Here is a 64,356-nt window from a genome sequence, read left to right as displayed (position 1 = left end):
GACACACATAACAAAAACAACCTAAATAACCCAGGATGACATTTTCAGAGTGAATGTAAATCTGTTGTTATATTTTAGTTTGCTGCGATTATAGCTCAGTTTTAGAAATTGAAATGTGTCAGTGAAACATGAATAAATCCTTCTGGAAAAACTTATACCGCGGGTAAGTATGGATAATACTGGGTGCTTGCAAAAAACAAGCTATTTCCGCTTAAAGCAATATTGATCTGGGCCTGTCTTGATCAATTACTGTTGAAATTGGAGCGAGACGCCTAAAGTTTGGCTCAGTTAACTCTGATGCTCTACTGATTCTGCACATGCAGGGTTTTACTTTTTGACAGACTTTATTCTCATAATATTACGACTTAATTCTCATAATATTACGACTTTATTCTCATAATATTACGACTTTATTCTTGGAAGATTACGACTTTATTCTCATAATATTACGACTTTATTCTGGAAAGATTACGACTTTATTCTCATAATATTACGACTTTATTCTGGAAAGATTACGACTTTATTCTCATAATATTACGACTTTATTCTGGAAAGATTACGACTTTATTCTGGCAAGATTACGACCTTATTCTCATAATATTACGACTTAATTCTCGAAAGATTACGACTTAATTCTCGAAAGATTGCGACTTTATTCTCGAAAGATTGCGACTTTATTCTCATAATATTATGACTTTATCTCGAAAGATTGCGACTTTATTCTTGAAAGATTATAATTTTATTCTCATAATATTATGACTTTATCTCGAAAGATTGCGACTTTATTCTTGAAAGATTAAACAAATACATTCGTAAATTGGGCCCTAACACTCCACCGTACTTTTTAAATCAGCACAAAAGAGCAGTTGTGCTTTTTCCGTTAGTCCTCAGAGTTTCTTTTTTGAAGAGAAGCTAACGTGTTATCCGTCACTCAGAGTGAGGTCACGCAGGGAATGATGAGATTTGTGTCCAGACTGAGCTCGGAACACTGCCACGGGTACGAATGAGTCCACAGCACTGACGTTCTGCAGTGCAGCTTCTAATCTGAACCTTGCCGACGCACAAACACAAACCAGGAGCGTCGTGTGAATGAGCTAAAAATAAAAACTGCATTTGAGCGTCTTGGCACACTGTGTTTACGACCCAGGAGTAAATGAGGCCAGATAGACAGAAGTGACATCTCTGTTGCCTCAGCAGATTACCTTCAACTTCAGCCCCGCAGGCTAAGCCACGCTTCAAAATGAGAGTCTGAAAAGTGACAAATCAGGCCAAGTCCCTGCACCACTGTGCCACAGATACTGTGGAACACGCTGCTGCTGCTGCTGCTGCTGTTGCTGCTGCTGCTGTTAGTGCAGGTAATTACCACCTCGTTCATGTGCTGTTACAATTACAACACTTCACTTGTAACATTGTCTTTATGTTGTAATATGTGTAACTTCCTCCTCGGAGTAGCCAGTGGTTGATTCTTATTGATACAAATGCAACACTATAAACTGTATTAATTGTAGTTGTGTTGTTTGCACCAAACTAGTGTCACTCTTGTTTTAGTAAATGATCTTATCTAGATTTCTTTAATATGTCAAAAATGTTGTTTATTTTCTTCACTCACTAGTGGGGGCCCCTGAAGCAGCTGCTTATAGTTGGCTTATGCCTTGGGCCGGCTCTGGGAGAGGGAGAAGTGGTAGGTAAGTGTTTTGGTAATTATTCAGGAGTCCACAGGGGGCGATAGAGGTTCTCACTTTTTGTTTACCCTCACAGGCATGTGAAACTCTGCTTTGAGTTGTCATTTTATTTTTACATTTTTACACTTTCTTGTCCCATGTCAATTCATTTTCATGATTTCATTCCTACAGGGGTTCCATCTGTGCCTGACTGTAAGTTTCATCTTTGGTTTATTGACAGTCTGTCAGATATTAAACGGAGACTGCCTCATATGTGGTCATATGTGGTCCCGTCCTCGTTTCCTCTACCCAGAGCATGTGAGACGAGCGGTTACATATATAAGCATAAAAATAATATATAAAATAATAAGCCCATTGAACACAGCGCGATATCTCCACACAGAACGTGCTCTGTGACCTGAAATCGCCCTTTGGCTCTTGCCGACAGTGAACAAACGTCTTACGGTAAATCGGCAGCATATTGGAAGTCAGAGGACTTGGCCACACTGTGGTCAACACGGCTGATGACGTCCGTGTGGATGATGATGATGATGATAGGCCGTCTCCCGAGTCTGTGGCAATAACACCAAGTTAATCCCGCTCTCAAATGAACACATTTCAAGTCCTTTGCTGCAGTGGTTGCCTCTGGAAGTGTCATTTATTTTGGACGTTAGGGACAGTGGTTAGGTCAGGGCAGGTCATGTTTCATTTACTCTCATCTCCACTGGAAGGACCTTTATTGAGAATGTGAACTTATTGTGTGTGTGTGTGTGTGTGTGTGTGTGTGTGTGTGTGTGTGTGTGTCTCATACATGTGTCTATCTTGTGTCTGTCCGTCCATCTTCTACTGCTTTATCCTCCACATGAGTGTCGCGGGAGGTGCTGTGTCCATCTCAGCTGACATAGGGCGATAGGCGGACCTTTGTTCCAACCGGGTCTCGAACCTTGAGTCTTCTTGCTGCAAAGACACAACCACTGTAATGCTTTATATAATTAAAGTTTAATTATAGGAACTATTTCATGCTTAATAGTTGTTTTATATATCGTAGTTATTCAGCTATAAAACCATTATGGTCAGTATTCTATCAAACACTGTGTCAGGATCTTGTGGAATCAAACATGAGTTTCATAGATTTGTTGGTGTCATTAAAAATCAAACTAAGCAGTGCTGTTGTGTCTAAAATGTCTTATTCCATACAATATTGATCCCTTCCTCAGAAAACAGGCATATATTTTAGTCACGGCTCACAATCCTGTTTTTTTGTTGTTGTTGTTTACCTCCCTAATTATTCTATTTTTCTTTAACTGCTGGAAATCACACCACACATAAGGTATAATTAATCTGTTACCTCCCTGTTGTTGCCAGATTTTCATTTTTATTGATTCTCAGCAACATTTCGCATTTTAATCGCTCATTTCGCTGAAGTGTTCTCGTCGTCACCTCGTTGTGTGTCTCAGGACGTGTGAATCGAGACTAATCCTCACGTCTGTGCGGGAGGACACCTCTCCCCTTTTTGTATTTGCTCATTTTTAACAACACAAACAATCCTTAATTAGCAACTACACACACACACACACACACACACACACACATACAAAACACACTTAAACAGTCCAGTCAGTTGCCCCCACCCACACACACACACAGTGAGTCCTCCCCATCTCTGACTGCATATAAAGGGAGCGAGCGTGATTACTGAGCAGCATCAGCTGCGTCCATGAGCCACCTTCACACCTGCTCCCTCTTACAGCTGATTGCCAACCACGCCCACCTCCACCTTAACATTTTCCCCCACGGGTTTCTACTGCACCCTCACTACTATGCATTTGTTTTAATTCAATTCACTTTTCACCTGTAAGAGTGCTGCATGTACGTATGTCTTCATCTTCAGCCAACTTTAAGTTGAATGACTCACTTTAATTCTTATAATTAGACCTGGTTGGTTCATATTAACAGCCGTAACGTACGATAAGACACAAACTCTTTCATCGTTCCCTCACTATACTGTATATTAAGGCGCCAGGCGTCTGGACCGGATACACTATCTCATACTAACTACACTGTATGTATCAGACCTGGCACGCTGCTCACTGACTGTTCAGATGTCAGGCATGGTCACAGTTCTGAATTGTCTCCTAGGATCTGAGCCGTCTACTATAAAATTCACTCATTCATTCATTGTAGCGCTGCAAATTCATTCTTTCAACCTAACTCATCACTGACTCGAGAGGTTCCATCATTGTTTTTTTATGGAGGGCCCACGTCACAGTATACCGAGTTTCCAACTATAGTATCTGATCATAATTACGATAGGTCATGAGTCAATTCAAGCAAATTAGTAGTAATTCCTTTAGAACTCCTTATAAAAAAATGTTCAGACCTATTTATCTTTATTGTTTTATGGAATATTGATTATTTGATTTGCGCTAACATGCTTTGATGTGATATTGTCCCTTTGCGTTTATCTAATTTGATATTTGGTGTTCAAATGTGTGTTATTTTGCCATCTTTTCTGCCCTCCAGTGTCATTATTACTATTGTCAGTATTAACATAAAAGATAACAACTGGGAAGACAAAACTGCTGTGAGCCATGCAGTGGTCGTTGAGTTAAACTGTTAATGTTAGGGGTAAATAATATAAAAAAACAACAAAGCTGATATTGTGTACATAACACACAAATCTGACAAAATAAGAAATGGGAAAAGATCAAGTGCATATATAGACCAACAAGAATATTGTAAGGAAAGTACATTAGTCTTTTTTTGAAAGTATGCGGGGGAAAAAAAGTATAAAACATCCATGAAAATTCTAAAATGTCTTGAAAGAGACCGTCTTTTTCCGACATTGACATTTACCACCATGTTGGTCTAACAATGTGGCCACTGTTCTAATTATATATACAACACATACACGTTTAGTTTGCTTTAATTTACTGAATTTGCACGTTTTCCTCAGCATAATAATAAATGATTTATTAACATTTCCCCCTGTTGCTGTGTATGTATGAGTATTTGTGTGTTGCTTTGTGTGACGTCCACTGTAGGCTTTTAAATCTATGAAATCTGCAATATAAAGATTATATTATGGGAGGATTATATGTCCCGTGGACACATATTTTAATATACATTCAAACATTGGTTTAAGGCCCGGTAATCCATAATGACCGAGATGAACAGATATTATCATACATGTCGTCCGAGTACAGCACTGCGAGAGTCGTATGTAACGCTGCTGCGACATATTCTATATAGAAATGTTACGTAAGTTTATCCGGGACAGAGGCCAGAATAGATCTCACTGGCTGCCGGACGAGAACTGATCCGATAGGATTTGATAGGAGACAATAAGACGACACGTTTCCTTACAGCTTTGCCTAAGCCTGGGAATCACATGGGCATCATGAACGGTCACCGACCAAGGAAAACAAGTGTAGTCATTTAGCAATGTTCTTTTGTCTCCCTGAACACCGACGAACATGCGTGAAGACGCGGCTAAGCATGTAGGCCCCACAGATTAAAAATGACAAGACAGGATTATTTCCCGCCCTTTTATGAGATCATTTCATATTCATATAGACGCACGAGATGACGCATCACTCAAAAGTCCAGGATCAGAGAGGAGCTTCTGGTGTTTTCGGCATGTCACGAGAGATTAAACGACTTTTTTTTTTTTTTACGTAGCCTTGAATACCTTTGGAGCATATGTACCTTCGCAGGGAAACATGGCGAGGCCTCTAAGCTCTTGATAGACACACACACACACACACACACTTCATTTGTATTTCTAAAGGCAACTTCCGCTCAAAAGCTGCCAAGAGTAGAATTTGCCTCTAAACGCGCGCGTGGATTAGTCGTCATAATCTGTCATTCACTGATCCTCGAAATCATACTGTCTGGGTGCTGTGGAATCAGCTTACAGTGACCGTAGATGGAGTGTGAGTGGTTTTCTGATTGGGTTTGTGTGCTGTGCTGTGCTGTGCTGGCCTTAGGAAAAGCAGCGACGAATGAGGAAAAAGACAATTGTTATGGAGGGAAGAGCACGGACGATGTGTCACTTAGTGTTGTTGGGACACGGCGCGTGCCAGACTCCCGCACACACGCACACACACACACACACACACAGACACAAAAATCATGCCGTATTAAGACAGTGAGACTGAGGCTCATCCTTCTGCCGCACAAACATTAACATAAAATATTATGATTGTGTGTATGTAAATTATTCCCACTAAAATATGCAGTAGCCTGCAAAATGGTGGTGGTGAACAGTGTGAGGTCAGACAACACAACGACAGAAGCGCTATCAGGTTTTCTTTTTTTATATATATATATATATAGATAGCATTAAGAACTCAGACATGATTTCAATCAGACAACGCTCTCTCCTCGATACAGTGTATTAAAGTTTGATTACAAAGACACTTGGGCGTGAAATACCAGATGGTGAACGACAACAGCACGGGATGAGTGGACTAAACCGCTGAGTTAAAAAACAAATGCCAGTGTTCGTCACTGAAAGCAGTCAGTTCAGTCTGTGTGATTGACTTTGGGTTTCTCAGAACATTAATACTCATCATGCTGCGGGAATTTTCTTAGAAAATATTCAAATTTATAAGCCACGTAGGATTTCCGGGACATGCCGTCGGCGAAGAGCAATAAACTGTGTGTGTGTGTGTGAGAACACTCCTCACCCAGCATTAGAAGTACCATTATAATTTATTCATGAGAAAAATTCTAGTCATGTTATCTTTAGCTATAGACAAAGCAAACACGTATAAGCGTCTTATTAAACAGCACCTTGAACCGAGTCTGATGCAGTAGATACACAGATAAACAAAAACACATGGAAAAACAGGTCATTATTAGTCTCATAATTATCAGAGGCGATGTCAAATAAAAAATAAAAGACTTTGATATTGCTCTCATGGGGACAGTTAGTCGCAGGGGTGTGTCTCGGAGCCGTTTCTTATAAATAAAACAAGTTAAACAAAGTGGTCTCGTCGGGAATGTGCTATCGTCTCCCTTCTTCTGTTCCTTCAACGTCATGCAAATGTCACATGACTCAAGAAAAAAAAAAAGTCAAGCAAGCACATACAGTAGACTCTTCATGGTTTGACTCCGTTACAAACACAGGTGGGGAGGAAATGTTACGGATCCCGATACATCACGTCAGGAACGTTCTTGCTCATTCCTTTGTGTGTGTGTGTGTGTGTGTGTGGGTGTGTGTTGGGGGGGGGGGGAACAGACGCATGTCTATGCAGAGCTGGAAACTGCCAGCTTCTTCAGGTGGTCCATGAAGACCTGCAGGCTGACGTCGTCGGTGAGGATGGGGGCTCCCGTCTCCTGCAGATACAGAGGAATGGACGTGAATTAGCACTGAATCAAAAACAGTTCTTGCTCTCTTAAAGATCTCATTGTCGAGTAGGGTGTGGTTACTTCCTTCACTCAGGAAACTCTGATTAATCTCACTGTCTTGTTTTTTTTATCCTATCCACTTAGAATCAAGAGGTTAGCTGAATCCAAAACCTGCCAAAAGTTTCTCTGCTGCAAGTAAAAAACAGTTCCTTTCATCGTCCAGTTCTCTTTGGTGAACAATCAGACTCAGAAACCAAGTCAATGTGCATCACTAGCGCAGGGTGATTACAGCCAATCTGTGTCGAGACTCTACAGAAGTCATAACACTGTCTCAGAAATGGGGGATAAAAGTATAGCTGGGCTTTGTGCTCGGACACTTCTACTACTACTGCCTACGATCCTAATAACTTACACCCTGATTGATGGTGAAAAGAAAGAGCTTTTTCCTCTCTGGCAAACATGTGTGAGCTTCCAGAAACACTGAAAGAGTCTAATGTAGCTACATGAAAAACAGGAGTAAAGTTGTGGCAGCACCGTACCTGTCCCCAGGCGTAGAGGTTGTTGTGGGTCTGTGATGGGTTGACCTTGGAGAGCAGGAAGCGAGCCTGTGAGCCTCCGTGCTCCGTGTCGATGTAGCGCGGCATGGGGAAGCGCGTCTGCAGGATCTCCTGGGCGTCGTCCAGAGGAGCCTGCAGCAGCTGTTTGAAGTTCTCATACTCGGCCATGTCCTGGTAGCCTGCTTTTCGCCACTGGGCTATGGTCTGGAAATAAGGATGAGGGGGGAAAATGAGGTGATTATTGGAATCTAAATGGATAGAAGCGGCTCTGGTGGGAGGGTCTGCCGTCTCACCTCTCCATGGTAGATAACCAGCTGGAAGAAAGTGTCCATGAGCAGGATGCGGTCTGGCAGGATACTGCTGCTGTCCAAGAGCACGGGCTGTGAAGAACAAATACATCCATGAGTAAATTCAAGCACCAAAAACATTCAAATGGAACATTATAAGAATGCTTCCAGGGAAAAGGACAGCTGGACTAATCCAACATTGATGTTCATGGTGTGCAGAGTGTGAGGCTGACCTCTGGTGGTCCATGGAAGGAGTACGAGTAGAGGATGGGCTGGACCATGATAAGGGACTGTGTGAGGTCCTGCCTGACAAAGTGGTGTCTGTAGTATGACGACTCATCGGGGCTGTTGTTGAACACTTGCAGGAAGGGCGACCTCCGCAGGTGGAACATGAACTAGAAAATAAGTCATTAAAATGAAAATTCACTCATCAATGACCTGTTATTTAAAAAAATGTCTTCACTTTTAGGGTTATAAAGACTTATTGATGTGTGGTTTACCTGTGGGTAGAGAGACAGAGACTCTGACAGTTTGAAGGATGAAGGATCTTCTTTATTGAACTGGCCAAATTTCTGACACTGAGGTGAAGAGAGACAAAACATTGTTTAAACAGTGAAAAGAACATAGAGTCCTTCTTATGTAACCTGGCACGTCATTCGCAGCAATAACACAACACGTACACAATCACAGAACTATTCACGCCACACAATTCTAACAATGCAAACTATTTCTTGTTCCACTACCCAGAAAGGAAGGCGGAGTCTGTGTGTGGGAATGTTACTCACCAGGCGGATGAGCTGCCTGTCGAGCCAGCGCAGGACATCGGGTCCTTCCTCTGACTCGGCTCTGAAGACGCCCAGACGAGCCATGAGGACGGCGGCGGCTTCTTGGTCAAACGATGACTCGATGTGCTGAATCTGGGACTGTGCATCTGCCCAGCTTGGGTAGGGACAGAGGGAGGGAGAGAGAGAGCGGGGAGGGAATGTGGAGAGGCACAGCAGGTGAGCGTGGGTGTGTTGTGGAATGACGCATATGCAAAAGGTGTTGTCCTGAAGTGAAAAGGAATGTAAACTTGATTTTGTATTGAAGCTAATATTGATTCTGTCATGTTCGTGCCCAAAACCTTTCCTCAAACACTAAGTTGCACCCGCAAGGCTCATGAAGCAACAATATGTTAATAGAATAATGTAATAACAACAATCCGTCTCTTACTTCCGGGCAATGGTAGTGACACGTATCCTCCGCTGTGCGTTGGAGTGCTGGTACTGGGTTACAAACTGGATCGCTCCACGGCCGCCCTGGGGTATTGGTGCATTGTGCTACACAAACACAAACAGACGCAACGTGAGATGACAGTTGACAATCATTCCTCGTTTGCATGAGCTGAACAAATAGCCTTCTTCTTCTTCTTAAAGGCAGAAACCACACAAAAAGCCACTGTTGGAGCGCTTTACTAAACAAAGCCTCTATTCACTTCCTTGGTGTGATTAGCATCAACTTTCATTAATATTCTGTATTCCCCTGTCCACTCAAAAAGGTTCAAGTCAGTGTCCTTTACCTGATTCACTACTTCAAAAAAGAGGCCCAGAGTGGTTGAGGGGCTGAGACCGCACACTTTCCACTGGCTCGTGCCACCAATGCCCATCTCCTACACAAACCAGAGAGAGTACTGTGATGAGTGGTGGTTAGGAACAGCGATCAGATTACACAGCAATAAGAGTAAAGAATCAAAATAAGTCAGGTTCTCCTCGGGACTCACATTCTCTGAAACACAGGGGCCTTTTGAGTTGAGTGAAACGCACGGTCCAATGGTTCCACAAACCTTCAGCTCCCTTGATGTCTACAAAAAACAAGAAAACCACATGAATATGCATTCTACAGAAGCTTAACTTTTATTATTATTATTATTATTATAATGAGTTACTGCTTCTTTACCTTGACCTCCATGACACCTCCAAAAGCCATGCGAAAGTCTCCATTATAGTCTTTACTAAAGACTCTCTGGAAGGTTTGCTTGAACAAGGAAGTATTGAAGGAGTCTCCCATTACAATGTGGCCCCTGATTAAAAAAGAAAAATCACAGCAGATGAATAAAATGTTTAATTATTCTTTTAAATACTTCCACACCCTCAAACAATTACGTCATAAAGGTTAACGCACCCAGTGAGATTAGATAAGCACTTCATCTCCAGCAGTCCTGTCTGGTCCAGGGCACAGGCGTAGATGTCAATACAGTGGCCGTTCACTGCTGTACGGTTAGCCATGGCTTCATAATACTGTAAAATAAAACACAAAGCCTTAGTATGGAGGGCGAGACACTGATTAAAAGTAAAACGATTCAGCGATTTCATCAGGATTTTTTTTTTAACAAAGATTTTACTCATCGTTCACCTTGGTGGCTTTCTTTAGGTGGCGAGCGTTGTCTTTCTGGATGTCGTGCCAGGAGCGGATGGGGGTTTTCAGCTCATCTCCCACCACCATACCAGGACCCTGGGTGGGGGGTCCTCCGATGAACAGCATCACACGAGCCCCCGTGTTGGGGTATGTACCCTGTGAGCGAGCAGATGGAGGAATTTTGATTTCATTCACTTTTTTCTAGGAGACAACACTGGTGCAACAGGTTTTGCCAACTACAATATAGAGAGTCCACTTTATAGTTATATAACATCCCTTGATGCACATCCTTTACTGCTCATAAACTTGAGTAAGAATCTTTCCTCTAAGTGTTGTCCTATATCGTTTTCACTGAATCTCTGTTTTTAGACCGACGACTGAAGGCACCTGGTAGCTGAACCTGTATGAAAACAGCTTCAGTTGGCCATAATGAAACACAAATGTGTTGAATAGTTCCCAAATAAATCACTGATTATAGTAAAATCTATTGTTATATTCGGTCTATGACCAAGCAAAGCTGAAATCCAGCTAAACCAAATGTAGTGTCGAGTATGGATCAAGTTTCAGCAAAAGGGTTAACCTGAACAGCCAACACACACAACAAAGTCCATAGTCTAATTCCCTGGGATACTCCAACACACAATGACACTTTGGAAAGAGGTCACAGAGTCACATACATATGACGGCAAGTTCTGCGTAAATGCAGAATCACTTATAAAAGGACAGAGCCGACTAATTCACAGAAAACTATGCGACACATAAGCCAGTTGATAGTGAGCTCCATCTGCTATTTGCCGCTCTGCTTAAAAAAAGAGAACCCTATCATCAAGCCAAATGCCTTTTGACGAATCAGTGAGTCTCGGGCCAAATGTGTTCTAATCAGGCCTCATCCTGTCTGCTGAAGGAAAGTACAGAGAGGGAATGATCTGTTCAGTTATATAACTTCACAGATTAGCATTTGGAGCGGAGGGGATAACGATGGAGGAGGGAAAAGACAGACAGCAAACAACAGATCCAGTTTTTGCCTGACAAAGAGGATGTGCCGGTCCTACAACAAATAACTGACAGGCAGAGCGTGTGTGTGTATGTGTGTGGAAAAATGCATGTGACAAACAAGCAAAGTCCAACATGTGCATAGTCCAGCATTATCCGTGGCTACTTAATGTACAACAGTATTAGTGGGAGTAATGTACCTCGAGCAGACCGACAGCAACAGACAATGCAACACCAGTGGAGCGGAGTGGACGTTTGCCCTGGGGGACAGGCCAGGGATCTCGCTGAAGCTCGCCAAGCAAGTCCGTCAGATTCATATCGACTCTGTGCACAGGCTGAAGGAACCTGGAAACAAGAGGACATAAACGCACATTAGACAGGAAAAACAACTACAGTTTATTGACAAATTAGAAGTTTAATTGCTGTTGTGTACCTGCAGGTGGCTGTAGCATCCTGAGGGGCCGCTGGGCGACCTTGTTGTCCAGGTGCTGCTGGCTTTGTTAATCCTAGCATCTCCTGAAAGAGTTAAAAAATGACTTCACATCACCCATTTGTTTTTTTAAGTTTTACTCTTCAAGTGTTACTTTTTCAAATTCCCTAAACTCACAAAAATCTCTTCCCCAACCCACCTGGATCTGTTTTGAGGAAAGGTCCTTGGTGCCCCTGAACACGTAGCTCTTGGCGATCCCCTCACAGCTGAGCTCATGGACCTGGACCATGCGTCCGAATGTGATTAGACCCACCAGCGCGTTGGGTGGCAGCAGGCTGAGGGACATCTGCAGGGACTCCTTGAGGGCCTGAAGGTCCTCTTCTTCCAAACATGTGTCCACCACATACAGGAAGATAAGAGGGGTTGGGGGTCCACGCTGTAAAGAAGTAAGATGCAAAGGTTATGCAATAAAGAAATCAAGAGTCTCACTTCCACACACTTTGTCATATTTAGTGAGGAGATAATAATAAAACAATTTGTGTTATTTATGATGTAATACTCATTTGCCTCTACAGTAGTCTGGGCCAATTAAGATTCTACATGGTCTGTATTTACCTGCACAATGTACTCAATGGTAGAAAACTGTGGCATGAGTTCCGCTGGCTGGTTCACATCAGATATGCCTGCGTAAGAGGGAGGGAACTGCAAAGACGTAGAGGAAACAATATTAACCAACCCTTATAAAGGAATGTAGCTGGACCACATTATATGATTCAAGCTTGTCATAATGTCTGGTAATAATTGATATTACGTAAAAGCATAAGGACTTAATTAATGCTGAGCCCGTCAGTACTTACTGGGTTCCTCTGAAAGCAGAAATTGCACGCCCATATTTTTGCTCTGAAGTCAACTTGACTGTAAAAGAGAGAGGGACATTAAATGGGTTTGTATCAGCTGCACAAATGGTTAACAACCAAAAAAAATTAAAGAATCTAACGTGACTTCAAAAAAGTTTCTTTTCAAGCACTGAATGGCAGAAAAAAAACTACTTTCAATTGCAACAGTTATTATTATTATTATTATAATCCAGTAATTTTTGGTCAGAAAATTTAAAAAAATGTTACTTGGTTTTTCCCAAACCTCAAAATGATGATATTCTCAAATGTTTTGTCCACAAACCAAAATTATTCTATTATAATGATTTCTTTGTTACATGGAGTAAAGAAACCAGAAAACATGCTAATACTTCAACTGCTTAATTGATTATTAAAATAGTTGACAATTCATTGAGTGATCGCATAAATGTTACAGCCCTATTGAACATTCAATTCAATTCTTTCAAATGTTTTGTACGACTCACCATAGTGGGTTAAGCACTGCCTTGCAGTTGGCCCGGCTGCACAGAACAGGTTCGTATTGAACTGGAGGCAGGTCTGGCCTCTCCTTGAGTGGTGTGAAGAGACAGGAGACGGGGACCACCAGCCTGGTGGCTTCTAGGCGGCTGGACGGCCAGAGGTTCCAGCTGAATCTCACCCCATCCCTGTCTTCATTCTGTTGGATGAACTCCTGGTAGGTCGCCATCACAGCACTTCAATAGAAAACACAAAAAAAAGAGTCCAATTTCACCACAGGTGAGGTTGTCCTTCAGAAATAAATAAATGTAGCACCTGTGACACTCGTGGTTAACAATATCTTTCTGACACTGGCTGCAGAGAACACTTACTCTTATACAGGTACTACCTCCTCCCCTGTACTAAAAATAAGACACAGATGTTCGAAAGCATGACGTACAAAAGTGTCCTCTTGAAACCTGACTAGCCTGTTTTGACAAGCAAATACAAAGGAGCGGAATCCCAGTTGCATTTATAGCCTTAGACTTGGTCAACCTGTGTAAAATATCTATGACGCCTTCAGCAAATATAACGCACATGAAGGAATTTGTTGTAGCAACGACACACACTCCCTTTCTCACCATTACTGTACATCAGATGAATATGGAGAGATGAATAAAAGCCGTGCGTCAGATGTCCGATAATACACTTTAAAGCTAATATCTGCCAATACCAATATTGTGCTGATTATACTTTGCATCCCTGATCTGTACATATTAAGCTAAAAAACATGAGTTGTGAATCTTGTGTTTTTGCAGTTGGTGGTTGCAAATACACACTGTATGCATTTCAAATGATGACAAAACCAAAATGAACAAAAACTACTTTAAACTGCGATAGGTGAGACAATTGCACAACATGTACAACTTCAGTTTTCTTGATCCATTAAACCACCCGTTGTTTCTTCAAAGAACAGATTGTTCTGTCTATATCAATAAGCAAGTACAGATATTGTGAGGAATACTACACAATCTCCCAGAGCCTGAGGTGGAGTTCTGTGCGATAAGCAGCCCGCAGTCTAAAGATACTACATTTTACAATACAATAAAAAAAGGACAATAACTTTTCAATGGAAGCCAATATGATATGATTGTTGTAAAATGACACAGAAAAAATGGAAAAATAAGACAAGAGCAGGTACATTTTAGTTACTGTAACTGTACTTTTACTTGGGTGAAAACAGCATTCAGTAAGAACTGACAGGAATAGAGAGTACTTATGCATTTAATCAACAAGTGTGAGTGATTACCCCGCTGTGTTTCAACAATGATACCACTTCTCACTGTATGATTTCATCTCACTTTCACATTAACAACCTGAATCAAAAATAAAGCAATTGTTTGCTGTCCTGTGTCCTGTGTTTACTTATGTAATACGACCTTTGCCTAGCCTTATCAAGCGACAGGGGTATGGGAGTTTCGTTACTGTGGGTATTTAGTGTGAGAAACCCCTCTTTCATCACCGTGATCAACCAACTATGGTAAAACATTTACGTGTGAGACAAACAAAGTTGAAGAGACAGTAGTACAAGCCACGTATGATGGTGCAGTCAGTGGTTAGTGTTGGTGTCTGTCCAGATCAGCACGTCTACTACGAATCCATTCAAACGCTTCATACACGTATTAGTGGTGTGTGTGTGTGTGTGTGTGTGCTCTCGTGTGTAATTATTAACGTGACTATAATTATATTATATATTATGTTAGCCGTCGTTGCCAGCTTCACTTTCTACGCTGCTCTGTCACTCAAACATCTTGGAAGCAAAAGCGCTACGTAGTACAGCTGCTGGTGGGTGAGCTAGCTAACGCAATGTAGCATTAGCCTACTTCCTGTGGCTTCGTAGATGTTAGCATAAAAACCAGCGACTAATCTCGAGCGAACGTGGAGTCAATTGCTTACCTTTAGTGTCAGGTTCGCTTGGTGTCTGAAAAAGAACGACGAGATACTCTCTAATCAAGACCAATTAGAGCATTTGGAGGTGAAACCCCGACGGATGTTCAGAGGAAGAGAAGGACGAGGGTGAGGGGGACTCCACTCCCTATCAACCGGCTTCTGCACTTTACTACACTGACGTGTTACTCCAAGTTCACTCGACTCCTATTGGCTCCTCTTTTCGAGCGTGCACTCTGCGCAAGCGCACATGAAGAGGGGGGTTATGGGAAATGATGTTATGTAAGAAAAAGAAGCGAAAGGAAGAAAGCCAACGCTGGACACACTTGCTTTGATGCTTTCAGTGATGGCACCACTGCAAAGACATCAAAGACACATTACAGGACCAATTCTGAGATTAAAGTCAACATTCTGACTATGATTTTGAGATTTTATTTTTTCATCAAAAACATTTCAAAGTGCCTAAATTAAATAAATAAAAACACCATTAAATAATTACTTAAATGTGTCATTAATTAATTAAAATTGGAATTGAATACATGTTTTATTAAATGTGTCATTAATTCAGTAAAATACAAATTCACTTTATATAAATATATATAATTATTTCACTCTACTAGTTTGACAGATAAAATAAATTCATGATGCACTGCAGCACAGGACCATGAAATAATTAATTAAATATTGAAGAAATTATATATGTTTTTTACATAAAATGTATTGGTATTTTAATTAATTAATGACACATTTTAGTAGTTATTTAATGGTGTATTAATTTATTTAATGTTTGGTACTTTCAGTCCTAGGGCCACACGGTGGTGTAGTGGTTAGCACTCTCGCCTTGCAGCGAGAAGACCCGGGTTCGAGCCCCGGTTGGAACAAGGGCCTTTCTGCATGGAGTTTGCATGTTCTCCCCGTGTGTGCGTGGGTTCTCTCCGGGTTCTCCGGCTTCCTCCCACAGTCCAAAAACATGCAATGTGAGGATTAGGTAAATTGGGCACTCTAAATCGACCATAGGAGTGAGTGTGAGAGTGAATGGTTGTTTGTCTGTCTCTGTATGTGGCCCTGCGATGGACTGGCGAACTGTCCAGGGTGTACCCCGCCTATCGCCCGATGTAGCTGAGATTGGCACAGCACCCCCCGCGACCCTCTGGTTGAGGATAAAAGCGGTAGATGATGACTGACTTTCAGTCCTCCACAGGTAGTTCCCATCTAAAAAGTTTGGGAAACACTGCTGTATGGTTTTGACACATTATCAGACATTCTCTGATCACATGGCTGTTGGCAGCAGACAGAGGAAACAACTTTAGATTTTAGCCACTTAACAAAAACTTGCTCCAAATAAAACATATGTCTACTACCTAGCTAACAATTTTTGGTTCCCAGAACGTTACATTTTTGTTGTGGGAATATTCTCCGAAGGTTCCCCACTAGGTTATCCTGTTGAGATGGAAAGTTTTCCTAACGTTCCCCTAACATTAGTTTTTGGTTGCATCTTTGGTTCCTAGAACGTTCCCAGAAAGTTACCCTGTCACAACCTTCATACAACCTTTAGACAACATTCTTTAAAGGTTCCCGGAATTTTGTCATAACCACAACAAAAAATATTCTAAAGATATAGTATATTTTTGCCACTTTTATAGCCATTAGACAGCCTTTTCCACTTTTAAACATACTGATGGAGGTCAGTAAAACTGCAGTTTCTATATGAACTTCGGTGAGAGGAGTGAGCAGAAATAGTATGACTGTAATATTATCACCATATTACCATTACTATTGCCATTGTTAGTAACACCAAACTGGAAATCGCTTTAGAAATTAGACAGTATTACTATAATATTACTTCCATATTACAATCTTATGTTATCAGTCTCTTCCCGGGCTGCTGGGCCGTGGCTCATTTAATATCATTTCAATATATTAAATAGTAATGCTACAATTTGACTTAATTCCTCCAGTATAGGAAGACGGCTCCAGTATCCAGTATGTATATCTGACCTCAGTTTCTGTCTTGTTTATTCACCGGCTTTTTAAATCTGTAGAGTTGTGTTGTAGAATCAGGGGCAGGATTTCCTGACAGCGTGGAGAAGCCAAAGCAACATTTGCATTTTTTATAGTTTTAGTGTGAATATCTATATATACTGTACATTTTTTGGTAATGCATGTTTATTATTTATTATCTTTATCTTTACTGTCTTTGCTGCTGTAACATTGCAAATGTTCCCACTGCGGGACAAATAAAGGTCTATCTTATTTTATCTTATCTTATCTTAAAAAAGGGTTTGGCCAGACAGACTCGACACTTGTTGAGTCACATGACACATGAGTGGGTGTTAAGAATAACTTTGAACACCAGGCGACGCTGTAACCAAGATGTAGTTTTTGGTGTAGTGCAACTCCCCTGTGGGAGAGAGCAAGCGAGAGAGAGAGAGAAAGAGAGAGAGGAAGGGAGGAGGAGGACCGGAGTGTGGCAGAGGGGGGTTCCTCCCTTCCTACTCTCTCTCTCTCCCCCTCAGTGCACAGAACAGGAGGCAGGTGTGTGTGTGTGTGTGTGTGTGTGTATGCGTGTGTGTGTGTGTCCACGGAGCTTTCCACACTTTGGTTGCGTCTGCGGCTGGTTTTGGATGCCCAAACCGAGGAGGAGGAGGAGGCGACCACTCGCACTGCAAGTCTGCTGCATAGACTCCATCTCTGCTGCGAGGATGTTGCAGTGAAAGGCAGCAGAGCATCCTCCCCTCTGCTGCTGCTGCTGCTGCTGCCTCAGTCGGCATCGTCAGCTGTTGCTCTACAGGAGAAAGAGTGGAAGTCTCAGGAAGGAGAGGACAGCCGGGAGGGCAAAAACAGGCCAAAACTATGCGACTGGTTTCCAAACGGTGACCGCGTTTCAGTCTAAAAAGTCGAACGGGGAGCGAATGCGAGCAGAAGTCGCCAGCGAGCGTCTGAGTATTTTCTGCCCTTTGTCGGTGCTGGAGGAGCTGAGCCAATGGAGAAGGCGACTCCGCCGCCCCAGCTCCAGCTGTCGATAGCGAAGACGGAAAGTCCGGCGGAGGACATCTCCGCTCTCAGCGACGAGGAGCTGCTCAAGTGGTCCAAGGATGACCTGGTGCGGCGCCTGAGAAGGTCCGAGGCCGACAAGATGAGTGTGATTCTGGACCACGGGAATCTCATCCGGGAGGTCAATCGCAGCCTCCAGCTGCACTTGAACGAGATCAGGGGGCTGAAGGTGAGGGGGGTGGGGGCGCGCACTGGTGAAAGGATGAGATCATAGATGTGGAGCACACCTGAGCGCGCGCATAGCTGGAGGGATGTTCAACCACACAGTGCAAACATGTAGTGATGTCATTGAAGTGAAGTTCATTTTTTTTTTTGCCATTGTGCTGATCTGACTGTAGAGTCTGTGTTCACTTTATTAGGCACACATGTTCTAATGCTTTTTAACGCCAATATTTACTCAGCAAATCACATGGCAACATCCCAGTTTAGCAAAGGCATGTATATATGGTGAGGACGACCTGCTGAAGTTCAAACCAAGCTTCAGAACATGGGGGGAATGTGATTTAAGTGACTTTGAAGGTAGCGCTTGTTTGTGAAACTGTTGATTTACTGGGATTTTCATAGACACTTTTAGATGGTCAAAGAAAAGAGTAAATATCCAGTGACTGACAGATCTCTGAGTGAAAATGCATGGTTGATGCCACAGGTCAGACTGGCACAAAATGATAGAAACTCCACAAAAACAAATAACCACTTGTTACAGCCAAGGTATGCAGAAGACTTTCTGAATGTACACCAAACCTTGAAGCAGATGTTGCTACAGTGGCAGAAACTTAATACCTTCACCTAAGTTTGAGTTACAGCTTTTCCTGCCCTTTATCTTTCACTGGCAATGTAAGAAATGAAGTTAGGAGTTACCAAAAAGGAATGACAAAATGTCGACCATCTCTGAAAATGAGCAGATGTCAAGCAAATGTTCAGCAGACCAGTGAGGTAGACATTCAAATACAGAAAAGGCAGGCATCTCCTTCTGTAAAGCTTCAGCTCTGTTCTTATGCCAGCAGATCTGGCGTCCAGACCTACACCTCACGTTCCTAAAAATACTCCGCACATAAATCTACAACATGCATGCACAGGGTGATCTGCATTCAGACCAACGTGGCATTTGCGCTCAAAGTAAACGCAGGAACCTTTTCTGCACCACTAATAAGCGAAAATATGGCACCCTGTGCTCACAATGTTTACAGTTCAAACTCAGACATATAAAGCTGGAGGTAGCTCAGATGAAGCACATGGGGATCATTTGCCTTTGTGGGAGACCTCGTCACCTCTCCACCCATTAAAGCTGCCTAATTACACAGAAGGGCCTGGGGGTAAAAGAGGGGGAGACAGAGACAGAGGAGAGTTAAGCCAGTGCAGAATGACAGAGGAGGAAAGGTGGAGCTAAAGAAGGTGTTTAAGTAAACGCTGCTTGGTTCATTTTGTTGAAGGCGTAAGATTTTATCATGTCTGTGTGTGGTCCCTCCATTTCGTACAGGGCATTCAAATCCACATCATGTAGTACGCTGTGAATGGTACACAGCAGAGTGGGTCAATGCTTTTATGGGATTAGGATTTCATTTCATTATTATTGCATACCGTGTTTGACTGATACTGAAAAGAGCAGTGTGCTGGTTTGAAAACAGACAGAGGTTGCAGTGATTTAAGAAATCCATTTTGTTTTGCTCCAAAGGAAAACACATTTGTTTCTCCTGTGCTGATTAGTCTGAATGTATAATGCTGGCTGGCTTATAGACTGAATGCCCAGTTTAACTCATCACTCTTTTCCTCTCCCTTTTGCTGTCACTCCCTCTCAGGACATTAACCAGAAGCTGCAGGAGGACAACCGTGAGCTGCGGGACCTGTGTTGCTTCCTGGACGATGACCGTCAGAAAGGAAAGCGAGTGTCCAGGGAGTGGCAGCGCCTGGGACGGTACAGTGCCAGCATCATGCGCAAAGAGGTCACTCTCTATCTTCAGAAACTTAAGGAGCTGGAGGTCCGACAGGAGGAGGTCATCCGTGAGAACCTGGAGCTGAAGGAGCTCTGTCTGCTACTGGATGAGGAGAAGGGAGTGGTAGATGGAGGAACTGGTGGTGGAGGAAGTGGAAGTAGAGGAGGTGTAGGGATGGGAGGATGTCGCAGCTCCATAGACAGCCAGAATAGTTTGCTGCTGGTGCCTGGGCAGGGTCTCCTGATGAGAGACGTGGGGGATGGCAGCAGCACCTCCAGTGCAGGGAGCGCTGACAGCTCTGATCACCCTCATCATAAGCAGTCTCACCTGGCTGCAGGAGTGGGTGGAGTCGGCAGTGCTGGGGAAAAAGGGAGTCCTGAGCTTGTGCATAAACCCAGGTGTAGCAGCATCAGTGCAATAGGAGGAAGTGACAAGGAGATGTCCAGTCCTGACCAGCCAGCGGGGCGCCACCGGAGTACAAGCCTGGAGTACCCATACACCCTGCCTCAGCTTAGCCGACCCCGCTGCGGTTCCATATCTGTGCCTGACCACAGTCGATCCATACGAGGCCTAAGCCCCGAAAAATATGGGAGGAACTTGGGCCAACGCAGTCCGGAGCAGCACCCCAAGCACCACAGCTCTGATCTCCTACTGGGCCAGAGGCAGCACTACCTGGGGGGGAGCGGGGAGCTCTTTCAGAGGCACCACAGGAGCAGCATTAGCGGCACAGGTTGTGGGAGCCCCGAGCACCGACAGGCACATTTAGGGAGCAGTGAGCATCATGAAAAGGGCTGCTTGGTCCAGCGGGGCAGCCCCGAAACTCATAGGCACCAGTACAGTATGAGCCCAGACCACGGGAAGTTTGCTAGCCCTGTGAGAGATGGGCAGAGGAGGCCAGCTGGAGACGAGCTGTCGCCACATCATAGGGGCATCTACAACGGCATGAACGGTAGGTGTGTTTCCATCTTTTTTGCTATCATTACCCGTGTCCAAAAAGACCTCATTACTGATATTATTTTACTTTCTCGAGTCACTTCAATTCAAAAATGTTGTGCAGCATCTGCTACACATGGGCAGAAGCCACACAGGCACTAAGAGTTCACACAAAAGCCCCTCAAGGTTTTCTAGCTATAAAAGAAGATACAGCAGGGAAGAGGCATTGTTTCTCTGTAAAAACAAAATTCACATTTTTTAATTGAGAAAAAAAAGCTACTCCTCCTTTTTCTGACTGCTGCAAAATTCACAGCATTATTGATTTTGTTGGCGTCTCAAAAGGGATTGTGGGTTGGCTCACTGGATGAGAGAGAGAGAGAGGGAAAAAATGGGGGTTCAGAAACGTTTGTTTTGTGTTCAAATGTTCAGTATCTAAGCGATTCAGTTTAAAAGATCCAGATTCCAGCACACACATGCAGTTGACAATGATTTACCCCAATCTTTGCTGCAGCCCCACCCGTCTCAGTGAGATCAGTGGGAATTAAGGTCGTCAGAGAAATGGAGGAATATCAAAGTACCAACTTGGCCTCTGTTTAAATATCCCACAGTGGCCGATAATGATTTCTGGGAGTGGAAAGTGCTGAGTGGCACAGAGCTGGCTGAAGCTAAAGGACAAATTCCTCAAGGTGAAATATCAGCCTGACTTTGCAATATGAGGCTGAAATTACAAGAACAACAGAAACAATCTACACAGAGCAGAGTAAACCCAACACCTACAGGAAGGATTTCACTGACCGGGCCTCTCATGATGGTATGTCAGAGTAGATATCGGAGAACTGGTGCGATACTAAATAAATCATCAGTCAGGATTATTTGAATGTTTCACAAAACTGACTTTTACAGCACATACAACAATAGTGATTGTTGGCACTGTCTGAGCTAACATCATTATACCAATGTTTCAGTATATGTCGATATAATGTTAATGCTCTGTGCAAACCACTTTGAGACCCAACACATAATTGCGATCAAATGTTTCAAAGTGTCCGTAACCACAGTTCAACCTTCACTGCTTCACCATTAATTACCTGACATTTTATCACAATAATTCTAGACTTTTTTTTTTTAATCTTGATAATGTTTTTGAGCCTATTGCCCAGAGATAGTTTTATTAATCTTGGAGATTATCCATCCATCCATCCATTTTCTACCGCTTTATCCTCCACATGAGGGTCAGTTGACAAAGGGCGGGGTACACCGGCAGATCGCCAATTTACCTAATTCCTATATTACATTTTTTTGGACCGTGGGAGGAACCCGGAGAACCTGGAGAAAACCCACGGGGAGAACATGCAAACCCTGCAAAAAGGCCCTTGGTCTGATGGTCTTCTTGCTGCAAAAGTATCTTGGAGATTATCCATCCATCCATTTCTACTGCTTTATCCTTCAAAGGAGGGTCGCAGGGGGCGCTGTGCTTATCCGAGCTGACATAGCGGGATATCCACGCGATGTGATGTCATCAGGGTTATCTCTGTTTGAGTTTTGGGGAAAAAATAAACATTTTAAACTCTTATCAAGCAGGGAGGCTATAGTGAAAAGACAACGCTAAGTTGCATCGTGATTAATGTGGTGTTTTGAGATCGGACACGTGTTGGAGGCTTCAAGTCAGTGTTTCTGCAACTTAACAAAAAAAAAAAGATGTTGATGGAACACATGCCTCGCTGTTGCCATTTTGCACTGGATGATGATGAAGACGCACCGCTCTGTTACGCATCATCCGTCTTATTTTCTATTTTAGCTTCCTGTGTATAGAGATGTCGACGTTGATGTAACCTGAAACCAATATGATGTCTGCAAAAGGCCATGGCACATTAATGCCTCACAAATCCTTGATTGGAAAATGTTGTGAGTGCTCCGGGCACTCGCCCCCCCCCCCCCCCCCCCCCCCCACTGAGCCTGGTGCTTTGCCAACTGTGGCATAACCATTGTGAGCTAAGCCTAAAGTGAAACGCTCGCACCAAGTAGCCTTTAACAATAAACACTTCATTAAATGACTCTGTGTGTGTGTGTGTGTGTGTGTGTCGTGCAGGTATATCACGGCTTATTGTGTGTCAGAATGGCTGTTAATCACGAACGTGAACACGTCCCCACAGGGCCACCATGACTCCACTGACCTGACAAGGACCCTAACTTAAAGTGTCATAACACGATATTTACAGTTGGTTCAAGTCATGCAATCAACGCTTGGCCAGAAGTCAGAGACTACACTTTTGCAGTCTACGTAATGAATCGACTTTGGCGGAATTTGAGACAGAAATACAGCGAGTACCATCTGCTGCGGGTGCATTAAAGCATCACTTTCAAATGATGAAGAAAATAATAGAGGAGAGATTATTAAAAATGTTGTATGAGAAGTAAAGAGAACAGTTATGTGGTCATGTTTGCACGTGTCCTATCCTCACTGCCATGTCCTTTTTTTTTGGATGAAGAGGGAATTTAATTCCTGTGATGATGTAGTACAGTCCACTGGCTTGGATTATCCTCTAAGCCCTTTGCAAAATATAATTTTTTATGTACTTTGTGTGTGTGTGCGTGCTGTACTTTGGTAGGTATATTGAAGTGTCCCATCCAGGGACACTTTAGAAGTGTAAGGTTATTATTCAGACAAATGAACGTTTGTGTCACTGACGCTCGGGCCATTTAAGTCTGTGCCAAAATCCAAAATGAAAGCAAACCAGCGTTCTGACATTTCACCTTTCGCAGCCTTTTTATACATAATCACACATTCTGTCATATTTGCAGCCAGGAGTGAGAAAGATACCAAAAAAAAGGGTTCTCTTAACAATGTGTGGTATAAGAGCGTCGGGAGAATACTAAATTAGAAAATAGAGTGACTGCGTGGAGTTTTTCAGGTTTCATAATAACAATAAATGTTGTCCTGCCCATATAAAATAATAGGCCCGTAAAACCTGGTCATATTGGACTGTGTAAACAATATCACCTGCTGCTCAGGGATGATCCACATCAGAGATCTCAGCCGTGTCTGCGGTATAGATTCTCCTTTGGGGACAGCCATGGACACTGTTGTGTCCTGACCCAGGCTGGAGGGAGGAGATTTTTCTCTAAGCCTAAAGGAGCTCTGCGCTGCAGAGGGTCCTTTTCAATATAATAATAATAATAATAAAGAAGACGGCAGTTAATCGTGTTTTCTGCTTTAGCAATCACAAGTTCTGCTTATTAGCGTAAGCTGCTCAGATGATTTCTAAGTAAGTACTTACAGTGTGTGTGTGTGTGTGTGTGAGAACCGCTGCCCTTGTGGTGAATGACACTCACACGATCAGTTTACACTCTAAAATTGTCACTTAGTGTTCACACAGTGCATTGTGTATGTCACATATAGAAGAGGAATTCTCCCTTTTTCTCTTCTTACTTTAACATCTTTTCACTTAGCCAGTTTTTTTGCTAAAAAATGAAATCCATGTAACGAGGTCTTAAGCCGAGTTCAGACTTAAAGCTCCCATGTGTAACGTCTGTTGCCAAAACACGACTTGCATCCATTTGTGCCAGTAAACCCTCCTAAATGTTACATTTGGACCTTTAACCCTTAGTGCTTACGTGGCATGGATCTGTGCCACAGGTGCACCCTGTCGTATTATGCCGCAGGAATAATACACAGCTCCCTGTATGGACATCCTGGGGGGGGTGTGTTTATAGGTCACACCTTCAGGCTTTACAAAATGTTATCTTTTTGTCTTCTTATGTAATGTTAAGTCAAAATTATGATACATTTTATACGTGGGAGTAGTGATAATTGTGCCAAGCTAACTTTGAAATGTGACATATTTCCAAATTCAATCAGATTTTTAAAAATGTGAGTACTTTTTGCTCAGCTGTGTTTATATAGTTGGTGAAAATGGAAACAAAAATCACGTCATCAGATTGCCTATAGGTTGTGCTGAAAAAAAAGATATAAGACACTCTATATTGCACTTTTATTATAGCCTCTGTATATGTTTTAATATAGTAATGGAAAAAAAGCAGCGTAAATGCTCTGTGTTGTAAGGGTTGAAAAGCAAAATGAAGCCATTTTTGGAAAAGGGATTTAACAAAAACCCCAGTAACTCATCACTTTTTTAACAATTACTTAGCTGTGATCGGACGATCACTCTTCAAATGTTCATATTATAGAAACATACAGGAAAATGAAAATTAAAGCTCTAGGACAATTTTGTTCAAATGCCATTGGTGCGAATTCGTCAAAATGGGCGCTCAACCAAAGATGGCGATCTTCCTGTAGGACGTACGGCACAGTCGTCATTGACTTTTTGGACCGCCCTGACACGATTAACAACACGTGTACCAACTTTAGTTTATGTACATGAAAGAATTTAAAAAACAAAATCACCTGATAAAAGCGTTTTTTCCGTTTTTTTGTAAGCCCCTCCCACTTCCAATTTTCCACGCATTTTCACCAGGATTTATGCAGGGATACAGGAAAGGTGTCAAAAACGCGATAATATCTACTTGAGTTTCATCTTGTGCTCGGACCCTAATGATGTTTAGTGAACTTCTGCATTCATGTCTTGTTTTGACTCGATGTGACACAACGCCGGCAGCGTGCTTCCACAGTTCCTCTCCCGTCCTGAACACCCCAGGTCCGGTTGAATTAGCAAAGATCATCACGCTGTCTCATTGATTCCGTGAATCTGTATAATTGTAGCATCAGTTCAGACGGCCCAGCTCCTCCGGCTGTTGTCTCAAAGAGCTGTCGCTTGTCAGTGCAACAGGAAATCATCACTGAAGCTTTGGCCACAGATAAAGTTCTCCCGCTTGCACTAGGAAGCCCATCACCACCATCTCTCTCTCTCTCTCTCTCTCTCTGTCCCCCGCTCTCTTTTCTCTCCTTCCACCCTAATCAGCTGCCAGTGTAAACAACCAGCTGCCTGACAGAGAGAAAACTCTGATTACAAAACCCTCTTCCTGGAGAATGCTGGAGGATGTGCCGCTCGCCAGGCTGAGCTGAAGGTTGAGGAAGTGTTTGAGTGGATTACTAGCTATTTTCCCCATCCACCTTCTTTTTTTCCCCTCGCTTCCCCTCCGTAACACATCTTCTCCTCATCCGCTGACGCCACTCCATCCTCTCCCTCGCCCGTCTGCCAAGGTGCTGGATGGAAAGCAACTCCCTCGGCAAATGATGAGTCTCACGCTCCCGAGCGGCATCGCGAAACTCGCTTATTTGACACAGCTGCGCGGCATGAAAGGATTTGAGGGAGAAATAGGCCGCTGTAACACAAATGCATTTGTGTTATTGCCAGACAGCCTCGTCGCTGGTGCCAATCTCGGGCTACATCCACACTAGGGCCTCAGAACGAAGACGCTGCATTTAAGTGTGGACGGGCAGAAACTCAGACTTCACACTTTTGTCTAATAAGAACATTGTTGTTTCTTGTCAGTAATATTTTCTGCCACTGCAGAGGAGATCATGTGCTTCCCGTGTACACTGGCGCGTGCATGTCCAGTGTATCTGAAAATGGACTGTTTTTATGTGAAGAAGCCTTTTGTCAAATGAAACTGTAGTCATGTTGACTTTACCGCTCATCACATCTTGAACCCGAGGCATGTTGTTGTTGTTGTGTACATGTTCAAGCACATGATCCAGAGTTCCGGTCCCGAATGCCCTTGGGTTTCATCGTCTGAGGCTGTGAAGGGATGCGACTAGGTTAAAAAAAAAGTGCAGCTACAGCAGAGTTGGATGTTTTCATCGCAGCTCCACAAGGGAGAAATGTTATGTTTAAATGCTTTCATGGCATTTGAATTTGTAATCACACTTGAGATCAATTATCCCAAACAACCTTGCACATAGGCCGTCAGAGCAGCCATTAACCAAGCAGTGCATGATTAGGTTTTTGTTTATCAGGCCCTGGTGTATATCATTGTCATTTTTAATCCAGTCGCTGTCAGTTTCATGCTCCTCCGCGATGCAGCCATTTATTCCCTCTTTGTTGTGCACTGCTTATACAAAGCAGGATTTATTTTTGCTCCTATTATAGTCATTCCAGCAATACGATAAGAGTAATGATGGAAATGTGTCTGACATATAGAAAATAAAATATTCTTGATGACCTCATTTTTAAATTAGGGTAGGCAAAGGAAATTATTGTTGTTGCTCATAGCAGAGAAGAACATTTACAATTTTAATAACAAGCTTGTATCCAGATGTTCCTATATCAAAACGTGTCTCTGCAAAAAATAATTTACCTGTTGGAGGATTCTCTCCCCCACCAGTAGCTGTGTGCTTTATGAAGGCGGCTGCTTGGCGTGCACTGTTTGTCACTCCAGCTCAAACCCCCGGAGGGATGTGACAAATGTTCCACAGTAGCCCCACTCATCCAGTAGACATGCAAACCCAGTGGAATGGAGAACAATCTTTGTCCTCTTACGCCATGCCAGTGGGGAATGGCCCGCTGAGCTGAGAGGAAATTAGCTTTGCTAGGCCAAGTAATTAACTGGAAGTTCAGAGGCTGCCACGTATGGGGTCAGGACTGGGCCTCGGGGAAACCCACGTCAGTCCCAAACTCAGCAGCAGTAACCACCCTTTTGCTGCGTAACATTACTTCAGTCATAGTTGCATGACTTTCGCGAGTGATTTAAATACACACTCCAGCTGAGCAGAGTACTGTCAGGAAGGATGTGTATTGTAAAAGAAAACCAAACAGCGCTTTTCCATTATACAGTTCTAGAACTACTCGCCTTGGTTCAAGTCTTCCCGTTTTTTTGCTTTTCCATTGGTCATAGTACCTGTTACTGCTAGGTTCCAAGCGAGCAGAGCCGATACTAAAATGTGACGTCAACAGACTGCCGGCCACTGATTGGTCAGAGAGTGTTGTCACTGGAAGAGTCGTGAGCACGACGTCCGCCACAAGAATCAAACCGAACAATGCCGAGCTGTAGATCAGCTAATAAGACTCAAAAATCCTGAAACATGCGTTCATCTCCAACAATTAGCAAGGACATCTCTCTCAAATCTCCATATTTAACAGAAGAGTCTGGTGTATTTAGTGATCGTGAGCCGAACCACAACCCGTTCAGCTGTATTTCAGTTCAGCGAGTCTGTGCTCCGGTCATGCAGGAAGTACTGAACCATTCGGTGAACAAATCTATTTAATGAAGTGATTCTAATGATTCAGAACACTGAAAACAACTGCTTTACAAGTCACTAGTTTGTGTGTTTGTGTCGCGTATAAAACAACGCCACAGCAGCACTATAGATGGAAAACAAAGTGCCTCGTACCAAACCGAGTAGAGTAGCATGGGTTCAGAAAAATATAAATAAAATAAAGAAATATTTAACAGCATTTTCTACCTTGTAAATAAAGCAGCTTATTGTACAAACGTTTCAATTGAGCTAATTTACAGTGTTTAAAGCAAATGCACAAGTAAAGCTGTGACTAATATTTACTCCTTTCTCAAGTTCAACAGGCAGATGAGGACATTTGAGAGTGGGACTCAGGCATAAAATGCATTTAATACGTATGCATTCAGCTTTTAAGAGGCAGAACATTAGCATTTCTTAGTAATTTCCCTCTCATGCTGGGCTAACATTTTCTGTGGTGCACTTGTAATGCTGGTCAAGCAGCAGCGTTGCGATGCTTTGCTGCTGCTGCTGCTGCTGCTTCTGCTGCTGCTGCCATCACTGTGATGGTTTTTTTACGGCCCCACCATCTGTTAAGAGAGCGGATAGAAAGTGCGATAACGTATTGAGAAAACAACATGTCAAAAGTGCTGCAGCTGACATCGCCGTTATCGCTCCCCTCTTACAACACCCAGGATGTAGTTATCCATTTCCTGGAGCGTACATTTATCTCCCGCCCGTATTGCTGCATTATGTGCATTTGATGTAATGTCTTGTCTGACGAGGATGACAGCAGGGCATGTGTGCAGCTCTCATTACTACGAATGAACGGGCTTATCTTACCACTGTGAAATGATTGGCACCGCTCATATATTCATATCAAGTTCAATTTTCCAGATTTCTTCTGGTCTTTGAGATATTGAAATCCATTTCAGTTCACTGCCACAGACTTGACTTGGCTGATCGTGATTTCACACTTACTGTTACAGCAAAAGATGTCATTACCTCTCTCCTTTGGCTCCGTTATCCCCGTGGCTGCAGGTTAAACATGTGATTAATATCTCATTCCCACCGGTGGAAAGAAACACTTTTGACCAGTGGGAATGTGTTTAATTGTCATTCACTCAAACGTCTGCACTGCAGTGTATGCAGGTTTTTATTGGATTCAGCTCCTGTCGGCGTTAATAAGAACTCAAAAACCCAGGTGAACGCGGCAATTAGCTCAATCTTTTATTTCATCACATGGATCCGTTTGAATGATCTATTTCAGGGACGGAATTAAAAGCTACAAAATAGTAACCACTGTAATATTGTCACTGAGCTCCACGCTCACAATTCATACGGGTGAAAGAAGCACCCTACTGAGTTCACCTGGGTTTAAAAAGAGGAATCCCAGGTAAACCTGCTAATAGTGCTTTTCAAAGAATTCAAAACACGTGATCAGGTTTTTCAGCTTCATAAATGTGAATATGTTCTGGTTTCTTTGCTCCAAATAACAAAGGAATCATTGAAACTGAATATTTTTTCGATCATTTCCAGATTTGAGAAACACCGATCAACATTTTTGAACATTTTACCAAACGATTACTCAATTAATCGGGACAATTATCGACAGATGAATCAATTGTGGAAATAATGGCGCTTTTCCACTATACAGTTCCAGCACGGCTCGACTCTACACAGCTTGGTATGGGTTTCCATTCCATTGTGGGCGGAGTCATCATCGCAGGGCTGCATGACATTGTTTTACACGCAACACACACCTAGTGTAGTGAATCATTAGAATCAGTTAATTAAAAAGATTTGTTCATGGAATCATTCAGTATATGACATGTACATGACCACAGAACTGAAATATGGTGGAAGGGGTCACGAGATGAACCCACGTTTTCAGGATTTTTAAGTCTTTTTAATTGATCTACAGTGCGGCATTGTTTGGTTTGATTCTTGCGTCGCACTCAAATGACTCCTCCAGAATCCAGTGCCGACACTCAGTCAGTGGCAGACAGTATTATCTCTGCTCGCTTGGAACCTCGGGAAAGAGCGGGTACTATCGCTAATGGAAAAGCAAACAAAAACGTGCCGTGTCGTGGAAAAGCGCCATAACCGTTAGTTGCAGCCCAACCTGCTCATTTTAGTGTGAAAGAGTTTTTAACTTGATGGCCAAACTTTCTGTGCTGCTGTTCTATTATTTACGCATGGTGGTTCAGGAGGTGCGGGGGGGGCTTTTAATCTCGTGTAACAGAGTGCTGTGAATCTTTTTTTTTTCACTCTTTAAATGTGAGAGGAGTTGTGTGAGACGTGTCGAGGATTTAAACCGGAGAGAAATGCAAATTCTTGTCACCCCTGATGTAAACCCATTGGCGTAATGTCAACTCATCCTTTAGGCGTTCTGTGATGGAACATTACCGTAAAATGTTTTTTTCATTGCATCGCATTGCAGCAAACTGCCACTATTGGTTTTTTGTTGTTACATTGCAACACCTGATGTAATACACTGCATTACACGTCGGCCCCCTTTAAGATGACTTTTAAGATGATTAGTTGTTTTCATTAAGGAGGGTGGAGACAAGGCCGTGTGATAAAGCAGAAACATGTTTGAAGGGCTTGTGGGACGCCGGGAAGACAGAAGACATAAAACGCAGAGCTATTGTGCTAAACGAGGCAGCAAAGAACTCTGGGATGCCTTAGAGTCGAACATCATTCACAGCTGGTGAAATTACCAATACTGCATCTCATCCCCACCCATCTGAGCCCCACACACACACACACGCACACAAACCGCAGTCCTGTTATATTATTCATCAGTGCTGAGTAGTGATGGGGCAGTGACATGTTAAAATAGGACAACAGCAGTTTATCTGGCAAATGTCTGCTTAAATATTTCATCCACCTTTGAGAATCATAGCGGCAAAGCACGACTGTCAGTTCCAGACCCTTGTAGATGCTGCGGGGACTTGAACGCGAGAGGACCGAGGCAACAAAAGAGGAGTTAAGGGCTGAAGCTGTGACAGCTCTCGCTTCTGTAAGTCTCTGTGACAGTGTGGGGATTGGTTTTTTCTTCTCTTTTGAAGCCTTTTGTTTGAACATGACTGATGGAAAGATTGATCTCCCACTCGTCCATCTCGCTAAATGAGCATAATGTACGTTTATGACAAAATATAGACATTCTTGGTGATAGTATAGTGTCATACCTGCAAGTTTGACATGATGGCATGCATGATTGTGTGCTGCGTTTTGATGTAGATGTGTCCCTTAGATAGGAAAGGGAAAATAACTGCATATACTCACTCACACACACACACACAACTCCAGTAGCCCCGATCAGCCTACAGGGCACCAATTATCCAGCTCTTCACCAGTGAGTTTCATTCCCTAGTCCGTCCACAGTCTCCAGTGAGTCTCCAGCCTCACAGTGAGCCACACTCCAGATACCAGGGACTCAATGAAATCCTTTTCACCTGCTTCATCACTCTTTTTTTTTTTTTTTTTTTGCTGTCAGGAAACAGATCACATTATTTCCAACAGCAAGATGGAGTTTTCTCTTGTTTTTTTTTATGTTCTCTTTGTCTAATCTGATAACAAATAGGAGTTGAAATAGGGGAAAATGTCATCAAGCAAAACTAGGTAGCATTTCCAAGAATACAACTCATTTATCAGCCCAAGATACAAAAAAACACCCTAATCTGTTACAGTATGAAAAGCAAATATTCCTTCCAAAAGCAATTTATTATAGGCAGGCACAGGACGGTAAGAGATTCTGAAGCAAAAACATCACAATATTGTGAATTCCAGGTTTGGCAAACACCAATGAACATTTTCTGACATTTGAAGAACCAAATAAGTTCTTGATTAATCAAGAATATAATTCAATTACTGAAAATGTTTTCAATGCAATTCTTTTTTTTGACGAGTCGATAACTCATTGGCCGATGCCTATAAAGCACATTTCAGGGGAAGACACCAAATGGACATAGTAAAGTGATAAGTTGAAGTATTATATATGATTATTATACATTTGAGCAAAAGATACGTATTCACACTCACTTTTAGTGGGTTAGGTTGGTACCGTCGTGTGCATTAGCCATAGGTTTAGCCAGTAAGCTAGCAAAAGATTTTTCATTTTTACATTTTTACATACTGTTGGTGTACGACAGTCAACAAACAAGATGTCGTCAGCTGATGTGTGAGATCAACATCCTTTTATGTTACAAATAAGGCCTGTAGAAAACGACTAAAACATGATTTTGAAGTAAAAGGTCAAGTGTGTAAAATTTAGGAGGCTAATGCTTCCTAGTATTTGAGTATCGGTGTATAATCGCTTGAAAAAAAAGTTTCACAAACTATATAATAGATGATTATTTGAAATATTTGTATCTATGGGAACCTCATTATATGACAGACTATGTGTGTGAAGTTCCCCGATGCACTTCGGACACAGAGGGCAGCGTGAGAGTCCTCTGTTTGTTACAATCTGGAGTCTCATTCACTAATTCTCACACACCGCTTGTGTCTCCATAGCAATGACTGACAGCTAACGTGCATTCATGACTGGCAACCAGCGTGTTGCTACACTACAACAGAACAGGAACAACCAAAGACCCGTCGTGCTTCATGGACTTGGCGTCACAAGTCTGGGCCTTCGTGTGAGTCACTGTTACCCATAGCACTAACAGTGACTTGACTACAGAAATATCCTGCATATTGTTTCCTCTCAGTGTGTGTGTGTGTGTGTGTGTTTCCTGGCCCACGAGAAGTCCATATTACGCACTCTGATTTCCCCCTTATGTTCCAGAGTTGCTCACAACAGCACTGACGACGAGCCAGGCATCCTTACCGACGGACTGACTGACCGACTGTTTGTCTCCCTCTTATTGTCTGACTGACTGCCCGACGGAAGGTCACTGATCTACCGTGCATCTCCCCAGGCTTTCCTTCACAGTCAGCCTGAATTATTTATGCGGCAGATTTTTAGGAGAACTGAGGGAATGGCCATGTGAAATTACCTTGCATTGATCCTGTAAGTTGAGAGAATGGAGGTGTGTATCTTTGTGTGTGTGCGCGTGGCCTGACAGATCAGAGAGCACTGAGAAACGAGCGACCAAAGCCGCACATTCACGTGTTTTCTGTCTTGATTTAGACATCAATAACACCCTGATTGCAGGTTTTAACAAATTACCAGGGCCATTGTCCACAGTTGTTTTTTGTTTCCCGAGCTGCTTTATTGTTACGGTTTGATTTGCAGCCTCCTTGAATCCTTCTGCACGGGGTCTGATTTTGTTAACAGCACCCTTTAACAACCAAAAGTGAAGGATACAATGATGATTTTTATGGGGTTAATAATTGGTGTCTGCCTGCAGAGGGCAAAAGGTTCATTATTTGTACCAGTGATTTATCCAGCGAGGGAGCAGCTTCTCCCAAACCAATCTCACAGATCTCTTTGTGAGGAAATTTAGAGCCTTTCACCCGAGCTCTGATGTACAGAGGTGGACTTTAAGGGAGCTTAGATCCCACATTATTCTGGCGTAATCACATTATCTATATACTCCTGCCCTGACCCACAGTGAAACCCATCCACTCTACACATCTCTCACATCCGGTTAAAATCCAATTTTGCATTTAACGCCCTGTTCATAACTAAATCAACAAACTGCATCCAAGTGAGCCGGATGATTTCTCACACACGGAGGTTAGGGTTCAAAAGAAGAGCGACTTTCACTTGCCGTCGTTGAAATTCACTTTTCCTTTGCCGGATTTCAGCATGTGGCCGAGAGACTGCTTCATCATGAGACAGCAGATTGTAATCTTGTGACCTGTGAGTGTGTGACTGCCAACCTTGAGACAGCAAATCCATTTAGGCAGTAAACTGTTCTTGTGCTTGTGCAGTTGAGGTTTGATATAAAGGCCGGGAACTAAGTGAGCATGACACGTTGAACAAGAAACCGCATTGTTCCCACCAGCTGTCACATGAACAGTTTCATGCTGTGTGTGTGTGTGTGTGTGTGTATTTTCTCACTGTGCACTCCTGGCTGTCCTCATGTTATACTCTCTGTAAGTACAGAAAAGTCTCAGTTGAGCGTGGGGTCAGATCCACACCAATGACAATCCAGTGAGACAGATATTGTAACCATGCTAGAAACTCACCCCAGAGAAGCTCAGGAGCAGAGGGACGCCACCCTTCATACAAGGAGGGCGACGACAAGGTCCTTTCAGCATGTGTTTATTCTGGAAAATCACCTGGAACACATCTGCTACTGATCACTTTGTGTGGAGGACACTTGATGTCATATTCACTCAGCACCGTTATAAGCAACGTTAATGTGTTTCAGGAGTCTGGCGTCAGTCCAAGCCGTCATTCACAAAATGCTGAGATGTCACTGATGGACCTCAGCATGTTTATTTTCATCCGTCACAGCATCATTAGACACGGCCCTGTTTTTCACATAAAGAGCAGGAGGTCAAGATTCTGTGTCGTCACAGTTACACAGAGGGCACTGACACACACTGGACCAGGGTAACATGAGGGACCTGACCATATTAAATGAAGGCATTAGTAGGCTATTGTTATTTGGTAGCTTTTCTAGCTTTAGGGCCAATGGCAACAGTGAATAAGAGTGTAAAACAGTTTCATGGGAAAAGAGGGATAAGTCCATTCAGCAAATCTTAATTAATCGTCAACTATTTTGATAATCGATTAATCCCTTCGAAGCTTTTTTCATGATTAGAACGAGATTTCCGATTGTTTAAGCTTCTTAAATGTGAGTATTTTCTTCATTTCTTTGCTCTGGATAACAAATAAATCACTAAAAGTTAATCATTTCCAGGTTTGACAAACACAGATCACCATTTTTTAAGGTTTTCTGACATTTTAAGGACCAAATGATTAAACGACGAGACAGTAATCGACTATGAAAATAATCGTTAGTTGCAGCTCTACTGTCAACTAATTGTTCTTTAAAAATGTAAACTCATCAAATTCCCCAGTATAACGTTCATCATCCTTATGTCCGTTCATCTACGTACATGTCCGTCCCACGTTACTTTCAAGTCATGAGACCAGCCTGTCACAGGGACAACACACAGAAACTATTTTAAAGCATAAGTAGATGATGTTGTATTTTAAACATGTCATTATGATATTAAAATGACAGGAAAATAACAACCTCTACGTTTATACCAGTCCCCATAAGTCTTCCTTTCATGTGAGAATTCTCTTATTTGCCACAACATTAGTGATAGTACCTGGTACCTGGTACTTTTAGTACCTGCTCTGGTGAGGTTCCGAGCGAGCTGAGCCGATACTAAAACGTGACGTCAACAGACTGCCAGCCACTGATTGATGTCCGGGTTAGGGTTAGCACGAAAGTATTTTAACAATGCAGAACTGTAGATCCAGTTACTCTAGACTAAGACTTAAAAATCCTGAAACATATGTTAATCTCCAGCAAGGACATTTCTAAAATCTCAACACCTAACATCTGATGCGGTTGTGAGCCGCATCAGAACCCATTCTGCTGTATATTAATTCAGTGACTCCGGTCATGCAGGAAGTACTGAACTAATCTTTTTAATTAACTGATTGCAATGACTCAGTACACCGGAAACAACTGCTTTGTCCATCACTAGTTTGTGTCGTGTATAAAACTAGAATGCGGACTCAAACGCACAGCTCGACAACAGTCTCAGTTTGAAGAGAAGAAAACGCCTTTTTACTGGTATTTGAAAAACAGGTTTCCAAAAACACACAAGGCAACAAAAGAGGTCAAAAGGCTAAGGCAACTGATCTTAAATAAAGGGCAAGGACGTTAACTGGTCAGCAAACAACACAAACTGGCAACAGACACAGGAAACATGCAGGCTAAATACACAGGTGGAGGGATAACAATAAACAGGTGAAACACATCAGGGCGGGGCAGGTCATCACAGTGGAGGGAAACTTCACAGGAAGCAGACACTGAAACAAGAGGCAATGGTAATTATTTCAAAATAAAACAGGAAACAGAACTTAAGATTACTCAGGATGTTACAAAAAAACGACTCCGCCCACGCTGAGACCGTACTGTAGTAACGGAAAACGACCCAAAGCGCGTAGAGTCGAGCTGTGTAGGCCCCACCTATGGAAAAATGCTTCCACAATCTCTTTTTTTTAAGACTCTGTAGTGAGATAATAAAAGAGACACAAAGAGATTAATACAAAACCAATTCAAAATCCCACAGAGTGCTGTCTATAGTATATAAAATGGCTCAGTTTATAAGCAGCGGGTATTCGGGACTCTGAGGTTCAATCAATCTTAGCCATTTATTAAAAATGAGGAAATACACCAAGCATGCGAGCGCGTACCTGTGAGTGTTTGAACAACAAAGGTGAAGTGATGAGTAAATCCGTGTAACCTATAGAGACCTTGCAGATCATCTCATTAGCAGTTGCTGTCTGTCATGCGCCCTTGGCCTTGCACGTTGTGGTTGCTGGGCTGAGTTGCTGTGAGTGTGTTAAGCGAGATTTATTGTGTGTTAGTTATGGAGGGTATGTATACAAAGCTGCTGCAGCTGCGTCGGTATGCACCACCAAAAATATTTCCTACCGGGGTGGTACAACGCGAAGAGCAACAGAAGCATTTGTGCTCACTTTTGTTTTTGTTTCCCATACAAAATAATCAGTAGTGTTCTCATCTGCAGGCAACAGACATCTAACAGCACACCCGTTCATTCATTTCTCTGTGAAAGAGACTTTCAAAAGGTTAGGATAAGGAATTGTTTCTCTTTCATCAATCATAAACCGCATTCACAAACTGCAGGGGTGTCACTGTTACCACTCTATGTCTGCATCGATCCATTAGAGCATGTTAAGACAAAGTCCTTCCTCCAAATAAATCAGCTTAATAGCTATCAGCTACGCATCCTGTCTACTTTTAGTGTGTCTGTGTGTTTGCAGGAAGCGGGATGCATGTGATCGTGTACTTACTGCTCTCTAACAGGTCTATAAGCTCTGGACTAACCATGAAATCAATCCCAGCCCAAACATCCTGACCTCCAAATGAAAATGCCCCACAGCTGCTGATCGCTACCACCCTTTCAAGAGTTTTCATATCTCTCAGTGCCGTCTTGCCTCCTCCCCCATTAAAGACAAACAGCGTGAGGAAAGGGGTAGGTGGAGGTGAAGGCGGCCCCCGGAAATGTTTCGCAGAACTCTGCGGTCACAAGAGTGTCATGAATCTTTAATGTGGGATGTTGGTGCGCCAAGGAGAGGAAATGTGCTGAAAATACGATTATGGACTCATGGGGAGGAAACAGTGGAGTGGAGCGAGAGAAGGAGAGGCAGAGAGCGAAGCCAGTGAAAATAATAGAATTGTTTTGAAGGAAGGATAGAGCTTTTTTTGTTACTGTTACAAAAGCCAACACATTATAAGAGAAAACATTTTTATTTAAAAATAGCTTTCAAATAACACCATTGCAAAGAGACCAGAGGTCACGTGATGTTATCTTGAACTGTACTTGAGAGAGCGTGACCGAACATTCAGTGAACAAAGCTGTTCAGTTATGAAACCAAAGACTGTCTTCCCTCTTTGTCTGCTGTCACTGCTTTTCATTTTGTCAAAGATTGTATACACTCAATGAAGTGTACACTATCAGTATGTTTATATGACATTATAAAAAACAGAACTTTGTAAGTAGGGGTGGTAATCACGATACAATACATGATACATGGTCCACGATACCAATACAAGGATTCTGGCATAATCAATATATTGCAAAACAATACATCACGCGATACGTCATGATAACTGAAGAAAACAAAACGTCAGGATTTCTCTATTTATTCACAACAGAGAGAACAAACAGCATACAGTCTATGTATTGAACTCCGCCATTATCCTGCTGTAAATTCCCTGCTCTTCTTTTCCGGTTTTGACCCACCCCTACATGTAAACATGTTAGTCTGCCTGAAATTCTACATTAACTAGTCTAGCACAGCCTTTGAGTTACTACTGCATATAATGCATACGCTCTGTCGGACCAGAGTTAGACTCAAGCCGACTTGGGATGCTCTGTACATACCCCACAGTTCCCACCGTCATTTAACACAGAAGAATTAGACAACTGTGACAAAAACATAGTGGAATTTCAGCTTGTACACTTTTTGGACTGACAAGAAGACTGATTTTATGCTCTGTCAGCTTAATTAATTGGATATTTTTGAAGTAAATGGATGGTAGGAAGACTCTGAACGATGCTTGACATGCTAACAACTAGCCGCATGCTTAACTGGAAACTGCCTGATACTAACAAGCCAAAAGGGGTGAGTTTCTTCCCCCTGGAGCAGAACAGAATCACACACACACACACTCAGTACATTCAATAAATCAATTCTCCATTGTTGCTTGTATACTGGGACAGAGGCAGCGGTGTAATTGGACAGCAAAGTCATGCTAGTAGCTCCAACCGTAGCGCCACTTGAAACACAAACTTTCTATATGATTCTCACTCTGACTGTTTTTATTTGAATCATTGCACACAGTTATTTTTTGACATAAAATGGTAGGAGTTTTACCAATAACATTAATTAGGGTTCCACTGCAGGTTTAAGAGAGCCAGGGCCCTAGGTCACACTGAATACTTGGTTATTTTAAAACTGCATACAAGTTCCATGTATTTTCTGTATTCCAAGAGTTATTGCCCCAGTAATAGCTAGTTAGAAAGAAAGTGTATATTTGTGCTAAGTACGCATTGTAGCTGCTGCAATGGACGACTGATGGATGAATAAACTGTCGTTGATCTGGAAAAACATCATACGTAACATGCACGCATGAGCATCAACTGTCTCGTCAGAATTCTTGCACTAAAGAAAAAGCTATTTCCTTTACTTGAAGTGCCAAACTACTCCCTCATTTACTATTCTGTGTGTGTCACAGTCATTTTCTAAAACAAACCCAATCCACTTTTTACATGCACTATATTTCCGGCTCATAACAACAACTGGTTGCGCTCCATCAACATGTTTTATGTATGAGTCATTTTTCCTGGTTTTGGCAGTCTAAACAGACAGACATCAGCTCTGTCATTATTGATTAATGAGGCGCTCTTCCTCCATCAAAACAACACAATTTAAACTCTTCTAATCGTCCATCTCTCTCTCTCTCTCTCTCTCTCTCTCTCTCTCTCTCTCTCTCTCTCTCTCTCTCTCTCTCTCTCTCTCTCTCCCTCCTCTTGTCTCTTGGTCACAGCTTTGATATCAGCCGGCTGCTGCACAAACAACTGTAGAAATGTCAAGTTATGGGACAGGTAAGAACCCCTCACCTTTTTTGTGTTAATTAGAGCGTTAGAGTGAATAGAAATTGCATGAATCGTGCACTTCCTTGTACTTGAGTCTTTTTTACATTTAATTGTTGGGTTGGAGGTTGCATGTGTGTTACATGTAAAACTATAGTGCACCAATTAAAATCTGTTACATTCAAGCCATTTTCCAAATGTGTTGTGTTCTCATGTCACCTGCGGTCATGATTAACCAAGGCAAGGCAGATACTCTACAGCAGGGGTGTCAAACTCAAATGACCTGGGGGCCAATGAGCATCTAGGCTGGTCAAGAGGGGGCCGGTCTAGAGAAAAAAAGGGGAGAAAATAACAGCTGTTTAAAAAGCAATTTCTTATAAAACCAAAAAATTATAAATTTAAAAACAATATTCCCTCATGATGTCGTAATAAAGAGTAACAAAATCAAGAGAAATATATATATATATACACATATGTATACACGGCTTCTTAAATTTGAATATTTTCTGGTTTCTCTGCTCCACATGACAAAGAAATCATTAAAACTGAAGCATTTTGGTTTGTGGACAAAAACAAGACATTCGAGAACATCATCATTTCCAGGTTTGACAAACACTGGTCGACATTTTTCAACATTTACTGACATTTTATGGACCGACGATTACTCGAGTAATTGAGAAAATAATCGACAGATTAACCAATTACGAAAACACTTGTAATAGGCAAACACTTTAAATAACTTTGTGGGCTATGGGTGCCTAGCTGGCCAAAGTTAATCATCTACTGTGTCTATCTCTTTGACAGGGCCACTAAAAACCAATGTCATGCAAATTTCAAGGAACATTTCAGATATTTCAGGGGCATTTTGCCCTGAGCCATCACTCATTTCTGACCCTGCTGGAACACACTCTTGTAACTTTGACTTTTTTCCCACAATTCACCTTGAAGCTGCTCCGCCTGGTATCTATATTAAATCTGTTTTTAGAAGGATTTTTTTGACATATCAATGAGTGAAACCAAATGAATGGGAAATTTACACCCAGACGCGGAGCCGTTCTAAAAGTGGGTAGTTATGCTTTCCATTGTGACCCTGTGTCATTGTAGGGTCACTCAATGACTTAGCGTGATGCACGAGTCCCCAGATGACTAATGTGCTTGCATGTGCTTGCTCCGGCCCAGGTGTAATCACAGTGGGTTTACATTAGGACTACAGAGTTAGAGGTGACCCTTTCCTGTCCCTGTGCACCATCCTACATCTTCATTCAGGTCCCAGTGGGAGGGCGAGATGGCTGTGTTAATATTTAATGACTGCAAGACAAGACTTTCCCCCCCACTTTAGAGGGTAGTTGTGCCCCCCGGCGACTCCACGAACATGTGCACTACCATGTAGTGTGTAGTGGCACGAGTCGCACACACTGTCGCGAATGCTCTTAAAAGATACGGTGACTTCAGTCTCCCGGCTTTGGCTTCACATTAGTATTTCCACCCATCACTCCTGTGCCTGCAGTGTTTCCGCCCACTCTCACTTACTGTACCTCATACAAAAAAAATATCAGTGACTCAGGTGAGAAGAGGAAGAAAGTGTACTTTATGTCAGGGAATGATTTGTGAGCTCAGAGGAAAGCAACAAGGATGTGCTTGCAGTGCAGACTGAAGTCAGGTCCCATGGCTGCACCTCGGCTCCTCACTGCAAAAACAACAAAAGCCTCGCTTCACTTTAAGCTATTCACGACACGGAAAGCAACACATTGTGCCTCTTACAATCGCAGCTAATGTTGTAAAAATTGGCTTTATTTGTTGTAATAAATCATTTATTATATATAATACTTAATGGGCCGTGGACATCTTGTGCAGCAGCAGATTGTTTAGCGTCCGGATCATTTATGAACAAAGATCTGCATCTGCAGATTTAATGGGTTGTTGTCAGAACTCTCATTGAGATGACCTTCAAGATGAGTTTCTTACCTGGCAACGTGAATAAGCTTTGAATAAGGAGACATGTTTGCCTGATGTGTCACCTAAGAAACGTGGGTGTAAATAATGAATTAATGGCGGGCTGATATCCATTCAAGCGCTTCAAGGAATTAACACTTGAATAGAACAGAGCTGTTATTAGTAACACACGTCTGACACCAAGTCAAATATCTGCTGTCAAAAAAAAGCCCCTGTTTTATTCAGATAAAGTTTGAATATGAAACAGTTGAATAATATTAAAAGTTGACTAATGGATCACCGCGCACTGTGGAATTGGATTCTTTTCACGTTGCAGGCAATTATCCAACAAAAAAAAAAGTGCTTTTTTTCTTAAAGGCCACATTTCATCCTGTTGAAGTGGGATTTTTTTTAATGAATGAGAGCTGTAATTCTGATGTTTTTCTGAAAGAAAACTAAACCAAAGGCTGAGCTCGTAACAAGAAGTTCAGGATAAATTAAACTGTTGAATTTCACACTCCTCGTGTACAGATGCATTTGCCACTGTGCTGGATAGTAAAAAATCTAGTGTATAATTAGTGTTTATAACATAAAGTTAAAGTTGTAAACAGACTAAAGTTGAATAACAACAGTGATAAAATGTGGATAAAGTATGATGTGATTTGTCACTAATCAAATAAAATGTAATTGGATTTGGATGAAACTCTAACACAGTTTGTGACTGATGTGATGGATGATTTCTTGTGTACCTTTTAGGATTACTTATAAGTGATTATCGATCAAGTTTTTCACCAAAACTTCACTTGTGTCACATGATTTATGAAGTCAGTCCGGCATCAACGACGGAACACAAACTGATCACAGTGTTCTAAACCAGGTCTCTTGTTGCTTTCTTCTAGCTTTGATGCCTCTTCTTGACCCCAAATGGGAACGACGGGCTCCTCGCACAGAGGAGAAGTCGCGGAGGTGACGCCCTCCCGCGTCTCTGGCCTTGATCGGCGCGACGAAGGCCCCTGGTCGCCGCCACCCGCGGCCCCACGCGGTCTGTCGCCCATGGCCTCATCCATGTCCACAGCCCCGAAACAGCCTGCCTCCATTTTTTGTTTCGACATATCGAGAGTCTGAGGGGGACGAGATTTCCTTGAGAGGATTCTATTAGCGTCGGGTCGGTACACGTCGTGACGACTGCCACAGCTACATTTTAAAATTAGACTGGATATCTCTCCCTGCCAACTGTGACACGGCTACCTCCTGGAGAGCACCCAGAGTGGAGGAGGGGAGGGGGGGCTGGTGAGTGGAGATGGAAAGGACTGTGCACTATTAGTGCTGCTACCCCCTGTTTACAAATGTAGATCACCGGTGGAGAAGCACATAAATGAAACTTTCTAAATCCTGCTGTTGTCAAGTTAAACTGTTTTGCTATTTCGTCCTCTATCTCCCTTCCATTTCTCCCCCACTGTTCTTCCCATTTTCCCCGTGCTCTCTCTCCCGTCATCCTCGGACATTCATCATCCAAAGTGTATCACTAAGACTGGTGTAACCTAATGTTCTGTACTCTGGTCTCCAGCCAGTCTCATCATACTGTATGATTGCCACCATCTTGTCTCTTGTTCCTTGCAAACACCTTTTTTTCCGCCATGTGAACTTGAACGTTAAAAAAACAAAAACAAAACAAAAAACTAATTTGTCAAAGATGTTCTAGCAAAGAAAATAATCAACTTCCTGTGTCTTAAACCGAGATGATCAACATTACTAGCTGCTGACAGATGTTCTAGTTCTATAAGATGCAATGTTCAGGTGTATTTTTCTTTTTCTTTTTTGTATTATCTTCTTTGCTCCCCTAAAGCGCCTATATTTAAGCTGGGGCGGAGATTATACGTTTCTCCATGTTGTTGTTTTTTTTTACAAGGAATTAAAGTCCAAATAAAAAGTAGATTATTGGATTAGTTTTCTATATATATATCTATATATCTATATATATAATATGATTATTATTTTTGACTTACTGGTATTAGAACTATTATATTAAAATGCATATGATATATATATCAAATAATAAACAGACTTCTTTACGTAAAAGTGCACCTCTTGTTTGTGTTTTATTTCAACATGTTGATTCGATTGGGGGGGGGGGCGTGTCCGCCGACCTCTGACCCTGCAGTGAAAGGTCACATCCGACTAAAAATTAAAGCTAATTTTAAGGTTGGGCGGAAGAAAATCTATAAGAGGTACAAAAAAGGGTCAGAATAGGCAAGTTGTTGCGTAATCAATGGAGCAAAAACACACAGAGCACATGTTAAACGTGACCCCGCTCACATGTTCCCGTCGCTTCCTGTTACATCGGGGACAATAGCAACAGAAGAGAAACAATGTCCAGTTAGATGACTGGAACTTCCTTCCTCTGTCCACATCACCTTCCTCCAACACTGCTGTGCTCTGACTCAATGTATTAGGATTTTAGCCACCGTGCTGTGCTTTGTGGGTGTGCTTGTATTTGTTACCTCTGCAGGACTTCGTTCTGGCTTAAACATTGGGACCAGTTGACTTGGTCGGACCAAAACCTGGTCCGTTTAGGGCTGAGATTTGAATTGAAAGGTTACGGTTAGGGTTCACGCTTGAAAGGAAGTGAATGTAGTGTCCTAAGAAGAATAGCTGAGTGTGTGTGTGTTGTATGTATTGCTTTGTGAGGACCAGAGTGAGGACATTCTGCCTGGTCTTCACAGCTTTAGAGAGGGCTTTTGGGGGGTTAAGACAAGGTTTTGGGTTAGGGTTAGAGTTGGGGTAAGTGTAAGTGTTAGGCATTTCATTGAAACCTCTCCAAAACGGATCCAGTTTTATATTATTAGCTCTATTATTTGCTGAAACAGCTGACGTGCTGTTGAAAACTTCTGAAAACGTTCCTCAATCAACATTACGTAGTGCATTCGTCAGGGACTATATTCAGCGGTGGATTAGTACACATTTGCCGCCGAGTGCGACAGCAGGATGGTTTATGTGGGGCTGAGTCAGACTCCAGCGTGTCATCCATGTATCACTCAGCTTTTTTGTGATGTGATGGAGCTTTTGTGGATCAAAGGAATTAAATATCAGGCTTTAGACAGACAACACTCAGTTGAATGAGTTCATGATTTTGGTGTGTTCACGTTATACAACATTAATGTGACACAGTTGTTGTGGTTACACAGGAAGTTAACCAAAGTCAGTACAAGGTCACAGATGCCCACAGGTTCTTGGGCGTGAGTGTGTGCTGATCTGGTATGATCTGATTGCTCAGAGTGATTATGGTTGACTTATTTGCCTGTGAAAATCATTTTAATGAAGGTCTGTGCTGCCGGTAATGAATTCAGTGACTTGGCACAGAAGTTGTTTTCCCTGTTCTCTGCTGGGGTGGCGTCTTGGGGGATCTACTGTATATTGGCGCGTGGAATTTAGTGATCATCTTATCTGTTCTGCAGCAGTGAAGGGGAGATTATTTTGTATTACTAAAAGATTGTTTAGATGCACAGAAAAATGTGTTCTTTTTTGTTGCAGTAATAATCAGGTCGTGAACTTTCACAAATTGGATGGTTGACCCCAGGTCCTTGTCTTCTTTCCTCTGTCCAGAGGATACAAACATCTTTTCTGCTGCACTTTGCCAGTCATGCTGCTTAGCCACATCCTCACCCGGCGTCACCTTTCCTACCTGTGAGAATCTTCCTCCTCTCTTGTAGCTCCTTCCTCTTCCTGAAACCTGTATCGCCACTGTACCCTTCACCAACATCAACAATGAGGTAAAAAAATAAAGTTACTTCTTGTTGTTTCCCTCCAAAGAACTTCTTCAAGAAGATCCAGATTCAGGCAAAAGACTCAGAGGAAGCTGGTTGGCAAAAGATCTGTTTGAACAAGCGGAACAAAGATACGTGTCGACGGTCCTTCACAACAATAGCATCCGGAGAGTTCTACTCGCAAGAATACCCAAAGATGGAGAGGGTTCCTGTACTGAGGAGATTTGGGAGGACAGAGAGGCAGAGACAATCACACACAGGTGTGACAACAGGACACAGGTGGAAGACGATCAGGCAAGGCGGGACAGGAAGCCAAACTACACAGGAGAGGAAACACTTCAAAATAAAACAGGGGAACAGGACCGAAAAACCACAAGGTGAAGAAAACAACAAAAGTCCAAACTGAATAAATGTAAAATAAAGAAGATCCAGGGGTCATGACAGTATTATGGGCTGTAATGTGTCATTTTGTAACAGTTCAGTTTGCCGTGGGATTTTTCTTCATCGACAAATGTGCCTTGCCTCAAAAGAAAACACCGCCTCAATTAACCTGAATAACATAACATTAAATCTTTAGTTAAAAGATTGATAAGTTAGTAAATCCTGTGTGTGTGTGTGTGTGTGTGACATACTTATCTTTAAACATCCCATACAAAGGTGTGTGTATGTACATTCATAAAGGAGCATGAGTAAATGTGTGTGTGTGTGTGTGTGTGTGTATTCCAGTCAGACATTGGCAGGCTGATAACGAAACATCCCCGCCTGGTTATCCAGTGAGAAAACAAGAGAGTGGGTGTGTGTTTATACTGATTTGTAGTCATCTGTTCAGGTTTCTCCTTCTTTTATGATATTTATCTACAGTAAGTGCAGAGTGTGTTGTGATCTGCAGTTTGTGTGAGTGTGCGTGTGCGTGTGTGTGTGTGTGTGTGTGTGTGGGTGAGAGCATGCAGTGCCACTGATCTGCTCTGCTGCATTGCAGCACATCCTGCTGCCCATCCCGAGGTCGCCGCCGTCGCTCGCCAGGACACCCTTCCAAGGTCACAGCGGGTCAATCCTCCCCATCTGCATAGACCAGACGCCGCGAGGCTAAATCTATAAACACCACACCAAATCTGTCAGCTGTTAGTAGCGACAAGACGCCGAGCCAAGCAAGAACCGGAGCCGAAGATGTACGTACTCACGCTCCACAGTCGGGGCAGGGAGCAGGCAATGTAATCTACCCAGATGGCCGGTCGATCCAGCAGGAAAACTGATCAACACAAGATGAACTACTGCAGCAAACACTGTGTCCTAAACATGCAGCTGAAGTGGCGATTTCACTTGGAATTCACTGTCCATCTGTGGAAGATGAGGAGTTTTACAGGAACCACCAACAGGCATCTGGAGCGAAGGTGTAATGACCATAAATGTCAATTTTTTAAACGTATCATCAACGGGGGAAATGCAATAAACGTGATTTAAAAGCAATATCGCGATAAAGAAAACACATAAACATTAATTAACTTGTATGCACATGTGATTACACTACACACTCCTCTTTATTCAAATGAATTCAGGGTAATTCAGGGTCAGAATGAAAACAAAGATTTGCAGTATATGTTCTCCTGCTGCCATGGATACAAGCAAACATTAAGTCTAGTTCACTGAAAGCCCCAACAAATAATTTGTGGTTTGTGGAAGAGAAGCTATATATATAAAGCAAAGTTATATTTGTTTGTTGCCTCACAAGAATGCAAGTAAATAAAAGGAAAAAAAGAAAGAATATTTTTAGAACATATATATAGAAGCGAAGAGAAGTTTCTGCAGTGAGTCACCGCGCTGACATTATTCAACAAAGTGCATGACTTGCTGCATGACATGTATATTCATCACAATCTGATTAACATTGTAGTTACCAAAATAACAACTGAGATCTGGGTGAGTTGTTGACTTGTTGTTGCAGCACCGCGGTGAATCAGCAGATGACATACAGTACGTCTCTTCTGCTGTCGTGTCTGCTGTTATTTACCACTTCAGTCACATGTACGCCTACAGTATCGGAGCCAGAGTTCATTTGTGTGACACTGGTCTAATCAAAGGTTTATTTATCTATCTTATATATTGAGCTAACATTTAAATAACAGTCCACTTGGCAAATTAAAGTATAGTTTTTACACTAACAACTTCTGTTACACATGATGTCTGATTCTTTCGCTGATGCAGCACTGTGAGTTTCAGCTTATTTACTTATTTACTCATGAAACGGTTGTAAAGTCTATATAATTCAATGGATGTTGACAGATTAATCCAGTGCCGTATCATCTCCTGACAGTTTTCCAGAAGAATGATCAATTTTATGGTCTGTATTTGTGATTAGTGTTGGAAATAACTCAATATATAAAGGAAATACACAAAGAGTGTGTGCAACTGTACTCTTTACACAGATTCCCCAGACGTGGAAACATCATGAATCTTGAGTAGCAATTTACCCTCGTGACAGATGTTGTTAGCAGGCTAATAATCTACAGTCACACCGTACTTGTACTCGTAATCTATTGAAACGTACGGATGTTGACACTTATTATTTGTTCTGTATTTTGTGACCAGTGTCACTATTGATTATTTACAAACTGATGAACATTGCATTTGCCATTCATTCATTCATAGGGGGATCTTTCTCAGCAGCAGAGGGTTCATTATGTAACGTTGTTAATGTGACTCTCCAAGCGGCTGTCACTGAGACTTAGATGTTGAAACACACAAACTGGTCCCGGAATTAATCTCTAGACTGGGTAATAATGCGACCACGTGTCCTCATCTTGGCTAATATGGTTCTTGCCCTGTTAGAGATCTGAAGAGAGAAGTTACGAAACACTTTATGGAGACACTGCAGCTGAGATTATTCCTGTAATAAAAGCAAAGTTGCTGCATTTTCCAGTTGTTTAGCTTTTGCCATCATACTCACAGAGTGGAACAATCTGGTCTTAAATCATATAAAGGACACTGTGTGAGCAGGTCTGTGACAAGCTGACTGACTTCCCGTCGGAACCATGTCTCCGGGCCAGTGTGGCTTCAGGGAGCTGTTTGACACAAAGCGCTTTGTTGTACAAATACTCAGGTCAGCTTATTTGCCAGGATACTCTGGATTTTATTACGTTCACGCAGCAGGAGGATTGTGAGGGGGCTATCAGTGATTTGTCATTCAGATGCAACGGAAAACAAACAAATAGATCCTCCTCCTCCCCGCGATGCTTTAATCTATCACCGCAAAGTCTCAAATTTCCCTCATACAAAAAGAACCCTGTTTGTTTATGTAAATGGGCGGCACCCCGCTGAGCTTCCTGATATAAAATATGAAACGCTGCAGATAGGCCGGTGCCAGGACAGTGTGCGCAGGCAGAGAGAGGACGGGCTTCCTTTGGGTTACACACAATAAGCTCTGGACAGGCGCTCGATTGTTTTCCGTATCAGGCCGAGCGCTGACATTTCTGTGAAGTGGTGAATGTCTTTGTTCCTGAAGGATAAGAAAACACCGTACAGTAGACACGACTCCCTTCGTTAACACCGACGCCACCGACCGCGTCGTGTTTACGCCTCATGTAGGTCAGCAAAATCACGTCGATGCTACACGCGCCTTCGACTCACTTGCTAACGACCCATCGCTCGTACAATAGGAGTTAATTACATCCTCTAATGACTTCACACACTGGGGCTAATGGCCACAGAGATAACACATCTCTCATTACTACTTTGCACATATCTTGGCTGCAATGGAACATCACATTGTGGAGACGCTTCCACGGTCACGTGGACTCGTCTATTTAAATCTGTCATTAAGTGCTGGATCATGCCAAGCCAAGCAAAGCTTATGGATTTTATTTATCCAACATTCAAGGTAATAACATAGTTAACACACTCAGATTGCTGTACATAGTAAGGCAGAAACCTTCAAATATTATAGAGAAGAGAAACACAACTGTTCACACGATGAGCGAGCACTAGGCATCAGTGGAGAGCGAAAAACATCTCTGACAGAAGCAGAGGTGAAAGGAAAAATGGGCAACAGAGGAGATGTGTCACACAACATTTCTCTTTGCTGGCTGTTTTTAATCATAAAAGTGAAGTTGGTGGACAGATGTTGTGCCAAAGCGGTCGGAGACAGGCTCAGGGGAGATCCCCCACAGATCCAGAGTAACTGTGGAGGTAAATCACTGCCATCATCCAAATGAAGAGGAGAGGACAGAGCGAACTGGTTAACTGTCGGCCATGCATGGGCTAGATTTATCTCTATAAGCTAGTGCGTATTGAATCAGTTTCCTGTTGACCTTTACGTCACAGAAAAACAAACGGCGAGATGGATCGCGCGGTGGTTCTGTATGGTTCGTACCCGCTGTATGTGCTAATCGGGATACAGATTAGATGGAGCGCGGCTCTTGTAGTTGCTGTGTTGTCCAACAACAGTACTGCAGTTTATACTTCAGTCTCCTTCTACTTCCGGGTCAAAGACGGGGAGGAAATGTTGGTGCATACGCAGAAGTCCAACTCCAGTCCGACTAAGTGTATACACGTAGGAGTAATCAGACTATGAATCATTTTATCCAGGTATGTTAGTCCGACTAAGACTAGCTCGAATTTAGTCTGACTAATGTGTTTTCATGACTTCAAGAAAACCAAATGATTGTCTTAGTCTGACTAAAATTGGACTTTTAACACACATGTAGACTGTTAGCCTCCCCCAACATCTGAGTAATGCTAAGCATCCAAATAAGCACACTGAGGCAATGAGGCAGTACACTAACTCATGTCTTTGGTGCCTCTGTCATGCTCACTGACGGACAGACGTGACGATGATTGATCGAGGAGCACGGGCTCAAAACCAGAGCGCATTCATTCTGTGTGGTCGCAATCTGCGTGTGATTAGCATCTGATTTACTACAGGCGGCAGCTAATTATGCAATCAGTGACAGCACTGGCTGCTTTCTATGTGCACTCTCTGAAAGAGGAGAGCTTAAAAGGTGTGATTCTGTGGCGGCATGTGAAAACGACTTCTCCCTTCCCTTTTTCCCCCCCGGAGACTTTTTTTGTGATGGGCTCACACTTTTGAAAGTGAGATTTTCCGTTCACCTACATACCTGCACACGCTGCGCCTGAATTTCAGAGATAGAGAATATCAGAATTTTCTTCTTCTTCTTTTTTTAAATTCCTTTTTTACCCTTTATGTCTCCTGAGTGGATGGGATTTTTGCAGTAGCATAAAAGTTTCCTCCTCCTCACTGATATACCTGCTCAAGCTGTCGCTGCATTTCACAGATGGAGAATTATTCACACATAATCACCCTGGGTGCATTTTTTTTTTTACAATCTTTTTACTATCTTATCTTATTGTTGTAGCCATTTTCTATGAACATGACTTAAGTTTATGTAAATTCTAATTTTGTTATGTGAGAGCTACTTTCTAAATTCACATTCTCTGTTGCTGTAGAAAAAGGAATATTGACCAGTGACTGATGGCATTTAAAACAAGTCATCTTTGATGGGCTACGAGATCGAGATAAAAGAGTAAGCACCAGCAACAATAGGTCAGAAGCCACTGGACCTTTGACCGTATTCAGTTAGCTTTTTACAGAAAGGTCAAGCTTTTAAGTCCCATACTTGTATTATTTTTATTTCACAATTAAAAATACGACAAAGAAGAATTTTGGATTCAGAACTTTTGCTTTCTGCCGTTCGTGTGTCGAGTGCAAAAACGTTGAGGTCCTAAGTTTGTGAGTCAGCTTAGCTGCACCCACAGGTATCTTATCTTATCCCTTCCACCTCATTTCTACTTATTTATTACTTATTTATTAATTTATACATTTTTGAAGTTGGAGACAAGTCAAAGATGAATGTCCCGCAGCAGTGTGTCTTTGTCTGTCTTCAAAGTTTCTGTAGCCCTGCTCGGTGAATGATTAAATTAATAAAGATTGTTTCTTAATTGCCTGTAATGAAGGACAAATGAGCAGCTCACCAGCAAACCTTGAGAAATGAGCATGCCTTGTTAACGATGGAAATTAAAAGTGTAGAATCTATTGCTCAGTAATGTCTTGCACCATCCATAGCGTACATGGTGTACAGTACACATTCAGGCTCATATAGGACAATGTTTTAAAAGTATTACATTTTAATCAGCAGAATTAATGACATTGTCTTGTTTATAACTGCGCTGTAATTGTGGGTAATGGCGTCTGAAGCCAAACGGCTGTCACCACACGCGGCAGCTTCTCAGGCTTTAGCACAATAGCTTTAGAAATACAGCAGAAATACCATTCCTTAACATTATATTATATAACGGCTATTTGAAATGTGACACCTTTAGCGATGAAGCCACAGTTTTATTCAGCTTCGTCTGCCATCACAGTGTTTTCATTTTCCACTCAACACCAGACCAGAGTCGATTAACACAAGAGTAAGAGTATAGTTGAATAAATGTATATACTTTTGTGGATAATGTATATTATTATCATTATCTTAGTGGACAATGGGTGTGTTTAAAAGTCTGAAATGAGTCACAGAGAGCAGCATTCAGCAGCGTAAGGCTGTAATTTGTCTCTGAAACACATTTTTATATTGATTGAACCCTTTCATGTCTGGTTAACCCTTAGAACACAGAGCATTTCAGCTGCTTCTGTCCATTACTATGTTCAAATGAACAGTACATACAGAGGCTATAAGAATGTGCAATGTAGAGTTTCTTTATTATCCCTTTTTGCAGCACAACCTACAGGAAATCTGATGAAACATTTCTTTCATTTTCACCAACTACTGTAGCAAAAAAAGTACTGAAAATGTTTAAAATCCGATTGAATTTGTGAAATTTGGAAATACGTCACAGTTCAAAGTTCACTTCACGAACATTTGAATCACCCGACAACCACAGAAAAACAGAGGTCAGAAGAAAAACTGAATGTGATCATTTTAGTCTGACCAAGGTTGCATGTCAAACACTTAAAACAACAAATATATATATATATATATATATAAAACACCTGAAAACACAGGCTGTTGCCGTGGGGTGCCTGGCGTCTAAATCTGGAATCTGTAAAAGACAGTACGTGCACAAGATCCCTCTCTAAAGTTTGACACGACTCACGTAAAAGTTGGAAATGCTACGACTGGCTGATGGAAATATAGTTAAACAAAAGAAGGCAAAAAGAAAACGACAGAAAAGAGCGAGCGGAAACCCTGAAATGTTTTATTCAACACAGGCCACTCAGTGTTTCCCACTTTATATCTGAGTTCTTACTATTTACAATTCTGTTCACAGCGTGTTGAGAAGAGCAGGTTTGTGCAGCCATTTCTGAGAAATAAGTTTCATTGATTAATCACAATTGTTTTATGCAAATGTCATATTTCATATTCAGAAATCTCTCCACGTCTTCCTCTCTCTTACTTTTGTTTTTCCAAACTTGATTCGATTATGACTGTCAGGATGTGAAGAGGGCTTTTAGTAACAACATGACTCAGTATAGCTTTAAAGGCATTTGGTGAAGACCAGAGAAACAAAATGAATATTGGACTCACAAATGAAAGACTGTGACCCGCGGCATATTTCTCTCCCCCAGGGATCAGAGGATGGTTTTTTTAAATGAGCTAAAAACAATTAACTTATTTTCTTCATAATAACCCCAGGGGATGAATTATCAGAACAAAACTAATATGTACAGTAGAGTCCATCACTACTGACTGTGAATATTTTCTTTGTGCTGGTTTGAGAGGAAACATTTCTATGCAGCAGAGCAGGCAGCGAGAGCCTCAGCTGGACGTGAAGCTGCTGAAGGGAGTAGATTTGAAATCACTGCACTGCTGGGAGGCAACATGGAGCACCTGGTACAATGTTTTTACCCTCTGATGAAGGGAGAGTGCCTCTTGTTGGCGATTTGCTGCCTAATCGTCGTCCCATCCTGCAGATATTGGAACAAATGTGCATAATTTACAGAGGGGGGGGGGGGTTGCAATGTGAATTTCTAATGTGTGACGCCATGACTTTGAATCTATCTCTGTCAGAGATCAAATTAATAGGAGGCAGCCTGTGCCAGAGTGGTGACGCCAGCAATAAGCCATCCCCATCCAGCTCTGCATGCACAATCGCAAACACACAGCGTAATTATCATTTGACCCAGTACAACAGGAACATTTCAGAGTCAAGCTGCAGCGGGATTTGTGCAGCTCTTCACTCGCTTCAAAGACATGAAATGTGCTTTCTGATAAGCACGTACAGCCACTAAAAATTAACAAATGATTTGGCTTAAACAGCTTTTTAATGATATCACAAATTCAGCTGCGAGCGTGTTTCTCTGATGTACCGTTGCGTGAGGTTAGTGGAGTTTAATCTCCTGCAGGAAGGGGAATTTTAAAATGATAAAAATAAAAAAAACTCTTTGCACTAAAATCAGGCAGAAAGATTCAGTCTTACTCTGTGTCGTATAGAAAGATGAGGTGAGAAATAAAGGACCTTCTCGGATTGATTTACTATATTAGTTTAGCTACAGGGCCTGGGCTTGAAATAAAGGATGCGATGACTCCTTGGGGGTGTTTTTGATGACTTTGTCCCCTCCCGTTCTTTGCCACAACGACAAGTCCCTTTTTCCCCTCGGTTTTTATTATCACCTTGGAGATAGCTGAGCCCGAAACGAGCGTTTGCAAAAGCCGACTATACTGTCAGAGAAAATAAGACGGCACACGGTCGCCTAAGTGAAAATGGACTCAGACATGCATGCATTTCATGAAAATTAAACGTTTAAATTATGTAATTATGGCCTATTAAATGTGTCAGTTAAGTAATGAATTGTTAGATCATAGCGTAATCTCTGTAATAGATTACGAAAGCCGTGCCGCACTGTGTTGTAGGTCATGTGGATGAGGGACGGGGCAAAAAAGTTGAGTTACACGATCAAGAAAATATGCACAATCCCATCCCACCATAGTCACAAATACAATAATCTGTTAATCTGCAGGCATATCGTTATGCCGTTAAAGGAGAGGAAATGAGACAAAAGCTTTTAGCAGATTTGTTTGTGCTCATTCCTCCGGTTGATGGAGAGACTCTGAAACAAACAAGCCAAGAACTATGTGAGTGAATGAAGAGCGTGGATGAAGAGCGGCTGTGTTGTGTCATCGTTATAAAACCCAGCCGACAAAAAAGAATAACAACTGAGAGAATATTCTGCTCTCAAAATAATCTCAAAGCAACATTTTTTCAATAGTATAAGGAAAGAGTGGATTTTTCGTTAATTTCTTAAACTTTAAAAGATTTAATTGTCCACTCTGTGGGAAATTGTCATTGGTGCAACATGAATAAACACACAACAGCTACAATAAAGGTCCTCACACCACTTTAGGTGCTCAGGCTTTAATTGCAAATACAAACAAAGGCAGTGAAAACTGGCGAGAGTTCAGAGTTCAACTACAGAAGCAACTCTTAAGAGATTTCAACAAAAACCAAAACCCCACAGTCGTTCTTAATCAACATTCAGGCTCTGATTATAAACAGAACACCACTCGGAGCTAATTAAAGATGGCGCCCACACTTATATGGGATTAGCAGATCGCTGATAGTTAATAGCATGATTGTGCAAAGCCCTGAGAGTCAACAATGAAGAACTTAAGCTGCTTTCACACATGCAACGAAATCCAAAACATTTTCCTGTGATTGTCTGCAGGGGCTGTGAGTACAAACAACAACAACAACAACAACAAGATCTCCCAAGTGACTGAGTATTGTGCGTTGTTGTGAAAGCGCTTCCATCACATGTGAACGTCCACAGATTGTAAAAATGTCTGTAAACAGCAAACTGTACAACTAAAATTCTGCATATTTGACCATTTAAATGCCATTAAACATGTTAAATAATGTCACAAACTCACAAATGTGATTTCACTCCACTACAGTTCTAATTGATTGCAATCTGCAACCTGACCACTAGATGTCTCTGAATCCTACACACTGAACCTTCAAACATACATGCTGGATCGGATATTGGACAGATTAAAATGTAGAATCCAAAAATCCTACAGATATCGCATGCTTCATTTTGCACGACTGTAAAAATGTCAATAAAAATCTGCAGAACCATTTTAGCCGAGTCATGTTTGGGCTGTTTATTTCTTCTTTTAGGGAGAACAATATTTGTTGCACAGTTGGAGAATTGTGTCTTTGAAATGACTCGGTTAACAGCTTCATACGTTCATAAATGGTCTAAAAATGACTGTATCGCAATAATATCGGTATCGGACACACAAAAAAGAGGCATCGGGAAATCCCTCGTAGTTATTGTGATATATGTCCAGAGCTGTCAATTAATATAAGGCTATTTTGAATGGAGTCAGTGCTGAGACCTATAACACTGTCACGAGTGAAACACTGTGGATGACGTATGAGCAGCTTTGGGAGAGGAAGCAGTGAGTCTGAGACAGGCTGGAACATCACTCCGCAGGCCGCAGCCTCATTAGAATCAGAAGCACTTTGGTTCCGAGTGTGTGTGTGTGTGTGTGTCTGTGCGTGTGTGTGCGTGCGTGTGACAGTGTGAGAGTGTGTTGCTTGCACTAGCTGGGAGGCCCAGTGGGCAGGAGCAGATGCTGCATCCTCACACTGTCTCTCTCTCCGAGTGTGGCTTTGTTTGCCTTCCTTCTCTGTTCCACTGCCTCTCATACTCTGGGCCTCTGATACTCGAACACAGTATAGTTCTACTTTTACAGCATATTTAGTAGGTACATGCAGTTTTTTTTAATCATGGCTTGACTTGCTGTAAAAGGTCAACAACTCACTAATGTATATATATATATATATATATATATATATATATATATATATATATATATATATATAAAAACAACTCATTAGCATTTTCAAGCCTTTCAAGCTTTGCGATTTCACCTGCACCATGTACGTTTTTTAACCCTGGAGTTCACATGTGTCACCTATCAGATAAAACCAGCTGTCAATCACACTGGGGTCCACTAAACTGTGTCTTCATCATCTATTTCCCTCTAAATGAGATCATTATTTACAAACTTGACATCATCATCAAAGACCTGAAACTAGCTCTGGAGGCCATGTACCTATAAATCAAGTGGTAGGAATGGTTATTTTCCCTTAGACCTTCATTGAAGCTATTTCCACCCTTCTTGCTGGGCTTTGCTTTTCAAACTAGGAAGCAATGTCCACTTTTGTTGCGTGTGAAGGAGTTCACCGTCCTATTTTTGCTCTACAGTGAGTCGTATTTGAGCCAGAGGTGGTAAAGACCTGTTAATGCTGACTGTTTCCTTCCCATTGCAGACCATTAGACCCTGAGGCTGGCCAGAAAGATCTCCACAGACCCCCTCTCATGTTCTGTTTGAAGAATCCCAGCTCTTGCCTTACAAACATTCATTCCTTCCTTACTCCATCTCACTTCTTCACCAAAATGAATCCCATAGGAACGAGTGATTAGGACGCTGAGGAAGTTTAATGTTCTTAGTGTGTAATTGAATGTATTTTATGGATTTAATGGTGGTGCAAGACAATTTTCTGCACAAATGGACAATAAAGTATTATCTCATCTGTGTTTTTCACCATTGTCTGTGCACTATATATATGACGATGCATGGCTGCTTTTATGGTTACAGATCATACTCATTATTCCCTCCTCCGAGAGCACTAAGATGATTCTTCCCCTTCCTGTCTGTATTCATCTTGCATTTCTCTTCCACCGTAACAGCGGAGCTTTACACACAGTGACAGTGCATGATAATACAGTAACAGTAACAGTGTTATGATCCCTATGAGTGATGCTGACATCACAATGACCCGATTGGCTGATGCTAACTAAAAGTCAAACATGCCTGCATTTGAACTGGGAGCGTGTTAGCCGCTCACAGAGACGCCAAGGCTGCATTACACCTGAGTCAGGGCCACAGATGATGCACGTGCACTGGGCTAAATCTGCTCACGCACCTCTCTTGTTCACACATGTTAAACTTAGGATTTGCCTTTAAAAAAGTATTATTAAATATACTTTTATTACTTTGAAATACTCAACTAAATGCCCAGACTTTATTATGAAGTGGCACATCCACAAATATTGCAAATATTTCACAATAAAGAGACATAAGAGGGCTTTTACCTTTAAATGAGTACAGGACATGTGTTTGTGACATAGAGGATAAAATATAGATTTCAACCACCATAATGAACTTTGCCTAACCCTTTAACACCTAACCCTAAAATGTCTGTCTGGACTTTTTTGCTTATTTTAACCATAAAAGGGCCAGAAAAGTAAGTACTTTTGCCCATTTTTACAGAATAACTTTCACTATCTGGCAGTTATTTACAGTTTACTGCATGTTGAATTAGTGTATTAACCCTTTATTACTGAGCGTATCGCAGACGACACGATCGTAATTATACGGCGGTTTCTGCTATCGGAAAAATTCCAACGGTTTCTGAAAGCTGAGACGTTGCACGTCACTGCCAACATGTGGTTATTACGGTGATTTCACTCATGCTGTTGCAGGAAGCCGGCGAATCAGCGTCTTTATCCCCAGAGAGGAGAGAGTTGGAAAAATGCCTGTCTTTGGACATTGAGACAAAAACTCACACAAATGTTATTTTAAATATATTTATACTGTTCAAATTTCAAATTTAACATGCAAAATCTGGTGTTCATGTACAACTGCAGTGTTGTTTCTCAATAAAACTTTTGGTTTTTCCTCATTTTAAATTGTTAAAGATCATTTTCACTGTTGAAATGCGCCCAGGTCACTGGAAAAGAGGCAAGAATTCGATCCCCAAAAAGAGCCACAAGTCTCACATGGGCAGTGTGGCTGCTCTTATTCATTGACATGTGTGCCTTACATGAATAGCCGGCCTTTCTCGTGGTTACCAAACAACCAATATGCCCTTACAAGTCTGTCTATATCATGCACACACATGCTTTCATGCAGTCATTTAAGCTTTCTTTGGGGGGATAAAGGTGACACCATGCATACAGCAGGCCCCGCCTCTGATCAGCCTGTCCACTCTGGCTGCCTTGCCTCGTTCTCTTGTCACCAACAAGAAGCTTTATCATTTTGTGTGAGTTGTTGTTGTCCTTGCATCACCATCGCGGGCTAAATGGCTTTTTCCGAGACACGTTTGGCTCCTTATTGATTAAAGACCCTGATGGGCGATAGCGGAAGGGGGGGTGTCTTAGAAAGGAGGGATCTGTCAGCAAGTAACAAAGTGACTCGACTTGGGCAGAAATCTTGGGTTGGGTCGTGCAGATGAAGACAGTAGCCATGAGGAGGATCGCCGGACCTCAACGCCACTAAATATTGAATGGTGGCTGTTTACTTACCTGTCAGAGCAGAGTATTGATTTCCCCGTGTGTCCAGACTAAAGAGGTAAACAAGACAATGGGGCTCACACAGTTTTATGCTTATGAGTACGCTGAGCTGTAACTCGTGTGCGTGACACTTTTATTCACGATGAGAACGCTTTTATTGGGACATCTGTGCCACCATCTTGAGCAGTTTAGTGACTATGTATCAAATGATAGTCAATGTTTATGGGCAACAGTGAGGAAGACATTTGAATTGATGATAATGGAAGTGTGACCTTCACCTCAGGGGTCATGACAGCCCACTAACACAGTTTAGACAACAGACAGTAATAGGAGGAGCTTTCTTGGCTTAAACTGTGCAGCATAAATCTGGAGAAAAAAAAGCTCTGTTTCATAAATCACCTCCTCTAAGTCTTAAGAAGAAAGTGAATATTGGATTTTTCCTCAACATTTTAAATGATTCCTTTAAAACAAATGTCTTTTGGGTGGAAGACCTGTAAATATTTCATGATATGGCATATCTGGGTGGCTTCTTATTATTCATTTAATATGTATTTCTCAGAATGTGGAATTGTCAAAGGACCCCGGCTCTAAAAATCCCTCACGCAAGTCATTCCAGCCAAAGTTAGCATCAGCCTGAGTTCCATTTCTGGCACCGGAAAGTGTCCGACTGCAAAGCAGGGCAAAAACTATTTGGTTTATTTAAGCAGAAAACTTAATAGAGCTCAGTGATTACCTCTAGAATTTGGAAGCACTGTCTAAATGTACAGTTTGAACCCGAGGCTGTATCTCTGCGAGCGTGACGTCTGCCTGTTCTTCCTCTGAGAGCCAAGTCTGGAGGGTCTGCAAAAACAGGCCAAGCCGCTTTTAAAATGGCCACCAGAGTGTTAGATTTATCACACCACCTGCGCACCAGTAAGAGATCATTTGCCCCTCCTTCCTCCATACATAAACTGCTGTCTCATTGCGGGTGGCATGACATTTATCACGGCACACTTTCTGCCCCTTCGTTGTTCGCCCTAAATCCAGACATGAGGTTATTAAATAAAAGATGCACCTACGCCATTGTACGAAACTAAACGCTCTATGACCTGAATGATTACTTGTCTATTAATGTCATCAATTAGTTTAATGATGCCGCAATGCTGTTATTTCCTGATGATGATGATGATTCTCTGGTCTTTAATAAAAGAACAGTTTAAAAGCAGAGATTAATTACTGTCTAGATTATATTATATAATATTTCTGCATTTAAGCATGTAAAATTATGAATGAATGAATTAAGAAGTGTTTCATGTATCTGTTCCGGAGCAAATCCCATGTGAAACATCAGAGTGCGGAAGGAAAACGGCCTGTACATGTGGCATCACATTTGCATAAACCGTTGCAGACGTCTGTACACATTTGTCCACGCGTCTTCGTCAGTATCTGTGACACAGGGGGTGGACGACAGCAGATGAGGCCTCTTGCCACAGTGTTTTGCAGTTAATGTTGATGATGTTCCGTTGAAGCGTGTCAGCCTCGGTTGAAAATCACACGGTATCCTGGAGGACTTTGCTCGAGGACGTAAAACAATCACTGTGCGGATTCAGCGCGGAAGACGAGAGAGGGCTCTCCAGCTGCTTATAGTCCTTTAAATAGAAGCACTCGAAGAGTCGGCGTACTGTACACCTTGACGTGGCGGGTGAGGATACGCGCGCACACACTCCTCCCGTGTTTTCAAACGCACCCTCGAATCAATTTGGCTCCAACCTTCTGGCTCCCAAGTTGATTGGACTGGGCAAAAACAATGTGGTGTGTGTGTGTGTGTGTGTGTTGTGACGCTCTCCACTCCCTGGAGCAAAATCAAGGCAAACGTGTTGCACCCATTGCCACTGATCACTTCCAATCATTCACATGAAAGTTGTTGTCTGCCGGGAAACTGATTCAATGTGAGCCTTTAAGGCCCTGGCGTATCGCGGACCCTGGTATACTCGCGCGTCAGGGTCCTGTAGTATCCCACCTCACCACTGGGTGGTGGTACAAGTCTGGACACAGGGCATATTTCTACCAAAGAAGAAGAGAATGATGCTGCAGTTGCCTCGGGGTGTCAGTTGGTTCGAGGGTCGCCAGGTCGGGGCTTAGAAGACTATTCTTGGCGACTTCCAAAAATCTGGGCTGCACGTATGTTGATGATGCAATACACGTCACACTGTGCGTGGAAGTCTACCAGGGCCTTTATTAAGTGATCATCAGATGGCTGAGCGTCACCTCTGACCTCTCTAAGGATGAAATATTCTGTTCCACTGTCAAGGAAGTGAAAAAAAAGATGAATCTTATTGTATCATTGAAATAATGGACATTTACAGCTTTAAACTTAACAGTTTGTTCCATTCAAACTACTACGTCTGCGAGACGGCTACAAAACAGGTTACAGGACGACTGAAAACACAAAGAAGTGTCGACAGAAAGTTTCAGAAGTGAATTATCTGATTGTCTGATAAACGCTTCATGTCCCCGCCCCACCCCTGTGCTGCCACTGTGCATAAACAAACGCACCTCAGCCAGTGCTGATATCACTCCCCGGCTGAGGCCATCTTCAGATGAAGGATGCTGCATATAAATAATGACAAAAGTTATGCACTGCAGCTTTAACTGAGAGATTGACAGAGTGAAAGAAAAAGAGAAGATTCCTGTGTTCCTTCCTCTGTCTTTCTCCCTTTTCTCTCTTTCTATGACTTAGCAGATTTCTCCTTATTAGTGGAGGCGAAGCTGCCAGCATCTTGTTGGGGACAGCAGCAGCAGCAGCAGCAGCAGCAGAGGAACAGAAACTGCAGCCAGAATCTCTAATGAGAGGTTCAGAGAGATAATTGATGGCAATTTTGAATTTGCTAGCCATTACGCAGGCCTTGGACACTTTGGTTTAATGAGAATTAAAGATTCAAAAGCAATGCATTTTATATCAATCAGACAAACAACCCATGGGAGAGGAGAGAGGAATGAAGGGGGGGGGGGGACAACAGAGAGGAACATTATGGCTGTGAAACCAGCAGTAGCGAAGGAAAAGCCAGATTATTTATGGCGAGATGCACTTTTTAATGGTTGTGGTGTTTTGCAAATGTTTCTTTAATGGCATTAGAAAGTGGAATGGTGTAGGCAAACGCCATGTTTGGATGGTGATATTAAAAACTGATCCGTGTCTCTTTCCTGAATGATCAATGATGAACGACTTTCATTAAACGCCGTGCCACTGTCGGACAATGGTGGAATCACTCAGCTCATTTTCATCTGATTGTATCTTCCTGCTTGTGTCAAAATGGCACAAAATCAGGTTTTTACCTTTTTTTCCTAAATCAGAATTTGCTGCTGTTTTTCTTCACTCAAAGGGAACACAGTGTCCTGCTGACAGCCATCACGCAGACTGGGAATGTCAACTCAAACTCAGAGTCAGGGTTGGAGGTGGCGGGGGGGTGGGGTGATGAGGACGGGAGGATTCCACAACAATCAGTGTCCTGCAGGTGGAGTCATGCAGCTCTGCTCAGTGGGGGGAGTGGTGGTGACATCAGAGAGGAGCCCAGCGAGTCTCACCGTGCAGAGACAGTGTGGCTGCCTCCTGTGCTCTAACACACACACATACACAAACCTGTTTTTATAGCTCAGTGAGGACACATCGTTGACATTATGCATTCCCTAACCTTCACCAAATTCTAACCCTAAAAACAGGTCAACTCTGAAAAAGCCCAGACAAAAATGTCCCCTCACAGATATTTGTTTTGTTTAGTTTATTTACATTTTTTTTTGGACCTCACAAAGCTATAAAAACAAGAACACATGCATACAGGTGATAGATGTGATTTAAAAGTCCAGTGTGTAACATTTAGGACGGTTGTTTTGTAAGTGTACTATTGCTTTAAAATACATTTATTTTAGGTTTTCATAGTGTCCGAGAAGCCTTTTATAGTTACTTTAGGTCCAGGGCTCATGCTCTGTAGAGACCGCCATCTAGATAGAGTGATCCATACTTTATTGATCGAGCAGCGCCAATGTTTCAACAGTAGCCCAAATGGACAAACATCTGGCTTTTCAAAATGGAAGTTTGTTTTGGGTGACTATATTGTTTGTAAATCTAAAAAGACAAAGACTGCAATAGGGTTTTTGTACAGCAGGCATATTGACCGGTCACAGTGGGAAAAAAAATTGGACGTCACATCCTTTGAACATTAGGTTTCTGTGACATTCAGTGCAGCTTTTGTTTAAACATGTAATGTCCGGTGCTAAAAGAAGCAGAAATGACCATTGTGACCCGCCTGCGCGCACTCTGACAGATAATTCCCTCTACGTAATCATCTCAACATGATTAATAGACTGTGAGAGCCGTCTAGGAGGTGAATTTTGTTAACCTTTAATGGGTATTTCCCCTCAGAGAAGCTGGGAAAGAGGCTCGGCTATTGTCTGTTCGACCATCAGGTCAAACACTGATCTACTGGACTTCCATGACACCATCAGGAGAAATGAAGTCCATAAACTCAAACATATTACATGGAGAGTTTTACCGTCCTCCAGAGGACACACACTAAAGGGACATTTCACCAAGTGCATAGTGGATACAGTCACAAATGCAAAGGCTTCAGGTCGGAGGTCCGATTTTTGCTGTGTACATAAACTCTAGCATACACAAAGAGGCAGAAACACAAGGATTGCTGTATACACAGCCCTCCTTGCATGGTCACATACATGCACACTCACAGAGGAGGCCGTGACAGCAGCAGGTATCCAGTAACAGTGCAGTGCTGGATAGTAACTACTGCAGAGGCCATTTGACACCTCCTCTATGAAGATTCAGACGCAGCGCTCTGGCAGTGAACTGAAACACGAGCTCCAGCTGCAGGAGATACACGCTTTACAACACTGTTTGATTGTTTTTTTTCACCTTATACATTTTTGTTCTATCACACTATCTATAACATCCTCTTTTGTCTTGGTTATTAGCCAAGAAAAGGATTTTATGCGAACAGTGATGCAAGTCTTTATACTCTACATTTATAGGAGTCATGTCCTTTGTTTCTGCATGAGGCCAATAACGTTATAAAACGTCATTATAAACAATAGGTCTGGTATTTTCCCCATTTTCTGCTGTAACGTGTGTCTCAATCCTTTGATAAAACCCTGCGACGCACTCTTGATTAAAGGGATGTTTGTGACTTTGTGCAGTTTAAATCATTTCTGCAAGTGTATGGTGATTAGAAAACAGCATTATTACAGGACAGACAATGCTGTTTGGTATCAGACGAGGTCATGTTTACATTACAGAAGCTCCTCCTCCTAGAGCTGGAACAATTACTCCATTAATCGATTATTAACTATTATCAAACATTTAAACGTGAATATTTTCTGGTTCTTTTCTCCATACTACAAAGAAATCGTCAAAAGCTGAATCATTTTGGTTTGTGGACAAAACAAGACATTCGAGAACCTAATCACTTCCAGGTTTGACAAACACTGATCAACATTTTTGGGACATTCTATGGACCAAACGATTGTGAAAATAATGGACAGATCAATCGATTACGAAAATAATAGTTAGTTGCAGCTCTACTTCCTCCACAAGACAAGGAGTATTGAAAATTCAGGTGATCTTTTTGTCCGAGAGACGCCATGTCGGGCGATGCAAATGACGCCACTGCTGCTGCTGCTGCAACAAGTGCTATAAATATTCATAAGCATGCACACCACTGAGTTAGCGTTACACGCTGACAAACTCATGATTGACAGTTTGAAGACAGCCCCTCACTCAATTAGAGCTGAAGCTATGTCACCATCTTTTAAGCCACGTACTCCTCCTCTACCCTGAAGATTTGGATGCTATAGTTACATCACAGCAGCGAGAAGGTCTAAAGCCTTGTGTTTATATTCTGTGTTGACCTCACACACTGAGGCGGTCTCCTGGAAAAAATAAAAACAAGATTGCTGCCCTGACAGTAAACATCGATACAGCGGCAACATGATGAATGTGGATGAAACCACCATCGCCACGCCTATTGCATGCCTTTATGTGTGTGTGTGTGTGTGTGTGAATGTACGTGACATGATGAC

General features: G+C 42.2%; 2 protein-coding genes across 3 annotated transcripts; one reads left to right on the top strand and one right to left on the bottom strand.

The window, feature by feature from the left end:
* Window positions 1-6,042: 6,042 nt before the first annotated feature.
* Window positions 6,043-15,147, bottom strand: sec23b (SEC23 homolog B, coat complex II component). The gene is made up of 19 exons (XM_058641240.1): window positions 14,965-15,147; window positions 13,038-13,265; window positions 12,535-12,592; window positions 12,293-12,379; window positions 11,877-12,113; window positions 11,681-11,763; window positions 11,448-11,592; window positions 10,252-10,410; window positions 10,021-10,136; window positions 9,796-9,919; window positions 9,620-9,700; window positions 9,419-9,508; window positions 9,073-9,179; window positions 8,646-8,799; window positions 8,361-8,438; window positions 8,094-8,255; window positions 7,867-7,953; window positions 7,556-7,777; window positions 6,043-7,004 (listed from the first exon to the last, which is right to left on the bottom strand). The coding sequence occupies exons 2-19, from the start codon at window positions 13,256-13,258 to the stop codon at window positions 6,915-6,917; spliced, it is 2,301 nt and encodes a 766-aa protein (XP_058497223.1). The 5' UTR covers window positions 13,259-13,265; window positions 14,965-15,147; the 3' UTR covers window positions 6,043-6,914.
* A 2,264-nt stretch (window positions 15,148-17,411) lies between these two features.
* On the top strand, window positions 17,412-43,235 carry ccdc85al (coiled-coil domain containing 85A, like). Of its 2 annotated transcripts, none has more exons than XM_058641580.1 (4): window positions 17,412-18,178; window positions 19,806-20,893; window positions 39,228-39,285; window positions 42,105-43,235. In XM_058641580.1, exons 1-3 carry the CDS (start codon window positions 17,939-17,941, stop codon window positions 39,262-39,264), a joined length of 1,365 nt encoding a protein of 454 aa, XP_058497563.1. In that variant the 5' UTR covers window positions 17,412-17,938; the 3' UTR covers window positions 39,265-39,285; window positions 42,105-43,235. The 2 variants fall into 2 exon arrangements, with proteins under 2 accessions (XP_058497563.1, XP_058497562.1); XM_058641579.1 differs by having other exon boundaries at window positions 19,806-20,889; window positions 42,105-43,234.
* The last annotated feature ends 21,121 nt before the right edge of the window (window positions 43,236-64,356 follow it).

The sequence above is a fragment of the Solea solea genome, chromosome 10, assembly GCF_958295425.1.
Source record: "Solea solea chromosome 10, fSolSol10.1, whole genome shotgun sequence".
Taxonomy (NCBI): Eukaryota; Metazoa; Chordata; class Actinopteri; order Pleuronectiformes; family Soleidae; genus Solea; species Solea solea.
Note: the sequence above shows the minus strand (reverse complement) of the source record. Positions and strands in the feature narration are given on the sequence as shown.

What these genes read in the sequence shown, in the direction of transcription:
- sec23b (XM_058641240.1), bottom strand. Translation starts at nt 13,258, where the DNA reads ATGGCGACCTACCAGGAGTTCATCCAACAGAATGAAGACAGGGATGGG. An exon ending in TCTGCTTTCAGAGGAACCCA is followed by an intron (nt 12,380 to 12,534) that starts GTAAGTACTGAC and finishes ACGTCTTTGCAG; the next exon opens with TTCCCTCCCTCTTACGCAGG. An exon ending in GCCCCTGTGTTTCAGAGAAT is followed by an intron (nt 9,509 to 9,619) that starts GTGAGTCCCGAG and finishes TGGTTTGTGTAG; the next exon opens with GAGATGGGCATTGGTGGCAC.
- ccdc85al (XM_058641579.1), top strand. Translation starts at nt 17,939, where the DNA reads ATGGAGAAGGCGACTCCGCCGCCCCAGCTCCAGCTGTCGATAGCGAAG. An exon ending in ACGAGATCAGGGGGCTGAAG is followed by an intron (nt 18,179 to 19,805) that starts GTGAGGGGGGTG and finishes ACTCCCTCTCAG; the next exon opens with GACATTAACCAGAAGCTGCA. An exon ending in CATCTACAACGGCATGAACG is followed by an intron (nt 20,890 to 39,227) that starts GTAGGTGTGTTT and finishes TCTTGGTCACAG; the next exon opens with CTTTGATATCAGCCGGCTGC.